The sequence below is a fragment of the Passer domesticus genome, chromosome 16, assembly GCF_036417665.1.
Source record: "Passer domesticus isolate bPasDom1 chromosome 16, bPasDom1.hap1, whole genome shotgun sequence".
NCBI lineage: Eukaryota > Metazoa > Chordata > Aves > Passeriformes > Passeridae > Passer > Passer domesticus.
In genome coordinates, this window is record NC_087489.1 from 12,824,768 (window position 1) to 12,896,856 (window position 72,089).

Genomic DNA, 72,089 nt, shown 5'->3' on the forward strand with positions numbered 1-72,089 from the left:
GAAAAGGCAAAGGAATGAGATTGTGACAGGAGCTGACATGGATATAAGAGAGGACATGGAAGTGATGAGGCTTTGACTTGCGCTAGAGCCCTCAAGCTCCAGCACAGCCCAGCACCTCCTGCAGCTCAGGGATCATCTGCGAGAGGTGTCTGGAACAGAGAATCAATCTTTTTGATGGAAAAGAGGCAATGGGATTTATGTTTTGGATCCCATTAGATCTCATGGTTCTAGGGTTCAAGAGCACTGACAGCTGAAGACACAATTAAGGTCACAAATGTAAACCAGGTAATTACTTTGGTGATACAGCCTAATTGCAAGGAGAACTGGATTTCTCTGAGTACAGGGAGGTTGTATGCAGTGTTTTCTGGTATTTTGGCAACCAAGTGCACACTCATGAGACTCACATTTCCAGAAAATCCAGAAGTAGGTCTTCTCTAAAGACCAGGAAAACTGCAACAGCAGCAAGATTTGATAAAAGACACCCCGGGCAGCTCAGTGGATTCGAGGGATGTACACGAGGGTTCTCCCCAAACTGCAGCTGACTAATTTTGCAGCAGCCCTTGCTCAGAGCACTCTGATGGGGACAAAAGCCCTGGGGTGTCCTGGCTCGGGGGCTCTGCCCTGCTTGGAGCTCCAGGGTCTCCTTGCACCTGAGCTTTGCTGCCACTGCAGTCCAGCCTGTCCTGGGGCACTTCTCACCAAACCATATTTTTTCCCCCTCCTGCTCGCACAGAAATACCCAAACCTGCCTCGCACATTCTCCTTGGCTTTTCTCCTCTTTTTCATTTGCATTAAAAAGAAGCAAAACAAAGCTTCTCCCCCCAACTCAAAACAAACCCCTTTTCTTCCTGTCGTTCACGGCAGAAGAAAAAACAAAATAAACAAAGAAACAACAGCCTTCCCTCCTCAAACCCTCGGGGGCAGTGTGGAGGTAGAATGCCCTTTCTAATTTCATTGACAGTGCTGTTGATATATAGGGTAATTTTATCTTAACAACCTGTAACAAAGGATAAGACAGTAGTCGTCTTGCATTCCAGACAGTAGGAGATGTTTACTCATTCTCCCAGCAGACTCTCTCATCACTCATCTAGACTTTATTGGGATGCCAGGAAATGGGAAACCTATAATTTGAGAAATGTATCACACAGAGAAACTTCTTCTGTTTGGTAAATAAAAGGTAGCTGAGGATCTGCGGTTAATTTGCTTTTTTAAAACTGTTCTCACTCACCAGTTTTCTCATTTCTTCCCAAAACTTTACTTTGAGCTAAACCTTTACAGGGTATTGAGGAAAAACACCACTGGGCACCTCAGGAAGGACTGGGATGTGTGCTAACCCCAGGGCTCTGGAATCCTCTGCTGTTTTTTGAGCTGCCAGGAGTGGCTCAGCCTTCAGAGCATGAAAAGTGTCTGTGGCAGGGATGGTTTTGTCTTTATCTTTGGAGGCATCACATTGTCCATGCTGGAAACACTCTGAGCAATCTCCTTCCGTGGGGCCAAGAGGAGGGGAAGGCAGAGAGAAGAAAGCACATATTTGCAGCAAACATTCTTATGGGTTTTTGCTCCTTAAGTGACTTTCACATGAGTGTTTATTCCTGTTTACGTAGCTCGACATGAATGCCTGGCTTTGATTTGAGGACAAACTGCCCCATAAACTCACGAATGTCTGAATTTAACCTTCACCTTTCCCCCCTAACCTTCACTCTTGCTTTCCCCTCCATAATTGGTGACATTCTCACAGCCAAATTTAATAAAATACGTGTTACTGAGAGTGAACTAGCCTGTGAGCACAGATGGAGGCAGGGAGGGATGGGGTGTGATGCTGGTCAGTGCAGGGGAGAAAACTCCTGCTAAAGCCAAGTTCCAGGACAGAATTCCTGCTGTTCAGGACCAGGATTCCCAGTGGCCAGAAAACCATTAACAATTGAATGAGCCCAATCCTCCTCTACCCATCAACCACAGCTTAGCTTCTCCCTCTGACAAGTCCAACAAACACCCAAATTAATGAATTCCACCTTCCCTAAGTGCCATTGCCTATGGATCAGGGCTCCTGCCACACCACCCCCCCATGCTGGCTGCTGTGGGAGCTGATCAGCCCCTCCCAGGCACAGCATGCTCGTCCTGGAAGGAAGCAGCCACCCCTCCTGGACACCCATCAAAGGAACCTTTCTGCCCTAAGCTGTGCTCCAGCCTCTCAGCCAGGCAGGGCTTGCTCTGGCATCCTCCTGACAGCTGCCACTGCAGCTGTGTGGGCTGCACAGGCTTCATCTCTGCTCACATTTGGGCCCTGTGGTTTTGAGGCTTCTCACCCCACGACAGATTCCCAAAGAGTGTGGTCGTTGTCATCTTCCAAGTAGCCATTAAAGCAGAGTTGAAGCCAAGGTTACGTTGTACCACAAACCTTTGAAGAGCTTCTTTGCCTGCTCTGCAAAGCAAGCCCAGAAGGGCACTGGTGTTCTTTCCTGGGGCCAATCCACCTCTGCTGTGAGCTCCACCTACTCCTGGGAGTGACTGCAGGGTGAATGTGGTCAGCCCTGTGGTCATTAAAGGCCTCTCACACTTGGACATATCTGATCATAGCTGCTCGACTGCATGGAACAGAAAAGAGATTTTTTTTCTCTCATTTTATACATGAAGTCCACTTGGAAATGGACCTCAGCAGCTGCAGCTTGCTGGAGGCAGTAATGGATGGAGGTCATTTATCCTGTGTATTTTTTTTCACCCTGAAAGGAAATTTAGTTTTTAAATGCAGTCATTGTGGGGTAAGAAGAGAAGGAGGAGGGAACTGAGAGAGGATAAGAGGCGTGCCTTTAATGACAGGAAAAGAAAAAATCTGTGAGCTCAAACTAATGCAGCTTCCAAACTCAAATAGATGTCACCATGGTGACAAAGCCTCAGACTTCATAAATTTTTTCCTCTTCCCGTTTGTGGTGAGCTCTGGTACCCTGTTAAATACATCCAAAGCCTTTTAAAGACTCATTGGAAGCATCTGATCCAGTAGAAGATTTCCTCATAATAACACTCATTAGATATGGGGGGAAACCACATCTCAAGCTGTCTTCCTGTCTCTGAACACTAAAGACATGAACTTTGGAGTTAGAATTCATTGCCTATATGAGGCTCTCTTGCATAAATATGATTTCCAGCCCAAAAAAATCCAGGGGGGAGGCCTGTGGTAGGGTAACAATCCCAAAGATCCCCTTCACCTCAAGATCTGTTAATCAAAACGCAGGGATTGTACATGTGTCTGTAAATAATATTTGATTTAACACCAATCCAGTGATGAACTGGAACTTGAATCAGGCTGGTTTGCACAGCCCCAGCCCGTTTAACCTTTCCAGACAGATTTAACTCATCACACACATGTCCTTACAGCTCAGTCAAAGCACATCCCAGCCCTCCAGAGCCATCACCAGCTCAGGACTGTTTGGAAACCAGGGTGAAACCTCCTGTAAGCACTGCAGACAGCAGCAAATAAAACCAGCATTTCATCACCTGTCCTGAAAGATCTCTTTGAATGCATCTGATGCCCCCAAACCTGAGACTCACAGCAGGTTCTTCTGTGAAATCCAGCCAGTTTTGGGCCTCAGTGTTGACCAGATATGCCTCACTCAGCATTTGCCAGCTACAAAAATGTCAGGGGCCTGAATATTTCAGGATTTACAGCTGCAGAAAACTCTCCAGTGTCACCTTTCTCCCCTTTTATGGCTCAGCCATAATCTTAAATTCAGCTGAATACAAAGAGCTGCCTGTAGACAGCTAATCCTAAAGACAGAGCTTTGTGTGAAACTTGGAGGGAGAAAAAGAAGGAAAAAGAAAAAAAAATCACTGAGAGGGATTGGCAGGAAAGACAAATATTTTTGGTTAATTTTTGCTAGTATTCTTCTGCCCTGGTGGGGCTGAAATGAGAGGCTCCTCTTTTGCCCATTCTCACACCCTGTGCCCACCAAGGCAGAAAATTCAGCACGCAGCAAACACCAGTGGGGTGGCTGAGCTGGGGAGGAGCAGCAGCCTCTGCTGTCACACGGGTGAGGATTATCCTGGGGATCAGCAGTGAAACCCGGGGCTGATAATGCTGAGGTAATGCTGATAATTACACGGCAAAGCCAGCCTGTAACCCAAGTCCTAATTGCATTTAAAGATCTCTCCTTGCCTCCAGGGAGGTGCTGGCTTTGGATCTCCCTTGGGAAGCTGAGTGGTCCTGGCTGTCCCAGCCTCCCCAGGCACTCCTGTCTCAGAGCTGGAGCAATATCTGCCCCAGCTGCTCAAATTTGTGCAGAATTTCCAGCTGTGCTGACCTTTATTTACACAGGCTGTGATCCAACTCTTTGTCAGAGCAGCCTGAGGTGCATCAGGTCCTTCCACCTTTTGGCCCTGGTCTTTCCACCAGGGTCAGCAGAGTTATTCCAAGCACCTTGGAAGTCACCTGACATTTTCCCTGCTGTGCCTTTCCTAAACACAGAAATGCTGCCCTCAGGCACCAATGGATTCCCACAGGAACTGGGAGGCAGGGGAATAAATTTAACCTTAAAAAAGAATTCTGTAACCACCACTCAATTTCACATAGTGACAAAAACCCTTCCTAAATAGAGACCATCCTGCACATGGGAAGTCAGTGACCTCCATTCCAGTTTGGGAAGCCACCAAACAAGGGAATCTCCACAAAAAATACACTGCATATTCTTCCTGCCTGCATGGAATTGTCTCCAGACATTGCTGCTCACCTGCATCAGGAATTAAAACGTGAAGGATCCTGAAAACAAGCTGAAACAGTTGAAAGCTAGACAAATACATAAACAATAAATAGCAATTTTCTCTCCTATTGTATTACTACAGTGTGTGCACATAAACAAAAATGGGGTTTATAGGGTTTTGGTTTTTTCACTTCATGTGTTAATCACTTAGCAATAAGCTTAACTTTTGTATTATTTTGGGAATTAGTATTATTAGGGGAATTAGGAATGTCACCCATAGTAAGGATGCTGAGAAGAAAGCAGAAGTGCCCTGGTGCTGTCTGGCTGTGCCTCACAGCCTGTGCAGGAGCTCTGGATGGGAACCCAGGGAGCAGGAATCCCTCCCTGCCCAGCACTCAGCACTCCCAGCTCCTGGCCCCCAGGGACACCCACGGAGCAGCTTCAGGATGACTCCAGTCTCCTTTTGATGCTTACAACTCCATTTTGCAATCACTGCCCAGCTTGTGAAACCAAAGAGGGATGATGCAGCTTTTACTGGGAGAGTTTTTCCCCACTGGCACTGCTGTTTTACAGTCTGTGCCTCTTTGATATCTGACACAAGCTGCTGTGTGGCTGCTTACCTGCTGAAACTGTTTTGATTTGTCCTGGTTCTTTCTTGTCTGCATATGGTTTGTGTCTAGGTATACTTTGCTAATCTCTCGTGGCATTTTTTAAGTAGCCCAACTGTTTTTGCCCGTGCTATTTTTGGTATGCTGAGTCTAATTGCTACCTTGCAATGAAAAGAATCTAAGTGAAAAATATATTCCCTACTTTAGTTATGATCAACTCTTTAACACAGAATTTAAAATATTAACACAAATCACAGAGCTCTCTGCAGTCATTATAAAAGTGCTTCTGACGGGGAAAATGAGTGTTTTGTTACAATATTTATCTAAATGTATCAAAGTAATACACAAATCTGAGATTAAACCCTTAAGGCAGAATCTGCAAATTTTATAATATCATATAATTGGATAATATTAAATTATTAACAAAACACAGCACATTTCAATATCCTTCCACAAAAAAGTAATTGCATCCCCATGCTAAATACAAGGACCTAAGACACAGTGCCAGACTCCCAGGAAATAAATGCTTTACCCAGGAGGCAGCTGAGCTGTGCTCATTTATATCCCCTGAGAATGTGCCTTGATTAAAACACTTGGTCAATGTTCCAGGACAGAGAGGAAACAGGAAAAGATGTTCAGTGCTGCTTTCGTGATTTATCCATCACACAGTGTTTCCTCACTTTGCATGGAGATGGGCAGTGCAGTACACATGACCTCAGAGGAGAAAAATCATAAATTTTTAGGTGTGGCTTTGGTTTCTCTGAAGGGATCAGCCTTGCCTCCATACAGGTGCCAAAATACATCCTCATCCCTGTCTGGGATCTGGCTCTGCACAAGAGGGGAGGACCTGTGGATGCTCATTCTGGCTGAGAAGAGGCTGTGGAATGCCCTGGTGGCCCCTGTGCCAGGGGACAGCCTGGGCACAGCTTACACCAGCGCCACTGCAAGAGCTCTGCTAAGCCCTGGCCTCGGGAAATCCTGGTTTCCAGGAATAAAAGTCTCTTTCATCTTATGGGCCAGTCCTTCCCCATGGTTTAAAGTGAGAGGACCACATAATCCTGTTTTTCTGTGGGGATGTTTGTAACCCAGGGACAATGTGTAATCCTGCTGCAACCAGTCCAAAACTCCTGGAGGAGAATCAAGGGATGCTGTTATTTGTTATTCCCAAAGGAGAGGCTGGTGAGCAGTGTCCCAGAGAGCTGAGGCAGAGCCTCAACAGCTCCCACTCCTGCTCCTCCTTACATCACCTTTTGTTTCAGAAATCCAGCAGGAATAAATGCTCAGACCCCTTGTTGTTGTGATCTGAATTTCTTCCCCATAGCACAAGTCTTTATCTCTGCTGAACTCCTCCAAACCAAAATTGCTTATTCCAATTGCCAGAGCTAGACCTAAATTAGAGACAGAGACAATTTGGGGCACCAGAATTCCACTCTTGGCTGAGGAATCACTGTGGGTGGAAGGAGGAAGATGCTGCCATTCCTGCCACTCACGGGGACCATCTCACTGGGAAATACCAAAACTTGCTCTGCTGGGGTTAAATCATCTCACCTGTTAGTCTAAATATGCTTTTACTGATTGACTTAACAAACTGCATTGAGCCAAACTGTTCTTACCTCCTGGAGATGTGCCTGGAATGGAATCATTTCACACTGCTCACGGAGTGAGGCTGCAGGAGATGAAGACCCATAATTTTAGTCCAATTTAAGCAGCTTTTAAATGATATGTAAAATAGATATTAATTAATATAATATAATATAATATAATATAATATAATATAATATAATATATATTATTGAACACCATGTAACATTATATTATATTATTATTTATGTTATTATTTATATTACTATATTATATCATATTGTATTATATAATAATAATATATTATTATATTATATTATATTATATCATATTATATTATATTATATTATATTATATTATACTATATTATATTATATATATTATTGAACACCATGTAACATTATATTATATTATATTATTATTTATGTTATTATTTATATTACTATATTATATTATATTGTATTATATAATAATAATATATTATTATATTATTATATTCTATTATATTATATTATTAACATATTATTAACATATTATATATCTTAATTAATAATTGAAGTCCTGGCCAGAACAATTTGTCACCCATGGACAGGAGTAAAGCGCCCTGGAATAGATGAGAATTTTATATTGGGTAAAAGCAATAACTTAAAAAGAAGAGGAAGAGGGCATTAAACGTGCTCTAGAGAGAACGGTACCGGAGGGCCCCCGGCAGCACCGGAGATGCCCCGAGAGCTCCCGACGGTACCGGGATGTCCCGGGAGGTAGCGGGGTGTCCCGGGGGCGGGGTTCCAGGGTGTCCCCATGGTACCGGGCTGATGCCGGGTGCTACAGGGGTGTCCTGGGATGTCCCGGGACAGCGGGAAGGTCCCGGCGGCGATGGAAATGCCCGTCCGCTCTCTGGCGGCCGAGCAGCGGAACGGCAGCGCCGCAGCATCCCCGGGATGGGATCGGAAATCCCGATCAGCGGAGACACGGACACGGGAGCGGCTCCGAAAGGGACCCGCACCGAGATGGAGCTCTTGGCTCCTTGCTCCTGCTCTGCGGGAGCCGCTGGAAAGCCAGGAGCAACTGGGCAGAGCCAGCAGGGTACAAGGCGTTGAGGGGAAGGGTGAGAAATGGGGAGTGCAGGGCACAGAGACAGCAGATCAGCCGCCTCTGCCCTCCCTGCCATGAGCCCTGCTGGAGCACTCCTCCATCCCCTCCCTCAGCCCACACACGCTGCTCTCCGGAAAAACAAAGCTGCAGCAGGTGCTCGCTGAGCTGCCAGGCTGGTGCTGCAGCCGCAGGTCTCTTTTAAATTATATGTAAAATAGATCTTAAGTCACCCACAATGGAAAGGCACCCCAAACCATGCTCTGTGTGGTGGGGCCACTCGAGGAGGTGAGGGTTGGGAGGACAGATCCCAGCACTCAGTGTGAACCAGCTGGGCAGGGTGAGCCCTGCTGCTGGAAGGCAAAACCCCCAGAAAACAGCAGGTGCAGACACTGAGCAGGGCCTGTGCTCTCCCTCTGCCCGGGCCTGAGCCTGGGCTCGCTGCTTTCTGGTCTGGGGCACAAGGCAAAGCAGTGCCCCCAGGGAGGGCACCTGCACCAGCACTGCCACACTGGCAGCTTTCAGCCAAGTGTGTTTGGTACCTTCCCTATAAGAACACTTTCTAGCTACTCCGCTTTGCCAGCCTGAGCTAACCTCTGTGACATTTCTGTACTGCACACAAGCCCGGAGTGCAAACAATGACTGTGCTCCTAACCTGGGCAGGAGCTGCACGTGCCAGTTGTATCCCATGGAAATGCTCCTGCATTGATGGAGGATAGCCAGAAACAATTACAGAACCAAAAAACATACCTAGCCTCACCATAAATGGTCCTGCTTTAACTTAAAAATACATATTTAATCACATTTTAAGTACTGGACTTCTTTTACCTTGCCATCCAGCACAGTGTCTGACATCACTGAGGGCACCAGTCTGGTCCATAGCTCCTCTCCTTTAGGCTGCTTGTCCTTCCAGGTACGTTATGTTTCCATTTACACATCTATCTATCTATCTATCTATCTATCTATCTATCTATCTATCTATCTATATCTATCTATCTATCTATCTATCTATCTATCTAATCCATATCTCAATATCTCGATATATGATTTTTCATTGCTGTCAGCCTTTTTCCCTCCTCCCAGCAGCAAGATCCCCGAGCCACCCCTGAGCTGTGGCTTTGTCCTCACCCCCCTTCCAGTGGGAGCCCACAGACCTTTCCCCTCACTGAAATGCCCTTCCTGGGTGGATATTTTCCCGTGTGTAGGGTGCGGATGCTCCAGATGCCGATCCCGCTTTCCGATGGTTTGGAGCGAGGGGCAGAAGCGGAGCAGCACCGCTGAGCTGTGGGCACTCGGGGAGGATTGTCCTCACCCACCTGTCCCCCCCCTTCAGGGTGACATGTGCTCGATGGACGTAAAAAACTCCCAAAACTGCGTTTTTCCCGAGGTTCGCCGGCAGCCGGCAGCGAGTGCCGCGGGATGCCGGGAGGCGGCGCTGGAGCTGCGCCGGGAGCCGGGAATGGGCTGGGAACGGGCCGGGAATGGGGATGGGAACGGGGCTGGAATGGGGGTGGGAACGGGGCTGGAATGGGGATGGGAACGGGGCTGGAATGGGGATGGGAATGGGCAGGGAATGGGGCTGGGAACGGGGATGGAATGGGGCTGGGATCGGGCCGGGAATGGGGATGGGAACGGGGCTGGGAATAGGGCAGGGAGTGGGCAGGGAATGGGGCTGGGAATGGGTCGGGAATGGGGCTGGGAATGGGGCTAGAATGGGGCTGGAACGGGGCAAGGAATGAGGATGGGAATGGGGCAGGGAACGGGGCTGGAATGGGGCCAGGAATGGGACAGGGAATGGGACTGGAATGGGACGGGAATGGGACGGGAATGGGGCTGGGAATGGGGCAGGGAATGGGGCAGGGAATGGGGCAGGGAATGGGGCAGGGAACGGGGCTGGAAGGCAGATCCCGGTCCCCGTGTGCCGCTGCAGACCGCAGCGAACGGGACACGCAAACACCAACAGCCCAGCGCGGGTGCCAGGCAGGGCCCCCCACGCCCCGTACAGTGAATTGCTGTTGTTATTTTGGAAATTGTTGTTATTTTGGGATGGCAGCTGGCTCCTGGAGCCGCGGTGCCCCCGCCGAGCCGGGCAGTGCCCGGGGGCACGGACCCCCTGTGCTGGCAGTGCCACCCGGGCTCTGAGCACTGCCAGCAGCTGAGGATTCCCCTCCAGGGAGGAGCCCCGGGGATGATCCCCTTCTACACTTTGCTCAAAGGCTTACGTGTCAGAATGAAATAGAAGTTTAATTTCAAAGACAAGCATCTCAAACTTTTCTTGGAGCACCAAAGATCATCCTCAGTGACCCCTGAGCCATCTCAGCATCACTGTGAAAGGATTCTCTGCTGGGTTTTCTCTCTGAGTTTTTTAACAACTGCTTAGCACCTTCTCTGGGAGGAACAGGGCCTTGTTCACCCAGAAATCATTCCTCGGGGTTGGCAATTTTATCATATGAAGAAATACAGATAAATACTTCAGAAGACTTCTTCTGAGTTAATAAAACAATAGGAACAAGGCTGGGTTATGACTCCTGATATCTTCCCAAACACATCCTTTAGAAGAGTAACTGCTATGGTGCTGATTTAGCATTCCCAAATTGTTAACATTTCTATTTTAGCATCACAGAAGCTTAAATGCTGAGCGAGGAGTTCCAGTTACAAAATTCTTTCATACTCCCAGGATTCTTAATTTCTGAAATTGTATTTTATTGCCTTCATTTTGCAAATGGCAAACATACAATGGCTCCCATTATGAAGTTATGCAGTGTCTGAGTTTGCTACACAGAATATTTTGAAATAGTTTTTGGATAGATCTCTTTGAGATCTAGCACATCTCTGATCTACTGCATGACAACTTGCCCTCACCTGTGCACCATCCTGGTCTCTCCATCCCCAACAAACAGCTCCATCCCTTGCAAAACAGCACCACAAATGCCCAGTTTTCCCTCTAAATCTTGCACCTATTTAGAGGAGTTTCCCTTCTCATTTCCAAAGCTCTGCATAACTTTGTTACAGGCTTCCCCTCTCCCTCATGTCCCAGACTTATCCCTGCCTGCTGCTGCTGCCTGTGCTGCATTTCTCCCTGCTTTTACACCATTCCAGTTGCCTGGAATAACCTTCTTATCAAAATGCAACAAGCTGTCTCCAGCTCCTTTACAGACCATATGAACATCCACCTGCTCCCCTGACAGTAACCATATGCCTCTGGATTTGTTCTGGAGCGTGGGAGGCTGCTTTGTGCAATTTGGGCAAGATCCAGCTCCCACTGAAATTAAGGAAAAAAATTCCTATTGATTCCATGGCTCTTGCACCAAAGGCTCAGATTGGAAATTTCATGGGACGCTTTCCTCATGTTTTAATTATTGCAGCACAGTGGGCACATTTGGGATTCTGAATGCCAGCAACGATTATCACTAAATTGTGGTGACATAACACCAGGCAAAGAGGTAAGGCTGGGCTTGCCATCTCAGAAGGGCAGCATAAAATCACTGTTAAGTGATTTTTATAAAACCCCTTCACATGGCAGAGTTTAAAACACAGCACACACAGTGATAGAGACACCTAAAAATCCAGACTCAGCTTGGGGCAAATCCTCCCAAGTGCAGCTCTCCTCGGTGAGCCGAGCACACAAACTATCTCTGTATCAAAAGAACTCTGTCAACACTGTGCAGAATCATAAACATAATAAATCTTGCCAACTCCTCCGTGAATTGGCTATTTATTGCACTCATCTCCGAGGCTTTCTGATGCCGGAGCTGGAGGCTGCAAACATAAATACTGAAATGATGTGTTGCATATGCCGAGGCTTAATTCGCTGTGTTTGATTTGAGGCTTAGTTTTGGAAGCCCCTCAGTGTGTAGCCTGCAGTGCTCAGGCTGAGAGACAACAGAGATAACAGAGCCCAGCAAACCTCGTCAGCCTCCCTGACAGACGCAGGAGTCAGAGTGATGGTGTGAGAGTGGCAGCACAGCCAGGCTGGGAACCTCCACAGCACAACTGGACCAGCATGAAGGGCGGACACAGAAAATCCAACCCAGAGCCACGTCCTGAGAGCAGAGAAGGTGGGCAAAACGTCTCACCCTCACCATCTGCTACTGTGGTGGTGGGAAACCTCCAGTGTGAGTCTGTCTGCCTTGCAGCTGTGGTCAGGACTTTTCTTCAACCCCAACGCCAAACCTGGCACCTGATTTGATGTGCTAAGAACTAGATACAGACAAGCCCTGTTTTTTCACTAAAAATGCCATTTCTGCAATTTCAAACAAATGAAGTCTTGCCCAGATGAGTGTCCCCCACCCAGGGGGATAATTCCCTGCTCCTGGAGGTCAGTGATTAGAGCAGGCACAAGGCAGGGGCAGATCCAGCTGGGTGGATGTAGAAATCCACCTTTTATCATCTCCCCTGATTCAGTGACCATTTCAGGAAGTGTTTTAGTGGAACAGTTCCAACAGGAGCTGTTGGGACTCCTGGGAAAGACAGAAATAACCTGATGACAAAGGTGGCTTCTGAGGTCCAGGATCTTGCTTGCTCATTAATTTGTTTCCAAAAGAGAACAGAGAGATGGAGCTGAATGCAGCTTCCCAGTGTCTCTCTTACCCTGAATTTTGGAGCAGACAAGAACCCATTGGCACCTCCAGCTGCAGGTCAGTGATTCCTGAGGCTGGGCTCACATTTTGGCCATTTCTTTTCTTACAGAAGATTCTGCATGACAATTCTTGTCTGAAAGAGCTAACAAATTTCAGCAAGAACAGGAATGCCAAATTTCTGCTTCCAGCGAGAAAATAAATGTATTTACCCTGGTTTTATCTGAAAAAGCCCTTCTTTCTCCTTCCTTTCCTCACACATTTTAATTGCTGCTTGGAACCTGAATAAAATACTATAAAACTGAAGCAATATTTCCTTATATATCTTATAATGCCCACAGGAATTCAAAGAAGGACTTTGCATGAAGTCTCTTGCACAGTTTTGTGTCTACTTACATGATGCATCCAACTGGAAGTTAAATGCCAGCTGAGGAAATGGAGAAGGATGCTGCAAGTTGAACTTGTCCTTATAACCCTGGGATGCAGGAAGTGATGGTCTGTCTGATAACCCTGAAAGAAGAACAGATAAATTCATGCAGCATTCTGGGGGGAATGGTCTGCACGCCTCTTGCAGTGGTGTTCTTTTCATGTGAAATTCTTCCCTGCTTTCTGCTGCTGCTGTCTGGCACCTCCTGTGTTTGAAGGATAGGGAGAGTTTTTAGGAAAGCAGAGGGAGGTTGCTTGAATGAGGCACAGGGTGTTCAAGCTGCCCAATTTTAACAAAAATCACTCATGATTTTGGGTGCTGGATCTGACACATCCAAAAGAGGCTGCATGTGCAGTAAGGTAAAGACAGGATGCACTCTTTTGGACAAGACAAGAAGTGATTTCAACTTTGATGGCAACTGAAATAAACCTGACAGCACATTTAAACATTCTGTTAATTTAGAAGAGAAAAAAAGGCAAAATCAAAATCCACTTTAGTGATTTTTTCCCTGGGCACGAGGGAGAACCAAACCCTCCCACCAAGGCTGAAGCTGAGCTGTGTGATGGTGAAACCTTCACCTCTACCAGTCAGCCACCACTGCCTTGGGCTGAACAAATCATTACTGGCTCAACTTCTGCAGCCCATCCATGGGAAATTATTGACTGCACCAAAAACATCAGTGAGGCAGATTCATGTCCAGGGCTGGCTTTTCCTCTGGATCAGTCCTGCTCCCCATCCCATTCACTCAGCACATCAAAAATTGCAAAATTATTCACTATATATATAGATTAACATACATATAGGAACCTCCCCTCTAGCTGCAATAAAATGGTTAAACAGAATTTAAACTGTCATTAGCATACCATGAGATGCTCTATTAAAACCTGGAAAAGGATGTATAATACCTCAGATACACTTTTATTAGATTTTTTGAGTGAAATACTGCATCCCTGTTGTTTCCAAATCAGAACAAATTAAGATGTTTGTTTTACATTATTGGTGTAATTGGTAACTTAAAATACAGCCTAGTGCAGGATTATCTACTTTTTATCTCAGGCAATTTCCATATTACAAGAACACAGTCTGTAGTTTACCTTTTCATAAAATCATTCATTACCTCCTGATCTACATTAGGTCTTTCTAAAAGTTCAAAATACTGGTTCTAAAATAATGAACCTTCCAAAGATTTTTTTGTAATCAGTTCAATTCCACCTATGGACACAGCAGAGGGCTGGGAGCTAATCTCCTTGCCACTACTGTTTCCCTTTTTTGTTTTCTTTTTCCCTGCTTAAACTCCTGACAGCCAAAGGGCTGTTCCTGAGCTCAGACCACACGAGGAAACATCAGCTCCAAGGAGGATTTTCAAACAGAGGAATTGTCTTCCTGTGTCCAAAGTCAGATCTGTGAGGACACGTTCACACTCAGAAGAGGCACATCCTCCCTCTCCCGGCCCAGAGAACACACACAGCATCTAAATCTCCCACTCTGAACTCTGGTTTAGGATTCATTCAGTGCCTCCAAGTAAGACATCAGTGTTATTTTATCAACAAACCTCACCAAAGGTCCCCTACAGAGCTGTTACAGAGGGACGGGGGATGGATTTTACACGAACACACCGAAAGCTCTGCAGCTTCGCCTCGTTCAGCTCTGCCTATTCCCACTGTCTGAGGTTGGGTGGCAAAGGGAATGCAGTTAACAAGAAGAAGACGACATTAAACATCAAACATCCCTTTGCTTCTGACAATTAATTGAGAAGAAAACCTCATAATCAGTTGCAGACTCTCTGTGCGTCGTGAGCGTGACTCCGCTCAATTTCCGCGGTCCAGAGCGAGGGCTTGGTTCTCATCTTTGTGAGGATGGGGAGGCAGCAGACAGAGCTGAGGGGTTAAAGGTGGCAGCAGGAGGTCACCAAGGGTGCCACTGTCTCTGAGTTAGCCATAAATAACAGGAACCAGTGTGGTCTTTGGTTTATAGTGCAGCTTTAAACCCTGGCTGTCAGGGAGATGCCCCGCACCACGGCAGGGCTGACGGGGCTGATGGGAGCAGGACACATCCCAAAAAAGGGCTGCCCAGGGAAATTTGGCTGTCCTTTGGAAGTGTTCAAGGTCATGTTGGACAGGGCATTGAGCAACCTGGCCTAGCAAAGCTGCCCCTCAGTCTGTAGGTTATGTTTGCTTTCACCTGAAAGCAAAAAATCTTACAAGGAAGCATGCAATGCTCTAATCTCTTAGGACAGCACTTGCATAAAAGCAAGTGTTTATATAAATGATGCCACTCACTTCAGGCTGATTTTAATCATCAAAGGAGAAAAAGCACATTTTGTTTGGTCTTTTACTAGTCAAAAATGGCTGGTATTTAATAAGCCCTGGAGCCAGATCTCAGTAGGACAGGCTTTTTATGGGCCAGAGGCACCTACTACACTGTCCTTTGCACACACAGCCACTGACCTGTGTCCAGCTGATTTGAATTTACTTCCTAAATCTGATGCTTCACCCAGTTAGATCAAAACAAAAAGAAAAAAAAGAGAGAAACATGGCATTTCTAGACCACAGTTCTTGGTGTCACTACACATTACTGATAATTTAGGAATGCTACAGAACATCTCAAGTTTAAAGTACTTTCATGGTTCCAACGGAGAGCTAAAACAGATGGGGTTTCAGCATGACCTTTCAACCTACCAGACACTGTTGACCCAGATTATAGTTCAACAAAGCTGCTCCTGGATTCATGTTACATTTTGGGAGAAACACCAGGGTTACAGTGAGAATGGATATGCTGCCCAGAGGCAGCTCGGGTGGCAGCTCAGGTAGCCACGGGATGGGAATGGTGTGTCAGTCCTACTCCCTGTGCAGATATCTTTATATCTCTTTTGGAGAGAGCCTCTGCTCTCTGCCACAAAACGCTGAGAAAATAATTCAGGAATGGGAGAAAGAACAGTGATTTTACTGGGAAGTCAAAGAGAGAATAGAAAATGAGTAAAAAGGGCAAAGCCCTGCAGTTGAAAACACTCTTTTTCCAAGCTCAGGCTTCACACCAGAAAGCTGGAGCTGAAGATCTGGTGGTGCTCAAAGACAGCAGGTTTTACCACAGAGGTGGCTGCACCCCAGCCCTGGGGAGGGATTGCTGGTCCTGCCCTCCCAGGATCCCCTGGACTCATCTCTCTGAGCTCAGCCATTGGGAACTGGAGGGGCACCATAAACCACCAAGCAAGCACTGTGGCTTCCTTTTGCAGCTGAGGGAGTTCCTGTCAATGTGCTATTATTTTAGACATTGCAGCACTAAAAATAGTGCCTGTATTTTTTTTTAGCAAGCTTGTTGTTTTCAGGAGCTCTGAAAATATAAAGGGTTCCATAAGTGCTCAGAACAAGCTTGTGAAATAGCTGGAATACAAAACCACTTGAAAATGCTGTTTGTTACATTTCCCTATGAGCTCAACAATGAGATTATGCCATGCAGACCATTTTGCTGAAACTCTGGGCTCTTTACTTAAAATTTATTTTACTGTAAGAAAATCTGGGATGTCTACCTAGTTTTTCTCTATTTCATATGACAGCAAAAAACCTGCATTCTCACAAAATGTTCCCAAAATGCTACCACTATGCCAAAAGCCTCTTCAATCTCCTTGCCCCCATGACAAAACGTTGATGATCCAGACCTTAATGATGTCTGCTTGTAACACCACCACCCAACAAACAAACCTTGTGTCCTTCAAGTGGAGATCAGCTGCACGAGAAGGACCAGGCTGCCTTAATCCTCAAAAGACTGACATCTGTCCTAATTGTGAAATCCAAACAGCCTTTTTAAAGCAGCTTTTGAAGGTGCTGCCCACGTGTGCTGGTGTTTGTTGGAGCTCTGCTGGAGCCTTTGCCCTGACAGCAGCAGAGCCCCTGTGGGGGCAGTGCCCCTTCCCTGCTGTCCAGCACAAAGACCTTGGGATAAAACCCGAGGTAGCAGAGGGGAATTTCCTAATGCATCATCCCAGCATTGCTGGATGCTGAACAAGTAGCAGCTTATCACCAGGTCACTGCTCTGGAGCTGAAATGGATGGTGATGTGCTGGTAACTTGCCAACATTTGGCGTTGCAACATTTTTACAGATTATCCCCTATGATAAAGGCTCTGCATTTAATGAGTTTTGCCAGCTCAGTTATGGTTTGCACATGGTGCAAAGTGAGTTTTGGCTGGACTTAGCAGTCTCTTTTATCCAAATTTTCAAAGTGACTCGTCCATATTAGCCAGGTCTCAGAGCTGCCTTGTGAAATACCTCTTTAAGCCCCCTAGGAGCATCAGGAGGGGATGTGGGGATCCCAGCTGAAGGTCTGGAGCAGTCCCTGGCAGTGACAGCTGCCCTGCCTGGTGGGGAGCATGGGAATGCTGTTGGGTGACTTTAATTTGCTGAATTTTGAACCCAAGTTTCAGAGTGTCCCCTAGCAGGAGTTCTATAGATTAAATACAGAACACCTTAAAAATAATCTCATTCTCCTTACTCTGAATCTGCCACCTGATCATTTAATTTTTATACCCTTTTGTTGTTTCCTTAAAAGAGACATCCAAGAACAAAAAAACCCAACTTTTTAGGACTGACTCAAAAGAGTCTGACACCCAATACTCACTCTGGATTTATCTGAGCTATACCTTCCTGCTTTGACCAACACACACCTGCACAGAAATCAGATCTTACATGGCAAAGCAATAATCTACTCAAGTTGTAGACATGAATTAATAAAGCTGACACTAATTGCTAGATTTGTTGCTTCTCCAGGCCTACACTGCCCTGTTGCCAGGGGACATGGAAGGATGGGGAGAGGCAGAGATCAGCACCCAAAAATAGAAGAAGTTTGTATTTAGATGACTGTGAATATGCACAGGTACTCCTTGCTCATCTTCCTTCATCACTTATTTTCTGGCTTTAATTACTTTAAAAACCCTCATTTTAAAAGACCATTAATTTCAAAGACCATTATTTTTTAATCAATCTTTTTCTCCCACCCCCAAACTCAGGTTTAACGTTACAGCAACGGCTGCAAGTCCAGAGGAGACAGATTTTCTGTCCCCACCCATGAAGAACAGTTGATTCACTCCCAGCCTTGCCAAGGCCATATGCAAATTGTGCTAATAGGAGCAGCTGCTGGCTGCACAGCCCAGGGGATAAACACAAGTTATGTTCATGCTGCTGCCCCAGCTCCCATCCCCAGCATCACGCTTGGCTGGATGGAAAGCCCTGTCCCTGTGAGCTCTCTGCAGCCCTGGCAGGTAGCTGTGGGAGAGATGCTGAGCTGGGGATGCAGCTCAGGCAGAGCAGGGAAGCCTGAGCAGGAAAATGTGTAGGGAAATGTGTAGGGAAATGTGTCTGGGCTGTCCCACAGCAAACTGGCACTGTCCTGGGGGGGCCGTGCCAGGCTGCAGCACATTAAGGTTTGGCCTGGGCTTTCTGTGCCTCCATCTGGATTTCATCCTCCTGAGCCCCACGAGTGGATGTTATTTGTATATATTCTGCAACTGACAGGATGTTTTGTAGAGTTGTGGGGTAAGCACAGGGAGGATACCTGGTGAAACTGTTCTGTGTAAAACACAAACGACAGACTTTCTGCTTTGCTCTTTTAAAGCTCATCTGGCACAAATATCTGGGTGAAGCCAAGGCAGGGAAAAACTAAGGCAAGGCTGCTGAAAAATGGGAAAGCCTGGATGAGCTGAAGGTCCACTTCCCATTTTTCCTCTTCCAAGAGCCCTCTGTCCCTGCTGCTGCTGCCCCCCAGAACTCCAGGGCACGAGCCCAGATTGTCTCTTTTAAACAGTGATCTGTTTTTAAGAAATCCTCTTAAAAATCCCGTATTTGGAAATTGTCTTAGTGCTTCTGAGTTCCTTTGGTGGAAATCAAATGCCCCTGCTTTGTTAGCAGGGTTAGGATGTCAGGCAGCAAAGACTGATTCCATTTTGTCATTTAGAAAGTGTATTAATAAGTGTAATTAGAAGGCATTAAGATGGCCTTTATCATCCCAGGGACATCACTGCACTGCCTTCTGCTTCTGTCCTGTTCTCAATCTTAAACTGGTTATCCATGCTCCTCATTACTTAAATAAGTCTGGATTTTTGTAACATGTTTTGCTGTGGTCACTTTATCCTTTGGTTTATTTATTTACTTGAATCAGAAACCAGAGCCAGATCAGCCTCCTGTGCCCTCTGATCTCTTGTTTGCTCACACAGCCCACGAAGCAAAGGCAGCCCAACAGAACAGGTTTGAGAGCATCCCATGCTGTACCTGTGCACATTCCCAGAGCTTCTCCTGGATGCACTCCTGGAGGAGACAGGAATGTCCATCCTGTGGGCTGCAGCTTCCCAGCTCAGGTAGGAAACCCACATTGTCCCAGCCCACGTGGATCCTGGTGGAGCTTTGGAGCAGTCTTCCCCTGTAGTGGTTAAAAAAAATCAAATATGAGAGAGAGATTTCCTGTGATTTTCAAGATTTCAGAGCTACTTCAAGGAACAGGGCTTCAATGATTGTGTAACATACAGCTGGAGTAAGGGTGAGGCTGAATTTATTGGAAAATAAATAAACTCTTTTTAGCTCTGGAGATAAAATTTAAAAAAGGAAACATGTCCTCCTACTTTTCCTTTCTCCCTGGATCACATAGATTTGGGGGAAGAATATTATCAGTGTGAGACACAGTGAGTAGTGAATACACAAATGTTCAGAATGGACAGTTTATTTAGGGATAATCTCTCCTGCTCAAACCCCATCATTCTGCTGCCTGAGTAATGGTTTGCAACCATGTGTCCAGTAGTTTCCACATTTGAGGCTGAATTTAATATTCCACTTTGGGTGCAATTTTTAGTTCCCTTGAATGCTTGAAAGGAGAAAAAACATTCAACTTTTTTTTCCTCCTCAAAATTCCTGCCTTTGGCTCATTTTAGGACTCTTCTGACCATCACTCTGGACTTCACCTGAGTCTCAGGACACCAGAGTTCTGCCCAATTTCAGATTTTATGATAAAAATTTTACCAGATTTACCTTCAACTTCAGAAGATGCAAACCATTTCTACTCCCAATTTAGTGAACAGCCATCAGCCAAAGAAACCCTCTTCCCACCTCCAGAAATTACATTGTTTAAATGGAAAAACCCCTGGTTTTAATTAATAATGGAGCATGAAACACATATAATTTACAGCAAGGGCCCTGGAGAAAAACTCTACTGCTGTCAAATTACTTCAGCAAAATGATCCATAGAATCAAAATTCCAGTCACAGCAACTTGAGCTAGACTGCAATCAGGGAAAAAAAATGGCTCCACCTACTCACCAGTGAAAACAATACATCCCCTGAAAGAAATCCTCCAACTTTCAGTCCTTCTGGGTCTTGTGCAATAGTTTGTGGCTTTTCCTAGCACTGTTTTTATGATGTTGACAATCAGATTTTCAAGTGACATCAATACTGGTGGGACAAAACCAGAAACAAAATGAACTGGTTAGAGCATAGATGTTCTGGAAAGTCAAAGCAGATAATAAATTTTTAAATGCACTTAAAAAACCTCATAGTGGATCTTAATTCAGAGCCTGCCTTTTTTATGGCAAAGGCAAATCATCAGCAGCTTGTGTTCAAACTTCTGTCTGTATTTCCCTTCCAAACACTCCAGGAGTGTAGGTAACAAAATAAAGTGTGGCCACACACAAGACAAATGCCATCTTAACTGGACCAAAGTGCCTTAATGTCTTCTAGCTCAATACCAGCAAAAGTCCACCAAAAAATAACCTCATAATTCACCATCCAAACGTCAGCCCTTCCCTTAGCACGAATCAGAGACTCCTATAATTGCTCCCAAGTGGCAAAACCACAAGCATGGAATGAAATGAACCATGATAAGAGTCTCTCATACTAAAAGCATCATAAAAGCCTGAGCACAAAGCCTAGCAAGAAATGCCCTTCTCCACATGGCCCAGCTCCACCCGCACTGGAATTCAGCCGCTCCGTGACAATACCCCAGACATGGCATTAACACTTCTGAAAGCTCTGAGGGATCAAAGGTTGCCCCCTTCACAAGTTTTTTCATACCGAGGACATGATGAAGTAGTCTGGCTCCAGCTGGAAAAATAGTTCAGATGGCACCCGAGGGGCTGGGGTGAGAGGAGTTGGTGGAGAGCTGGCACCGAGGTTGGCACCAGCCCCCTCTGCCCTCATGCAGAGCATGCCTCTGCTTTCCAGCCTCGGCCTCTGGTGCTAAAGCTGCAGAGGGATTTTGTGGATGAAGCCACAAACATGGGGAAAACTGTTTTTGCTGTGGAGTTAACTCGGACAGCAGAAACCCAACGAGGAGCTTGTTGAGGACCACGGAGCTGCAGCAGAAGAGGCAGCTCGGAGGCATCCAGGCTGGCCCGGGCGAGGGGAGGGCAGCATCCTCCCTGGGACTGACACAAAGTCAGCCTGGAAGCTGTGCAGACAGACAGTGATGTTTTTATAGGTGACACATCCAGAGCTAGTGCAGCTTCTCTGTTCCTGTGACAAAACGGGCTTGTCACCGCTCTGTCTGTGCTGGGGTGCGAGGAGAGCTCTGCTGCTGCCTCCAGCTGCTGGGAGCTGCATTCCCATCCTCCCTGCGCTGGGAATTAGGTACTCAGCACAGCATTCGCAAGACCCCAAATGACTCAGCCATCAAAGCCGTGTTTGCAGTGATTTTTCATGAGTTTCAAAGAGCCTTCTGACAACATGTGCCTAATTCCTTTAGGCGCTATCAAAAATGCTGCCTACCCTGGGGATGGCTGACTAAACAGAAGTCTGAACATTCATGTCATAAATATCTGGAGACAAGCCTGTTGATTCAGTGAAATGTGTGGTTGGCTCCTATTGTAAGTGCATTCACAGAAAACCTCACAGTGTGCTGCCGCTTGGGATTACTTGTGAGCAAAATAAATGACAAACATTTTGGGGGGTTTCTTAAATAACATTTTGATACATTACAAAGTGGCTTTTCTTTTAATTTTACACCACATCGTTTAGGATGACATGAAGCAACATAATTTGCTGAGACAAGATACATACAAATAAATAAATAAAAAGGGATTAAAAGGAAAGCCGGTCCTGAAAGTCTGTGAGTTGGAAAAGGCTGTAATTTAAACCAGAAGGGTCTGGATTAGATTATCCTGACAAGCTAAAAGGAGGCAAAATTGTGCTGTGCATTTATAAAGCAGAAATGAAATGGAGGGGCAGCAATGGCTTCAAAGTGAAAGGGTAACTTACAAAACCATCTAATTCCAGATCTGAACCCACATCTGATAATGTCTGGTAGCTCCAAGCAAACCATGGACCTTCAGAATTCAGAGTCAGTGATGGGCCAGGCCATGGACCAGCAGGACAACCCTATCTCTCTGCAGGAGACTCAAACCATTATCCAGCAGATCATATTATTCCCATGGAATAATGTCTTGGACATTGGGAGAAAAACACAGCCATCGACCACCTTTAGGAAATTCAAACATCTCCAAATTCCACAATTGCCTCCACTGTAACTGGAAAGCCACGTCAGTGATGGGACAGATTTACTGAAGCAAAAACACAAACCAGCATCTGTGACACCAAATGGTCAATCAGAAACAAAACCAGCTCAGAGGATTGAGCTCTAGCAAAGAGCAAAGTCAAGCATTACCAACCAGAGCAAGGCAGACCCAGCTGCTGTGACAGCTCAAGAAACACCTTGTTTTACAGAGTGCCAAATTCCAGAGCCTCAGCTGAAGGCTGTGGGCAGAGGTTGAACCAGAGAACTTCACACCCCCCTCAGCTGTACTAGCTGGGATCTGCATCCCAATTTTTTTTTCCTAAAATTTTCCAAAATTTTACCATGGCAAATAGAAGTGTCACTGGAACAAATATTTTACAAGGAAAATTACACATTTCTCATGGTCAGTATTTTCCACTAGAAACCTTTTCATTTAATAATAAAATTAATTATAATATGGATTTTGTGGAGTAATTTGAAGAAAAAGAGCATTATTAAAACAATACTCATCTAATACAAATAATTACTATAATAAAACTTCAAAGAATAGATGATCATATTTACATTATTCTGTACTTTATGTCTGAAGGTATCCTATACAAATTTGAAAAAGAAGGTACTAGAAAATTACAGCAACTTCTGGATCTTAGCAACTCTGTTAACCTCTCTGGGTTAAGTGTCAGATTAAATATAAATCTTTAACTTCTCAGAGGCCTAAAAGTGTAAAGACCCAGTTTTTCACAATGACACCCTCCTTGCATTTGTATAATCTGGGTTTATGGAGAAATGGCAGCAGAATCCTGGCACTGGCACTTTAACCAGGAGAGCATAAATACAACCATGCCAAAAGCCATCCCTGTGCTGGGAACAGTCACAAATCCAACCTCTTGGGCAACACTTCAGCAAATTCAGCCCCAGCTCTTCTCCCAGTCAGAGGAGAGAGTCCCCGCCTGTCTATTCTCAGGCAAGTAGAAATGTAGCTCCTACTGGCTGAGGTTTTAATGTCATATTCTTGATAATCTCATACACTGAGCATGAGATTCAGCCTCCTGCCCCAAGCCCTTCAGCTCATGCAATGCCTCTCTTTACAGCTTGCTTACAGATATATTTCAATTGGCAATATTCGAAATTTCCAAATGGAAAATAGCTCCTGGTGTGTGAATATGGCCAAATCACAGGATGATTTTATTCCCACCAGTTGTTGCCACGCAGTATGAAATTACAGCTTGTATTACTCCATACCATGGCTTGCAGAAATTTGGACCAAAACTTTAAAAATATTAATGTGTATGCAAATGGAGTCTTGCACATAAATCAAGCACACACACTTAATAATCTGGTGCTTTGGCTTTATGAAATGATAGATCAAAGCAGAACAAATGAGAAGATGGAGCCCAAATTAACACATTAACTGAAACAGAGCCCTCTCAGATCCTGGAAACCACTCTCTGTCTGGGTGTCACATATCCAATTACATTCCTCGTAACTCAAATGACAGAACAGACTGAGAGAAGCGAGGATGCCTATTCCTACTCATCACCAGCTACTCATAGTAATTTTTTTCAGAGTACTAGTAATTATCCTTAAAGGAGAACAATTAAAATCCAGTGTAATTGGAAGTCTGGTTATGATTACGGATGAGTCAAAGTGCTTTGGAAAACGAACACAGAACTGTTTGGAGCTCCATTGGTATTTTATTAATCATGTCATTAAAATGGATACATAAAGTGTGTGTAGCTATACGGTGGGATTTTCAAAAGCTCTCAGCACCAGCCACACTCTGCTCCTAGTAAAGTTGGCAGGAATTTTATTCCTTGAGTGTAATGGGAGCAGAGTTACGCCAGAACAGGGCATCCAAACCTTATTGTTCACAAGCAGCCAATTCTCTCAGCATTTCTTTAATACTTTCTGGTGATCCCATAATCCTGACATTATTTCCCTGCCCCAGTGGCAGCCCCAGGACTGGAGGTGCTGCAATACCTTGAGCCTGGGGAAATATGGGGCAGAAATCTCCCTTTCCTCCCCTCAAGGATGAGAACTGGTAGGAGCTTTGAGGATGGGGGGATTAGGCCAGAGTTTGCTGCTGGGGGCAGAGTGCACAGACTTGGCCTTACAGATCTCAAGAGTAACACAGCAATTGGGAGCAGATGGTTGGCATCAGAGAGCAGCTTAAAGAGACAGCACTGAGAGTGGAGAGCTGAAAAATAACATAACAGCAGATTTATTTGTGGTCTCTAGCCCAGGGCTGTCTAAGAAATATAAGCAGTGGTTGGTACTTTCTGCTCGTCACAGCTAACGTGGGACCTTGAACCAAACAGATTTTGGCTTTCTGTTTTGCAAAACCAAAGTCTGATCTGGTAAGAATAAGTCTAAACAAAGCATGACCCCCCTCACACTGCTCCTCTGATGTGGCTCCTTCAAGCACCAAAACTCCAGAGCAGGTCCTTAAGGAAGAGGGGGAACGTACCTCAAAAACACAAAGCTCCAGACTTGAACTCTTTCCAGGATTTTGCCCATGAATCTGTTTGCTGGCACTGGAAGCATGGACTGAACCATGTTGGAAAGAAGGACAATCATTTGTGCAAATCAAAGGTCAAGGATAAGCAGTGGGAATGCAGGAGTAGCTGTCTGCTCTGGCCACTGCTTCAGCCAGCTCTGGAGAAATCTCTCTGCAGGCATGGACAGCCTGGGAAGACACCTCACAACACAGATACTTGAAAGCTATGACTATAAATTCTGCCATTTGTTTTGTGCAACAAAAGCTTCATTTTAGGAACCCACCTACTGAGATATGATTTATACCAGTCATACAAATGGCATTTAAAAGGTATCAAAGCTCTCTGACAAAATCCAAAGAATACACTGAAATGCTCTTCTAACAATTGAGAGGATTCCCTGCATGAGATGCTAAGATCTAAATTTTCATTTTGTAATTAAAAGGGGAAAAAAAATCTGCTTGTAATCCTCTTGAAAAGTGATCCCCTTGGACTGAACAGTCTTAATGCTTTACATCTGAAGGAAGCAAGGTAAGGCAGTACTACACTGCATTTTGTTCTATCTGAGGGAAGCTGGAAATAATCTGGAGGAAAGATTATTTCCAACTTTCCAGCTCTTTTTCTATAATTAACAGGATGTAAGACATAACAAACAGAGGCTGAAGAAAACCACAAACTCTCCATATGGGGTTCAGTTCCTGTTTACAAGTATCCTGTTTACAGCATAGCCTTTGATGGTCAGATAATCAGGCCTCTCATGTTCCCAGAATGACCACACTTATTCTGTACTTATTTAAGGCTGGGAAGACTTTTTAATAAAAAAATATGTCAAGGAAACAAAGCAGAGAGATTATAACAATATGCATCACTACGGAAATACCAGACTCATTGTTATAGAATACAAAATTACCAAATACCCTTTTGTGTGAAAACAGAAGGATTATGTGAGTTGCTAGTTCAAAAGGAGGCAAGGAACAAAGTCCTTTCCCTCTTGCTGCTGCCCTGGTCCCCGTCTGGGTCATGTCACTCAGGTGAGGAAGGAGAAATTCCCATTTCCCAGGACAGTTCCACTGCTGGCCAAGGGCTTCCTTGGGCAGGGGGAAGATGCTGCTTCCCACCCTGCCCTCCTCAGCTCCAGGCACAAGGAGGAAAAGGAAAAGCTCTGGCTGCTGCTTTGCTCCTCTTTAACACAGGGGCCAGTTCAGAGCATGGCCCAGTCCAGCACAGGCTGGAGGTAAACCTGAATGGCACCAGCACAAACAAAACCAAACCATTCTTATCCTGGGCAGAAGCAATTCCCACCTTGTTGTGCCCAGCTCTCTTTTGGCTGAAGAGTGAGGTGCATACAGAACCTGTCCCAGATAACAAAAATTTTGCAGTATCAGCTCCTCCTGTGATATTCCTGGGCCCCTGGGCATAAAGTTTGGCTTTGGAGACCTTTTCCAGTTGTGACCTGGATGGACCACAGCTCTAGGGACAGTTCTGAACTTGGGAAATCCACAGCAGCCTGGGGTCACAATGACAGTTTTGGTACTTCTTGCTATGATGTCATCTTCCACTGCCTTCTCCACAAAAGAATAAACCCTCCTCTCTAGACAGCTTCCTCCCTTTTCTTTGTAACACACAACTTTTAGAAGCTTCATTCAACTTGGCACCGGCCAAATTTTTGTCATGTTTTGTCACAGATTCAACACCACTAATTTAATTTCAAACTTTTTTTGACACTTCTGGTTGTGTACACAGTGTACAGAATGTACAAAAATAGGAATTTATATTTTTTTAGTTGAAAGGAGGGTTTAGGAGTAGAGAGGCCTGCTGTAGGAGAGTTTCCTATTTTCATTTCTTCTTTTGAACTTGTGTTATGAGAGCAATAATTTAGAGAAATTACATTTGGCAATCAAGGTTTTCTCATCACTTTGCATGTGCTAAGAAAAGTTGCAAGTGTTTAAGTAAATAAAATTAAGAATGATTACTAGATAGTCGCTGAGAAAACATTGTATGACAGCTTTTATCTCTAAGAGAACTAAGGTTTTGTTATAAATAAAACTGCTGAAATTATGCATTGCAAACAAATAAGGTTTTGCTTATTTAGATTTTTCTTCTGATAATTTTTTTTTCATAAATACCTTTTCATTTTGCTTTTAAATATGTTCAGAGTTTAAAATGGTTTACATCCTAATCCACATTGCTATTCCAGATTTACTGATGTCATCTATTTGCTTTCTACATTGAATGTAAAAAAGGACAGCTCATCAGAAAGTCAGGGGAATTAATCTATTGAGATAATCTGAAAGTCTAACCCTTACAGGATTCTGCCTGTATCAGCTAAAATCAGGTGAATTTACAGGCTATCATTCTTCCAGCCCATTAGTAACACTCTTTGGATTCATTTATTTATTTATTCTCCCCAAAGAGCATCACTCATATCTTATGAAAGCAGAGGAAAGTCCCCGTGACTCATAGAAACACCTTAATTAGTGCAGTTGGAGAGGAGTGCTGGTCAGGATACACTTCCTTGGGGACATGGGCTCCTGGGAAAATGGCCAGTGTTTAAAAATTTCTTGGAAAAAGATGGAAAACAGATGGAAACTTTTTCAACACTACTGTTTTGGTATGTAAATTATTTCAGTGCTCCTGAAGAGGTTGAGATTAAAAACTTCAGAACATAGTTAATTAACGGTGATAATCTTAATATAGTTTGCACCATAAATATACCTGGCCTTTAACCCAAGAATAAAAGAGATGTTGGAGGGGTATCATGGGTGTGGGAGATTTTGATCTTGTTTAGCCTGAGGTTTATCTCAAGAACTGTCTTGGGCCAAGATCTCCTTTCACTGTCTCCTGGTTCATACCACTATAAACGAGGCAAGAATCTGGCCTAAAAATTTTATCAGGTTTAATATCATCATAATTACAAACAGCCCATTACTCTCAGTAATTACACCACAGAGATGGGAGTTTAACTCCATCCTTACTCAGAGATGTTACACTTCCAGGTGATGCCTGTGGCACAGCCATATGTTCATCATATATTCCACCCAATATTCCTTAGGGCAAAGGTGACTTTAAGTCATGTTGAGGACAACCCTTTGGAGCAGAGCCCCTTTAGACAAGGACTTGGAAAAGTAATTTTTCACGAAGAATTAATAAAGCTGGTTTTGAGAGCTCTCCATACCTGAGAGCCAGGAAGCTCCATAAGCAAATAACATTCCCAAGGGCTTTGCAGCCTGCAGGAAAATAATTTAATTTCAGTCAATTGCTCCCTAACCATGAGAAAGTCTTAATGATGTGTTGGTCAAACACTGTCACCAGTTCAGCACAAGGTTTGATAGGTCAAACACAGGCAGAATTTCATAAACCTGGCTCGGGGCTCAGTGCCACATCCATTACTCAGGTGCTGCTCACAGCACCTCAGTATTGTTCATCAAGGTCAAATGAGTCACTTGGCACCTCTGCAAGACAGCAGGAGATGGAACAATGGAGGCCAGTCCCAACTCCCTTGATGCAAGCAGATAAAGGTACTTTCTGCACCACAAACACACCACAGCTGAGAAACCTCTTACCAGGCTGTGAGTTGCTATGAAAATACAGTTCTTTCTGGGGTATTTTATTCTGGGCCACTGGAATACCGAAGATCTCTCAATATTTTTATGGGACAAACAATTTGACTTTGCTGTTCTGAACTTTGTAGAATCCATCTTACAAGTTCAGCCATCTGCCTGCCACGGGCCATGAGCAGCTGCCTTTTAGCAGAAAGTGAGGATTGGTCATTGTTTTATTATTACTGAACACCCTTTATGTTGATAATAAATCACTTTAACAACCTTGTCCCTGCAAGGCTCCGACAAACCCGCTATTGCACAAGCCCACGGTCCACCCTCCCAATCCAAGAGTTTTGGGGACACCACTGCCCCAATTTCAGCTCACTGTGCTATCCACATCCTTTGACAACACAATCCCCTGGCCAGGAGCTTCTGGGAAGTGCAAAAACCTCCTCAATGCTCATTTCCTGAGGTCCAAAAGGCCAGGTCTTCAGCTGAGATATTCACCAAGGAGCCATGGTTTTCTCAGTAGAACTGCTCTCCAAGAAATCCCTCTCATCGTGCCTTGCTGAGAAGATTTTTCTATTCTCTTCAGTTATCAAAGAAGAATAAATATTAAGTAGAATTGGTCAATAGTTTTTAATGTGGTTTCTTTTTATTGCTGGATTATGCTGCATTGCCCAAACAGATATAGTTGGGAGGGGTGGGATGGCTTCAGTAGATTTTTTTCATTTCAATTATTCTTCTAAAAACAATGGCTTTGAAATGGTCAAAGAAGCTTTCTTTGACATTTTCAGAACTAAATAAAATCTTCTTCTTTTGAAGCAGCTTTTAATTTTCAAATGTAAGTTGACTTATCACCAAAAAAATCTAAAGACAGAGATGAGTGGTTTTCTGTTGTGGTATGGGAAAAATATCTGAAATCTTAAAAGGTCTCAAGGTACAATGAACACATTTTTTGCTGAATTCTAAGACTAGATATAAACTGCATATACTTGTGGATTAACTGACAGAATTATGTTTTCCAGAATATACCAACAAACCAAAATCTGATCTACGAACTATGAGACATATTGACAATAACTGCATTAAAGTGAAATTTCCTTGATTGAAATTAGTGCCAAAGCATTCACTGAGCTGAAAAGACTGGTCTGGACATATCACACCCAGTTTTTCTCAGGAGCAGATCTTGCAGAATGAGCCACTGGGTTGAATCTGATCTGATTCTACTCTCACCATCGTTTCTGGCTCCTCCACTTCAACTGAGACAACTTCACCTCTAAAAATCCCAAAGAAAAAAATCTTCAATTGCGCTAAGATTTCAAGACATTTGAGTTGGAACTGGGAAATGGGCCCTTTTTGATTGAGAATGTGACCAAGAACAGAAATTAGGGGAAAGAAAAAAACCCCACATGCTCTACAAAGTGAGTGGTGTTTAAATATCAACCATCAGCCTCTGCTCATCAATGGCTCACTCAAGTAGTGCAAATATGTCTTTTAGTCAAGTATTAACCCTGCCAGAAAGGGGTTTACAACAGAGAAGAGGTCAATCAAACTCTGCTCAGATAACAGCTCTCCACCACACGCTCCCTTGGGAGCAGCCCCTAAACAACACACCAGATCTCCTAGGTAACTGCAGCACCAGATGAGAGCTGTTTTATTAGTTCCCTAATTAAATTTCACAAACTTCATAGCAGTGACAGACTCCTGGTTATCTCTGCTGCAGAAATTCAGATGGGATGCCAGAGGGAAAGGATGGGGCCGCTCCTCTTATTGCCTGCCAAGATTTTGTGCTACCGGTTACACTCGTCAATCTCTATCTGGAGCAGTTAAGAGCTATAAAGAATTCATTAAAAGGGCTGAGATTTATTAGAGGCTCCTCAAGCTCATTAAGGATGCTGATGAAATGTGAAGCCCTTGAATCCACACGCCATCTAAGAAACGCTCAAGTAGAGCCTATCAAGTTTGGCAGAGAGGGGGAACAATTTCTGTTTTTTCAGAATTTTTCCCCCAGAAAAGTAAAATCTAAGCTATAGTTCTAATTTTTGTTATCATTGCTAGAAATTGTACTTTTATCTGTGTCTGCTTCCTCCACCCCCTTCATGAATACAAGATGACAGCAAGATCTGGGTGTTGCACAGCCAGAAAGACAGGAGGGAGATAAGAAATATTAGAATTGGGTACAAAATGTGGGAAAAGCAATAAAAAGGGGGAATTAGAGGACTCAAGTAGCAACTCCTGTGGAAAAACTAACTTCCCTCTCAAAATACCTCCAATGAAATACTGGAATAACTGAAAATAATGAAAATGTGTTTGTTTTCCTCTATTTTCTGCAGGAATTTCAACCGTTCAAACATTTCAGATACACTCAAAGCTCAGAAATTTTTGGACTGAACAAAGTTTTTTTAATTTTCAACTAAGCTTTTCATTTTCCCTTTTCTGTGAAAAAAAATGCATGTGCAAAAAAAAAAAAAGGCAGGTACTTTCTGCAGAAATATTTTGTCTCTGAAGAAATCCTCAAAAACATTTACTTCTGAAAACGCCAGATGTAATTGAAAGAAAGGAGAGGAAGAAAGAGATGAAAGGAAATGTGGAACATTTTCACCCCTTTCGAGCTGTAAAGAATGATGCAGAGGAGATGCCAGGTGTGGACTTGCCTTTAACCCATCTCCAAAACTGAGCTCGTCCCTCCTGCACATTACTCAGTCAATAAAGGCAGATCAAGCCCCAAACAAGCTTCTGAAAGGAGAGGAAAAAACCTCAAGCTGCTCTCCTTTAAAGCAAGAATTGGCAGAATTTAGCTCAGCAATGACCTCCAGTCCAGCTTGGTGTGAGATATTTTCTACAGGGTGTTGTAAATGCAGCAGCTCTGCCTCAGCTTTTCCTCTGCGTATAAAGACTGAGATGCCAAAGGCACAGCGAGTTTCTGTGGCCAAATGAAATTAATTTTGTGCACCAGGCCTCCCCCCCAGGGAGGGATTATAGCCCAGGTAATAAGAGAAATTCTCTAACGAGTATGCATGTGAGAAAAAGCAGAGTCTGTGTGCAGGGTGTTGGATTTGGGAGTGCTGTCACCCCATGCAGGGGCAGCCCAGCCCATGGTGGCACGTGCAGGGCTGGAGATGAGAATGCAAACACAGAGACTTCCCTGGGTGCCAAACGTTTGTGTTTGCTGTATTTTGTATATCTTGGAATGCAAATATGGTTGAGAAAATGATGCTTTGCATCCAGATGGAGATTGAAATCTGAGGTTCCCACAGATTTGTTCTCATTCAGGCCATTCTAGAGACATATGGAAATACCCCATAAACTTATGCTGTAACAGGAGAAATGTCAACAGAAACCTTACCAAACACATCAGGAGAACATGAGTCTACAATGCCTTCTTTTCTTAGTCCTCTCCCACTTTTATGTTGAAATAAATGCTTATTACTCTAGGATTATGTAAATTCTGCCTTTTTTTTAAATTTTAAATCACTGTCAGCAGAACAAATCACCTCCCTGACCAACACCTAACAGGTCAACACCTATTTCAACACCTATTTCTGACCACCAGCAACAACCACAGAGGAGTTCCTTGTGTGTTGAAAGAAGGAGCCTTGTCCATGTAACCAGCAGAGCAAAGTCAGGGCTGACCCAAGAAGATCAGCACCCAAACAAACCCAGAAAACATTAGCAGAGAATTTTAAATTCACAGATAAATCAGTGTTCATGTGTGAGATCTCCCTTGGCAAGGCAAACACGTGTCCCAGCAATCCACACACAGGAACACGTGAAGAGGCTCTGCCAAACAAAACCATAACAAGTTCTTGCAATGCCAGTGACTAAGACTTAGCTGAGTTAGATAAGGCAGGCAAGCCTAATTTGAACTCAAAACCCACCTGAGGAAGGGATGGCTTTGTACTGTTTCGACTGCTGTTTCCAGGTGCAGAGATGCACGTCCTGCCCCTCTCCCTGCTTTCAGGGGAACTCTGGTGACCGAGGGACAGAGAGCCCTCAGTGCCCATCAGTGATGCTGCTCGAAGGGGAGATTGAGCAGGAGCCAACCAACACCTGGAAATGGTGGGGATCACTCCAGAGCTGGGACACACCCCTGCTGTCCCACCAGAAACAGCCCGTGGCCCTACAGACACACAAAACTCGGGTGCAGATGCAGGCACGAGCCCCCTGGGGTGTGGTACTGCCCTGCTTTGGCCTGGGTCACAGAGCCCAGCAGTCTGGGAAGTGTGCATGCTGATAATTCCAAAACTCAGACTGCTTCTTGGTATGTAACAAGTCACTGCAGAGGTACAGCCCTTTCCAACCATCACACAAAGTCAGTGACAAAGTCAGCGCAAACAGCTCTCATTGTCTAATTCTGAGCTTAAACTGCAGAGGAGCCTTGTGTCCTCGTGCTGCAGGGTGGGTGGCTCAGCCTCACAGATATTTATGCATTTCTTTATGTTTTTTTTAAGTGTGTGTGCCTTTCTTGGAAAGAGCATGATGGAAAAGCCAGCGGTTCATGTGCCCCTGTCTCACTGCTGAAGAAAAGCAGTGGCAGTACATTAAAGAATCAGCTGAGTTGCACTGGGGACCAGAAACCCTTAAGCAATCAGGAAAGCTGTTTGTGGTTTTGTGCCTTCAAGTAATAGTAGCACCAAAACTTTCATGCACTTCTCCAAAAAGCAGTGGAACTCCAAACCTCTGGGCTCACTTCTCTACAAGGTTCAAGATGTTTGTGCTCTAGAATCACCTGGAAAAAATTGCCTACAAGCTACAGCTCAGTGCTTTCCTCAGGAAAATAGACACCAGCCTTTCTCCTGCATTTCTCTTTAGCAATATCAGTGATCTAGGTGAAGACATTGTTATGCCAGCATGGATTAGTTACACAATCATTGCTTGTGCAGGGTGTGGGAAGCTCATTACATCCCTACAACAGACAGCAAAAAGATAGAGAGGAGGTTTTTTAATCCACAAGACTCCAAACAGTAATAAATACAGCCAGCTCTGGAGCCCACCAAGCAAGCAGGTGAAAATACACTAACACGAGCATTTACTGTAACAAGTCTCTTTTTTCCCCTCCAGACATCTCTGCTCATTCAAAATGTGCAGCGATAAATCAAATTAGATCAAATACAACTGTCTGAAAGGAAGCCACACAATAATCAGTTTTGAATTTTCCCACCCTTCTCCCATAAAAAGCCAGTGCAGTATTACAGAAAGTTAATATGTGCATCTTGCCCATTATATCTGGCTTGAAACTGTACAAAATGACATCTGATAGCAGCTTGTATGGACAAGCTCTTATTAAACATAATTACTCAACAAGGTCTATCCTAAATCAGTTAATGATCGGCAACAGACAGAAATTTACTGGTATTCCCTGACTTTGCATATTATGGGAGTAGTTTTTAATATTAAAAAGTTCATATCATTCCTACTACTCTTTGATTTACCACTGATGAGGTGAAAGTAAAATCTGATTACATTAATTGAGCGTGTTGTCAGATTGTCACTTTTCTCCTTTTTAATTGCCTCCCGTCTCCTTCATTAGCCCTGGCAAGCCACATTTTCAGCCCAGCATCCCACTTTGCATGCCTGGCTTTCCCATGTGCACTGCCACAGAACTGGTTGCTCCCCAGCTTTCCCCAAGCTGCAGGATCTCGTTGGGGTGGCAGGGATGCCAGGTGGAGCCCTGCACTCCCTGGGAACACCTAACAAGGGTTTCTATTTCCTGCTGCAAAGGTAGGAAATTAGAAAGCACAAAGGACAGCATTTCTGAGGCTGTGTGTGATGGTTTGTGCTATCACAGGGGTCAGAGACTCCTCCTGTAGCCTAATGGGTGGAATTAATAATTCCTCATGTGTGTGTGCTTCAGCTGCTCTAATACAAAACAGCATAAAAACTGTCTCAAAGCTCTGTGTGGCAATTCAAGGGGTGGTTTTACATTCTCAAGGGTTATTTAGAACTTCTCTTTCTAAGCTGCTGAGCAGCTGAGGAGCAGTGTGTGTGTTTTACTGTGAGCCTGCTCCTGCAATGTGGGAATCCGTGCAGAGCTGAGCAGCAAAAGGCAGGAGCAGACCCAGAAAAACATTTCACCTCATGCTCTCCTCCTTTCCTCTCTGAATCCCCAAACCACACAGAAAGAATTCTCCCAGTAATTGAATTTTACTCCAAACTTACCCAGCACAGTTTTAAGTTTCTTGAGACCTCCTTGATTTCCACAAAACGCTGTAATCTGCCTGGGAGTTAATCAAGGGGTTAATTAGTTAGGTAGTCCCCTTACACCCCCGCTCTATTCATTTGTTTTAGGTGAAGTTACACCTAGTTTTAAACTGCCACTGTAGGAGAGTCCCAACTTGTTTTGCTATCAGTTGGCTTTGATAATTTGCCAGGGAGTTAATCCTGCCTGACATGCAGCTCACAAGACACAGCTCACCTGTGCTTTATCAAAGCAGCTCCCCTCTGCTTCCAGCGTGGGGAGTGCAACCCTGCAAAACTCACTTTGTAAATGATTCTGCATGTGCTTTTAAATGGTTTTGGGGTTTTTTTTCCCCTTCAGGAGTTCTGTCTCTCACATTACAGCTCTGGCTGTGTTTATAGAGTCACCTTCTGTCCCAGAAATTTGCCATGTTGCCACGCAGGCTCCCGGCAGCTGTGGGACTCGGGAGGGTGACTTCATTGAGAACACAAACACATTTGCTGACAGTGTAATTACTCCCTTCCCCAGATTTTTTCCTTGCTTTCTTAAATGCAGGACACCTACAGTCACAATAGCAATATATCACTTGCCTGTAGCACAGCTTTCTTTCCCCTGTAAAGTGTTAATGAAGTTCCTGTCCTTGTTTCTCAGTAATTGTAAAAGCATGTTGGGTAATATACTGGCCACACTTTATTAAAGCACTGGCCACACTTTATTAAACCCTAACAATCCCAACCCGTGCTCCCTGCTAAGGAGACCTAACTGCAGTTTCATTTGGAGCTCATTTCAGCCCGCTCACATCCCACACTTGGTTTTCATTTTTCATTCTTCCAGGGCCTGATCTGAAGAGAGTGTGCCTGGCTGCACTTTGCAGCTGGCTCACATTTGGCTGTGGCTGTGTCTGCAAGGCTTCCTAATGCAAGGCTTGGTCCTGGAAGGTGCAGGGGGCACAGAGGGCTCCTGCAGATGTCCAAGGGGACACTAAGGTAGTTCTGGGTCCCTCCAGGGGCAGGGAGGTCCATGCAGGATGCTTTGGGGACAGCATGACTCAGCAAGGCAGCGACTGGGAGGGGACAGTGGAGGGGGTGGTGGCAGCTAATTATTTGACAAATAATTTCTGTTGTTATTATTTCTGCTGAATAATTATTCCAAGGGGCAAGGAGGGGGATGAGTCCCCAGTGCCGGCCTTTTTTAAAAAATACTTTCTCTTTTATATATTCCTCACAATCCATGTGAGTCTTGCACAGGCAGAGGTGGGAGGAGGTGGTGAAATGCAAGGGCCCATTTGGGTTGTTCTTCTCCCACTGGCACTGCCATGGTGGGAGAGTACACCAATATTAGGAGCAGATGTCCATAGCACTGGTCATCCAGAGGCCTTGGATGGGGTCAGTTCAGCCACCACCATTTTTCCTGCAGGGAAACTGAGGCACATGGTGCCTTCCTTGGTGTTGCAGGCCTGGAGGTGGCACTTCCCTAATGAACTGTCCTTGAGACTCTCAGTGTGCAAGCCTCTGCCCAGGATAACTACAAATCTGGTGTTGCTGTTAGCCACATAATTTCTTCTCTGTGAAAAGCATAATTTCTTCATTCTCTTTTGTGTCTTTCCACCTATAAAATCGTCACAATCTCAGTGTGGAAGCACATATGTGTCTGTGCACAGAGAATATCTTGCTATTTATGAGACACAAAGTACATTGTTGTATTATTTATGAGGTAGAGGTAACCAAGCCATCCAACTCTTGGGTGTTATGGCACAAGAAAAGGAGCCTCTTGTTTTAAATCTCAGAAGAAAAGAGCATTAGTGCCTGTTGGAAATGTAAAGTGCAGCCTGAAGTGGTGTGAACTTGGACAGGCCCATGGAGAGCACACGAGGCAGAGCCCCTTGGCCTCTCATCTCGAGGCATCACCTCCACAAATAATGCACAACGTTATTTTATGTCTTTCCTGATGACAAGGCTCTTTGATTTTCTGAAGGAAACATAATTGAAAGATGTGTGGTTCCTCCTGCGTGTGATTAAACCATTAAAAGGACGGCCACAGTGCACAGAATCACTCAGAAATGTCATGGCAGACGAGTGCCCAAATACTTCTTTGGCAGAAAGTGATTAGCTCAGCTGGATTTCCTGGTTAAATACAAGGTTAGATAAATACTTGAATAAACTTCTTTCAGCACGGACAGGATTAAGGAGAATGTCTTATTCTTGTGCTGACAAAGTTTTAGTGCTTGCAGACTGATTATATCTTTAATTTAAGACGATTATTTTCCATTTTTGGTGATTCACAAGGGGAGAGATTCCCTCACTGTTTGTGAGTTGTCAGGAAGAGCAATTCCAGCTGCCCCTGGAGCCCTGAGGAGGTGGGGGGTCAGGACTGGAAGGGCTCAGGTGGCCTCTGGTGCTGTTTTTGGGGGATGCCCTCCTGGAGAGGTGCAAGGACTGCTGGCAGCTCTTTGTCTGAGCAGCCCTGGGCCCTGCTGCACCTGTCCTGGATCACACTGCCTCCTCCTTTTGCCCATCCCTCTTGTAGGGATGACCTGCTGTGGGGCAGGGAGCCAAACCTCACCACCAGTGGTGCTTCAGATTGTCCAGGCCATGAGCAAACTCACTATTAAAGCAACTTTCTTATTTTAGCTTCTCCTCAGGTTGTGGTCCACAGGCAATGCAGCAGCTGACAGTGGACTCAAGGGTTAGTTACAAAATATTATTAGTATCTGATTTCAAATTAGGAGCTCTGCCATGGTGAATTTTTAATTATTTTTTTTTTATTCTCACTTTGTGGAATGAGAAAGATGCATCCAACATTTTTATTTTCCTGCACACTCACTGCAAATACAAATGGAGGTATTTGTGTAAATACTTGTGTGTGGTTGATGGGTGCTGGCAAACGAGCACCACCACAAAAGAGTCATAGAAACACAGGATCACTGAGGTGGGAAAACACCTCCCACTCCAGACTGTGCCTGGTCCCCACCTTGTCCCCAGCCCAGACCACTGAGTGCCACATCCAGTTTTTCCCTGGACACCTCCAGGGATGGAGACTCCACAACCTCCCCCAACAGCCCCCTGCAATGCCTGACCACTCTTTCAGTGAACAAATTCCTCCTGATGTCCAACCTGAAGCCCCCAAGGGCTCAATACTATTTGTTCCTCTCTCTAATCCCAGGGGTCCAACCCAGAGCAGCTGACATGGACAGTCTGGGATGTGAGACAGATCCCTGGTCCTATCCCTAATCTTTTAATTTAAAGGTCAGGAATCTACAGTCTGCCCATCAAATGAAAGGTGCCATGAAGGGCAGTGCTGGGTTTGGATTTGCTCACAGACAATCCTAGACTGGCATATTTCCCTGGTTTATAGGATCTGCAGTTAGAAAATGTTATAGCTTCAGTGTGTAAGGAGTTATTCAGCATCCAAAGATGAAGCCTAGGATCTGAGTGAGAAATAAAGCAAAAACACTGCCATAAAAATAGAAGGCACAACAGTCTTCCACGTTGCATCTTTGGAAAAGATTAATTGGTTTGGCTGCTGTTGTGAAAGCTCCAATACAGCACAAGGCTCCAGCCAACTTCTGAACTCCACGGAGCCACAAAAGGGCTGGGTGCTGAAAAACTTTGAAGAGAGCAACATCAAACCAGCCTCAACTTGAATTGGAGAAACATCCCAAACCAAACCCAAACAATGCTGCTGAGTGAATGATTCAGGGCTTTGGTACGACCCTCCACGCTTCATGTGGAGCAGAGGGAAGGCTGATGATAAAGTGCAGTGGAATACCTCTTCCCAGGCCAGAGCAGAATCACAAAAGTAAACAAGAAAAATGTATTTGTCCCTGGTTAGGCAGATTTAAAACCACCCTATTTGAGGCAGATACGCTTTGCTGGACCCGTTTCCTGAATGAAAATCTTCACCAGGGTATTTAAGTTTCTGGCACACACAAATTCTGAATCACAGCCTGACACTGGGAGGCACAAAGCCTCGTGGAAGGCACAAAGCCTCTTCCTGGTATGAAAAAATTCAGAGAGGCAAAGAAGCTGGAGGTTTGCTCCTTTGCTTCACCATCTCTCCGTTCTCCCAAAGGTTTTGATCCTTGGACAATCTTTCTATCAACACAGAAAGCCTTTACAACAACTGAAAATGGGATTAAAAAATTGCCTGCTGCATTCTGGGCCTGTGCAGCACACAGCAGCCTGCAGTTCCCAGGTAAAGGTAAATGTTTGGCTGGGAGAATATTTACTTAAAATTGGCACTACTGGTATAGGACAACTTTTCCTCCAAGTGCCTTGGGATGTTTGATTAAATGAGAAGTGTTGCAACAAAGCAAACAGTGTTCATAAGAGTGCTAATAATAGCAGTACCTGGAGTCAGTGCTCCCATAAATAGAGACCAGCAGGAGATAACTCCATGCATTTACATCAGATCACCAGAATGTGTATTTGCCTCAAGCAAAAATGATATCATGAATATTTTATCATTATCAATGCAAGCACAGGCCATGTGCAAGGCCTTCAGGAAGATGTGCAGCTTTTCCAGCTGTCAGGAGCAGCACAGTGGATTACTGTGTCATGTGGAGGAAGGCAGAGATAACACTCACCTCCTCCCCATTGTCTCAACTGGAAAAGATCAGATCCAGTCCCATGATTATTATCATATTGTGAAGCCAGCAAGGATAATGAAACAGCTCACTCAGGAAGTAACATTGTACATTAATCTTTTCTTTCTATATTAATCCTACATCAAAGAGGAGTCTGCCCTGGCTAATTATGAGATTCAGTCCCAGAAGATCACTATTTACACCCAGGCTATCCTGCCTTTTCCCTCCAAGCCCTTTTCCTTCTCCCAACACCTCTGCTCTGTGAGCTCTTTGCTGAAGGGAGGTGATGATGCTGGGCACCTTTTCTGCTGTCACTTGCAGGGATGTGGCACACATTCTAGTGTGGGAACACTGTGCATTTATTGTGCTCTGTGGCTCATTCAGGAACCAAATTTACCAGCTACTGAATGAGGATGGGACAGCAAACAGGATTTGATCTAAAGGATGGACCTGGAAAGAGTGAAGATGAGTGAGAGGCAGGTGGGTTTGGATGCACCTTTGCATCCTAAATTTTACTGACCACAGAAAAGAGAACAGAGAGACTGAGCTGATAGAGTGAAAGACTCTCAAATGCTGTTGGGTATTCATAGACCAGTTTTGTTCTCCCAGAGTCCCTAATTCCCAGTAAGCCGTCCTGCCCTCACACCACAGAGTTTCCTTGTGCCTACAACAGCCCAGCTGAGGAGATGTTCTCCGTATGGAAATTCTGTCTGGGTTTTCCCAGATGCAGTGATGGTGCCTTTAGCAGACAAGTGATGGAAAGGGCTATTTTGGCCTTAAAGCTTCCCTTAGTTCTGCACTCATTGGCAGCATTGATATGGCCAGGCCCTAAACTCTTCTTACTTTAAGAGTGACTGCTGTAATGCAGTGGAGGAAGAAAGAAAGAAGATTTATTTGACCTGAGGCTCAAGCTCTTTTGTTTTAGCAAGTCCCAATCAATGTAAAATACCACGGGGTTTCTGATTTTTCCACTCCTTTAACTTTCCTCCTCACATGCAGTTTTTTCTTTCCTCCTTCCCATCCCTATTGCCTCCTTTCTTCTTCCTTTTCATATTTCTCCTCAGGCTTTTCCTTCCATTGCCTGTTCTCCTCACTGCACTTCTGCCCTCCAACCTCACAACAACTCAAACTCTCAAAGAAGTCCCTAATCCTCTCCTAATCTGAGGCATACGATCATTAGCTGAAAATTAATATTTTTGCTGCTCTGTGCTGGCACAGTAACAGGGAAGCCTCCATCTCTGCCCTGCTGGGGGAGCAGCCACTGCAGCACAGCCACTCTGGAGAAACGCCAGATTTATGGATTAGCTGCTGCAAAACACAGGGTGGATGCAAAGCTCTGCTGGGAAGTGGGGAAACAAGAAGTAATCTGCCTTCTCAGCTGGGTTTGAGGCTCCTCTTTGCTCTTTGAGATCTGCCACAAGGTCAGGACAGCAGGGCTCAGTCTAATCCTGGGTCCAGCTGCTGCCTCCCTGCCCCAGGTAGATAAAGAGGCTGTTACTCCTCAGAGTGCAGCCAAAAGAGGTGGCTGTGCTTAATTTACACCCTTTGTCACTTGGAAGTTGTGCATGGTGGCACTGCAAGGTGGCTCGAGGAGTCTCAGCTGGGGGATGGGGTTTTGGGGTGACCAGGGCTCCCAGCCAGGCACAGGCTCTGCAGAATCCCAACATTTCCTTGAGAGGAAATCCCTCCTCGTGAAAGGCTCAGTGACCCACCTGGATTTTGGCTAGGATTAAGGGGAAAGAGATCCATTCCCTCAGTTCAAAACCACTTTTTTTTCAGGAAGAGATGGGGAACTTCCACAGCAACCAAAGCATGGACTTCACAGTGCATTCACTTAAAAAAACAAAAATACAGTTTTCATGTTTGTATTCCCTCATTAGAGTTTTCCCCTACTGCTACATACTCACTCATTAACAAATTAACATGTTTTGATTCCACTGTGAAAGTCTTGAGATAATTGTTACAGCTATGGTCCTGGGGCTGAAGAACTGTGCTTCTAAAATGCTTTTACAGGCTACAAATTGGATGCTTTTCATACAGGTTATCTAATTTTAATTACAATTTCCCCTCTGGCAAGTCTTTCTTCGCTTTGAAGTTGTTCGAGTTTTGTCATCCTTGGGGAGTGAGCAGTTTCAGATTATCATCATGTCAGATTTTATGTCCATAGAAACACTTTTTCAACAGTTCTTTTACGTGAAGCAAGCTTTCATCTGTGGGAGTTTTATTGGTCTAAAAGGTATGACAAGCAACTTAAGTGTAAGTGATGTCCTACTTGTGATGTGAAAAAAATCACTCTAAGCACATACATCAGCCACTAAAACAAACAGCAATTACTGTCCCTACAGACACAATTGCAGAATGTAAAATAAGACATTCTTTTCAATTCACTATTTTTTTCTCAAGTAATCATTTGCCATTTTCAAGCAATATTTTGACTGCCTGAGTCATGAACAACTGGGAAGAAGGGAAAGGGAAGCAAAGCAATACTGAGATAATCTCTCAGAAAATGACCCAGCCAAGGTACAACATCTGTCCACCAAGGCCTGACAAGACACCCCTGAGCTCCAGCATGGGTTTTGACCACCAGGCTGCTGCTGGGTGCATTTCACATGACTAATTGCATAACACTCAGCATTCTGCTTTCATCAGGAGCAGATATGGTGCCTCCCTCCCTGGGCTGCATCAGAGGCCTGCCGCCCATATAGAACATGTAATCTCTTGCTCTTTATTGCCAAGATGTTTATTGATGCTTGCCAAAGCCAAGGAGAAGAAGGATTTAGCACATAAGCATCTCCTTATGAAGGGTTGATTGTTTGTGTTTGGAGCCTGGGGCACTATGTCCAAGGGACAAGATGTTGGATTCCAAGTGTATCAGCCACGTCCGTGCCAGGGATTTTTTTTTTTTTGACAGAATTTTCTTGATGAAGCTGTCTGGGTTTGCAGAGCCAACAGCAGCATTACAAGGTTCTGCATCCCCAGTTGGATGCCAGCATGTTTACTGCTGGAATGCCCTCACAACTGCAATGAAACAACCAGCACATCAAGGATGCTTCATCTGAGTATTCAGACCTTTAGCCTGCATAGTTCCAAGGCAGTAAGAGATACAAGAGCAAATAGTTAAGAAAAATAAACAAGCAAACACAAAGCTTGAGGAGTTTGCTGGGGAACATGAAAACAAAGTGTATGGGGGAGTGGAGGATGTGTGCAGGTTCTTCTCTCATCTCTGACATTCCTGAGCTAACAAACAACAGTCAGCCCAAGCAGAATCCAAAAGTGACTAGGGGAAAAAAGTTCTGTAGGATCATTGCTCAAACACAAAATTGCCACTGTCTTCGTGGGGATTTCTAATGATGTAAGATTGTATGAAAATTTCAGGTTTAGCTTCCATTTCTTCACCCCTAAAGATCCTTTCTTCATACAAGAGATCTTGGATCTTGTTCACTGGAATTAAGTCAGGCATTTTTCAGTAGAAGATCAGAGGAATTTGCCTGAGTTGATTTAAATCCCTCTGAAATTTACGTAGTCCTTTAAAATCACTTGAACTTAGGTTGCAGCTTCAGCCCAAATTTTGCAGGTAGAAAAATTATGGGATTATATATAATATATAATTATGGACTTATATAAATTATATAAACAAGACCTACTTTCCTGGAATGCTGGATATTGGTCAGAGGATTGCAAATTAACAAGATCTCCCAGGAACAACAACAGCAACAAATGTTTAAATAAAATTAATAAATAGAGTTGGTATTTTCTGGCCTTTCTCATCTGATACTATTTTAGATAAGTGCTGATATGGAAAGAATTAATCTAGATTTATTGCTGGAGCTCAATTTGCAATTGGTTTCTGATTTTTAATAGTAAAGGAAGTAATAAACAAGACATAGTTCTTCATGACCACCAATGATTCAAGGGATTCCCCAGTTTTCAGGAAGGCAGATTGGAAGAATGGTCTTGGAGCTGCAAGTGGAGTCACAGAAAAACAGGTTCTGTTACTTTGGGCCAGGTCAGTGTGAAAGAGTCAAATCTGTGAGATTGTGAGGTGGCCAATGTGGCTCAGTTCTTCCAAATTTGTGTTCCCTGCCTTTCACCAGCTGGTTCAGGTGTCACCAGAGCAGGTTTCCCTCTCAGGAGAAGGTCTGGCAGAGCCTGATGAGCACTTCCAAAGGGAGATTAAGGTTTTCAAACATCAAAGTAGAGCTCACCTGAAACTGTCTGAGATATCAGACTTCTCATGAGGAGGATTTAAATGACACAAGTTCTTTGCAGGTTTGACCATAGTGCCTCCTTTTAACCCTTTCCTCTAAGTGGGCTATAACAACCAGGGAGAAACACACCCAATTCTGAGCTGCAGCAAGCTCCAAACCCCAGTTATTTTCCCGTGCCTTTCCCAGGACAGCCCTCTGGGGACACTCCTGGTCCTGTGGCTCCAAAGGCAGGAATGTGACAGACCCTCCATTCACAGCCTCCTGGAGCAAATCCCATCCTCCTGCCTCTCCCCAGAGTAGGGACATTATGGTTTTCCAGGGAATCTCAGCATCTTCTTCCTCACAGAGGTCCCTGATAGGTGAGCTGGTACTAAAAACTCCTAATTATGAACCAAATTAACTGTATCCATAGCATGACCCACAGCTGTGCAAAAAACACAGCAGCAAAAAAAATCCTCTGCCCATCCTTCACTGAGACTCCTGTCCTGTACTTTTGTCCCCTCCACTCACTGCCACCGAAATAAAGAGGACAAAACAAAAATCCTGTACAGTCAATCTTCCCTGCATTTGTTCATTAAAACATGGTCAGCCTCCATGAGAGTTTTATTTGGAACAAAAGGACTGTTAGAGAATTAGTCACAGCCTGGGAGGCAGGAGAGGGCATTGTTTTATGGAGACAAGAAAGGCTTTGGGAAGCAGATGATTCTAATTTACCTTCTTGACTTTATTCAGCCACTTTTAAATAGATTTCTCTTCATGTGGACTGCAGTGTTTATAGCTGTGAAGAGGAGGAAGGCTCACTTTTAACCCCTGCAAAAGAGCAAGGCTAAGAAATAAATCCTGCTGAATTCTGCTTCTTGCTCGATTAGCAAAGATTTCAGCCCAGGTGACTTTCTCCAGGGAACACCAACTAACATCAAGAATTCTCTCTGAAACCTAAGTGGGGTGTTCTTGCACTTAAAATAAAATCAAAAGATCTCTGTTTCAAAATTAAATTCTTCTAATTTAGGTATTTAATTAAACTGTACTATTAAAATGACTCAATTTAAAACTTTCATGTATGAAAATATTTCAATTTACTTCTATTTATAGGTTTATGTTCTGTTCTGGATGCAAAATTTTGGGGACAGAGTTTGAACTTTTCAGGCTATTTGGACTGGGATTTTGCTTAACATATCAGAAAGATTTCAGGGCCGGGAAATCAGTTTTTGACCAGTCTTAGTTAAAAAAGACCTTTTTAGAAATGTCTGGATTGAATTTATAGCATAAAGTTCAACTCTGAAAGGGGAAGAGGAAAAGAAAAAAAATATTTTATTCTTTCATTTATTAAAATTGTGATATTAAACCTTTCTGTATTTACATGTGTATATATTTATTTAATGTACATTTTCCTTAGGTTCTGTCTTGGTTTCCTGAGTTTCTTTTTGTTTCCTTAAATCCCAACTCGAAAGAAAATGGTAAAAGAGAAACTCACTGTACGGTGACCTCTCATAATCTCACTTTTTAAAAGAGGAAAGCTGAACAAGCAGAAGAAAAGGTGTTTTACTCTGTTTTCAAAGCTTTGTTTTGGCAACCTCCTGTAAAACTCAGATGCCTGAAGAAATGTTTGACGAAGAGAGACCTTTGCTGAAACGCAACAGTTACATTTAAGTTGTTCTTTGCCTACCAAAACATTTTATGCAGACATGTAAGACCTTCCCAGAGATAAATCCCACACCTTTCATTTCCATATATTAAAAAAAAAAAAATTACTTAAGTAAATCTTCCTACTTTAAAAGTTCATAGAAGGATGAAAAGGGGGAAAAAAAAGGAACTATTCTGCTTAGTGCACATGTAAATAGAATTTTCTCTCCCTCATGCAAACACATATTTGGGTTGGCTTCATCCATTTCCAATCACAAAAGCCACCACTCCTCCCAACAGTCATCAAAGGCATGAACACAGCAGCTCTAACAATTGCTGCCATGGAGAAACAATTTAATGAAAACATGTGAATATATTTTTAGAGCCTCATAATGCAACTTCTCAACTGGAAATGAGGGGGGAAATCGTCTCATGGTTTGATCAAGCCCACCAAAAAATGCTCTGCAGAGCATAACTTGAGAACCATTGTATCACACTTGAATCCACTAGAAACCAGCTAACCAAATGTAACAAATTAAGGCAAGTCAATTTAGAAGGGCAAAAATATCACTCCTTGTTAGTGTAGGGCTGATAGGCTCCTCAGTGATGAGCTAAACAAGCACATACACAATCGCTTTAGCTTCCAGTAATGTCATTCAAATTAAATTGTTCAGGGCATGCTCTAAAGCAGTGCTGAGCTATTGGCTTGTGCTGCTGCTTGGAAATGACTGAAGGGACAGATAAATGGAGTTCACAATATTTCTTCTAAAGATTATGGGGAAAGACTGCGCTACCACGGTTTTTTTGGTATTTTTGGTTTGGTTTTTTTTCATTTGGAAATGAAAAGCAATTATACATTTTGCTGAGTTTTTGCCATTCTACCTGTGACCCACCTCAGTTATGTTTGAACCCTTCTTAATCAAATGTGACAGAAGGTCAGATAAATAGCAATTTAAATTCCGCCAGTTCTTGTGAAAACAGCTGAGTAGGTACAGGAGGAAGGCCCCTGCAAATACCCAAGGCCAACAACAAGAAAAGCTTAATTTAGAGCTTCCCTTTTACAGACACAAAATTAAATCAGTCATGGAATATAAATGCAGAAAACTAAATCTTTGTTAGTCCTGGTTGTGGAATATCTTGTATTTTTGTTCAGTTTTCTCCCACTGTAGCCTTGGCTACAGTGATAATTCTTTATCCCTAGACTCTCCCTTGGGTGTCTGGAAAGCCAGAAGGGAGATCTCCCCTTCAGCCCTGGTTGTGATAAAGGGACTTGTGAGAAGAGTCCTCAAAAATGTTCCTTAAAGCAGCCAAAAAGCAGGAACTTTAACACTACAGAGTTAGCTCCACCAGGTTTGCCCCTCCATGAGCCACCACACCCCGTGGCTGCTCTCAGAATGAGCTCCCTGGGCTCTCCCAGCTGGAAACTCAACACTTAGGTTTGGTCTGGGAATTCTCTGCAATTGCTGCTCCTGTGATCCTGAACCCAAACATTTCTCATGCACATTCTCCCCCAAAGGAAGCATTGCTGGGATTTTTACCCTACATCACTTCGGCTGTTTAAAAATCACAAAATTCTTCCTTTAAAACCTAAATTCATTTCAATCCCTGCAGGCTGCTTTTTGACCAATATTTAACACCTAGTGGCTTGCCCTTTCCATGCTGTATGGGCTTGGTGACCCCAGAGCTGCACATGCCAAGGAAGGCCCTTCTGACACCAAAACATTACTCAAGAAAATTCCTTTCAACAGCAGGTACTTTGCTGACCTAGATTAAGTTGCTTGAGACGTCAAAGCCCTGGGAAAAAAAAAAAAAAAAGAAAAAAAAAAGAAGCTAAAATTGGCCTAAATGACTTCAGGCATAAAATCTGACCAAAGGAATTATGTCAGATGCTATAAACAGAGAGGAAAGCATGTAGGGAATATGAGGGATCAAAGGGAAAATCAAGTTAGAGTGATTTTTTTGTTTTCTCCCAACTAAAAAAGATGCTCCTACTTGTTCTGATGTGGAAGGAAACAACGGCTGTTGGCTGCCACACAGCTGGCTACAGAATGCTTTTATGAATGTTTTAAGAAGGAAAACCAAAAATGTGTTGACTGGAACACTCCATGCAATTCTGGGCTTCATTTAAACCCCCGAGTGGAGTCTCTCAGTAACAGGAATTACAGATTTACTCAGGATCTGCAGGGCTTTCTTGAAAGCAAGGCTTTGCCCAGCAGAGTCTCTGTGGAAAAGCACGTGAGCAAATCCCAGTGAGGTGCAAGGGAAGGGATTGACCTGGCTCACACCCCAGCACATGTGCTGCCATGGTTGGGGGGCATTGCTATGCTGCCAAAATTCCCTCTTGCCTTCATCTCATAGGTGAGGAGGGCAGGGGGGTCTGGAAAGGGCAAATATCTGTCAAAAGAGAAACGGGTCCAATACCGTGCACTTTCAGTCTTGAATTAACTCGTGTTCACAGCCATACAGCTTTTAAGGAAAATGTTCCTTACTGAAATCCACACTGTTTTTTGACCTCAAAACCTCTGTTCCAGCACCAAAAGCAGTGGCCTGACTTTGAGAGGCACTGAACAGCTGAAGCACATTATCCCCTTCAAAGCACCCTGGCCCTGCTCTGTGCCTGCTCCCCCAGCCTGGGCTTTGGCAGGCAGGTGTCGAACCCAATCCCTTCACTCAGACAGGGAGGGACTTTCCTGCCCTGCAGATCCACATCCAGGCTCTTGGGAAAGGTCACATTTGTCCATCCTGCTGTGGTCAGAGGCTGCAGCAGCATGGACACAGCTGGGCCCCCAGTCCAGACAGCTTCACTTGGAGACAGCCAGGACAAATGAGAAGCAGAATTTGCACTGGCACCTCTGCCAGGAACCCAGTCAAGCCAAACACTGGAATGGGACCAGCTAATAAATGATAGAACTCTCAGAAAGTGTAAAAAAGACATGGCTTTCTGAAGAGTGTTGTAAAGTTCATTTTTTGGGTGTATTTTGCCAGCAGAGCCAGTGCCTGCAGTTTCCCCAAATGGGCACTTTAACACAGCTTTGCAGAATAAGGGTTTTTTAATTGGTTATTCATGATGAAAATGTTACAGTGAGCTCAGAGTGCCCCACAAGATGGATACTTAGAAACCCAGTTATTTTTGTAATGGACATAAATAATCCTCTCGACAGTAGCCTGGAAAACTCCCCCAGCCTGGTTTGCTGGCTCTCCAAGTCCTGCCACCAGAGGATACAGAGACTGAAGAGGAAAACAATGAAACCGTGAATGTCCTGGAATAAAAGGAGCATCACCCTTTCTAAAATGCAAAACTTAAGAAATTGTAGAGAGGGAAGCAGAAAAGTCTAATAGAATGTCAGCTAACACATGAAACCAGGGCTCCTCCATTAAACTTGGAGCACTGGAGCCCCTGTGTCAGTGGAGACTCCCCTGTCAGGAGGTTTTTAAAGTTTCCAGGTGGAAATGAGCAGATATTGGGGCTCTGATGGTACCAAACCTGTACTCAGCCAGGAGAGGTGGGTGAGCTGTGAACCAGCACAGTGCTGGGTGGCTGCAGAGGAGCAGAAACCAAAGATGTGACTCCTTCCAGCATTCCTGGAACTTTAGGAAGTTCACAAAGCACATAGAGTGGAAGCACCTCTGCACTGAATTCTGACTAACAGTGTTTGTAGATCTGTGTGTGCCCTAAACCCCCTCAGAAGTGAATGCAAGCAGCAGCACACATTTCCTCAGGGATGAGCAGCCCATGGATGATGGATTTGAAGTGATCTGCACAGGTACTGTGACACCAAGGCAGGGCTAAGCCGAGCCATGGATCACTGAAACTATCATTACAACAGCAAGGCCTAAACCTCAGCCTGAGGAGCAAAAGGATTTTCTGCTTTTCAGTTTCCAGTTGCTGAGCTCATTCCTAACTCTTGCAGAGTCACAGCGCTGTTCCCATTGAAAAGAAAACAAATGGATTCACTTAAACTGAAACATAAAATCCTTCCCTCGACATTGTTGTTTGTGCTGCCCTCTTTGACTGAATAATTTCCCAGTCTCCTGACAGTCCTTAAGGAAGTGCTTAAAGCCTGAGTCTGTGTAACACCCACTGTGAGGAAGGGGTCACCCAAACTCCTATCTCCTACTGCTCAATTTAGTTAAGAAGAAAAAGCCTGTGCTCATATTCCAACACATGTTTCTGCTTTTAGATCTCTGGGAACTTTATGTGTCTTTTTTTTTTTTTTTTTTAATCTGTTCTCAGAGCAAATGTCAGTGCATTCAAAGTCCAGCCAGGTCCTTGTGACCACAAAGAAAGCCCAGCCTGCATGTGGGGACAGTGCTGGTGGCTGTGCAGGGCAGCCCCAGAGCCACCACCCTGCAAGGCCAGGCCTAACTCCAGGCTCAGCTTCATGGCTGGCTCAGCTCCATAACACAGCCCTGGTTCTGGACACAGCTAACAACTGCCCAGGCAGGGACAGCAGGACTGGAGACCCCAGGGTGACCACAGAGTGACCACAGAGTGACCACAGGGTGACCACAGGTGACCACAGCAGAGCAGCAGGGCAATCTCCAGCCCAGCTCCACTGCAGGCAGTTCCCCCTCAGGCTGCTCCTCACACCTGCATCACCCACACCAGATGGGAACAGCTTTTCTCCCGCACACTTTCAATACTCAGATGTGTGTGAAATAGCAATTTATTTAGTTCTGCCTTTACAGAAATTGTGGCGGAGGAGATGAAATTGCTGCCTGCTGGTGCTGCAGACCAGAATGGTCTCAATTTTTCCTACCATTTTCTTTTATTCACCTGCTGCCTGAGACCTGCCTCTGGGGTGGGAAAAATCATTTTGTTCCATGTGTTGTCCAGCTCTCTCAAAGCAGAGTTTCTAAATGTTATAATGAGTAAATGATCCAGATTAATTAATCTGGAATCTAGAGCTTTTTATGAGCTGGAGCATCTCTGAGATGAGCTATTTTTTTTTTTTTTTTTTTTTTTGCTGATGAGTGATAGAGATGGGCAAGTTGCTTCAGAAGCTGTTACACTCTGCTGGCACTAAAACCATATATAATTTAGGGCTGCCTAAAGCCTCTATATTCAGTTTCCATTCTACTTCTGCCCCAAGCATGGACACAACTTTTTAAAATGGACATGAAAACATCTGCAGCTGCTTCATCTGAAGCAACAGCCAGTGCTTTTTGTGTCACTGAAATGGCATAAACCCAATATAAACAGGAATAGGAAAATACTTTTGAGTGTTCTGCATTTTACAGCTTCCATTAAAATGAATGAAAATGAGATCTAAGGGTTCCAGAAGCAAATCAGCACTAGAGTGCTTAGAAATGACACCTTAAGAAATTAAAATACTCAAAGCACATGAGAAAATAATTTTTTTCAAAGGAGATTTAATGAATTCTGACAGTTATTTGTATAATGTTTGTTATGTGGCATCACTAAGATTTTTCTACTGGTGAAGGTTAGATGAAAGTGTTTTGACAGCTCTCACTAGAGGGATGATATTTAATATAGAGCAGTTTGCAAAACAGTATCAAGACCTGGGAATACCTTTTTGGTTAGTCATGGTCACCTCCAGCCCTGTGAAGAAAAAAAAAATCCTAAATTCTGTAATTTCTAGTTTTAGCAGCTCATCTCACAAAGAAAAAAATTACCTGAGATTTTTAAAACACCTCTTTAAAGCAAAAATTTGTGTCCAAACATTAATTTTCATGGTTTAAATGAACTGAGGTCTTGAAAATGAAAAATCCCAGAATGGAATCTGAGATTGACTTTTCAGGGAATACTAATTAGCAAAATGGAAAAATCTCTGAAATTTGGGAAGGCTCAAACCTGAAATGTCAGCCCTGCACAGCCAAAGAACGCAGAACACAATGGTGTCACCCAAACTCCAGATACTGGGGCTCTGCAAACTCATTTTCACCCCTCCTGAAGAGCTTCACCTCGATTCCCAAATAAAAACCCCAATGGCAGCTGCAGGGAAAGAAAGCAAAGTGAACATAAGGAAAAGTGGGAAAGCAGCACTGCTGGTCTCTGCTCAGAGACTCCTGGGAGGGTTCTCCATGCACAGAGATGAATCCCACAACATTTATGCTGCTTTCTACCAAGTTTGGGATTTTTTCAGCACATTCAGGGTGACTCCTGTGGGTTTCTCAACAGCCTGGGTGTGATTTTCCTTCTAGGAATTCTGTCTCTATAGAGTAAGAAAAAGGCTCAGCCAGGCAGAGGCTTTAACCAGTCCTGTTAATCCAAGTGGGAGCTGTTTGTCCACACTGGTGCCACAGGGAACACAAGGATGTGTTTGGGTGTTTTGAGGAATCCCACGGAATATAGTGGCAGTTTCAAACTGTTCTCCTTTGGATTTAAAAGAAAAAAATCTATTTCATCAAATTGCTTTGTAACAAAGTCATCTTTTTTTCTACCCAAGTAGGCAGCTAAAGGTCTACAAGAATTTCAGATTTCCCCATGGGAAAAAAAAAATTTGTATTTCCTGAAGAAAAATTATGAAAGAAAATTCTTAGAAGAATTCACTGTTAGCTGAAATTACAGATCTCAGCCAAAAAGAAATCTCTACGATAACCTTCATGTGCTAACTCCAGCCTTCAATACACTTAATTTTTGGTGCTTCAAGCCTTGATGTATGGAAGGTTTTCACCTCAGCTTGTGCTGTCTGGGGACAGAGAGCAGGAGGGGGCCGAGTCCTCATCTGCTCCTGGTTGCTGGCACCCACTGCTGCTCAGCAGCCTCCATGGGCTCTCCCCAAATTTCATTTTTCACGCCCTCCAACAGCATTAAAGATGACAAGACATAAGAAAAACAGAGTGAGAATAACAATAACAATCAAACTTGTGAAAAATCATGAGGCGACAGTTTAAAAATTATTAATAACTGCAGGCTTGTTTTGCTTTATCTTACAGAATGTGGGAGAAGAGATTTGCTGGGAGAAGGAAAGGACTAACAACATTTAGAAAAAAATATATATTTGTCATTGGGAGCTACTCTTCAACTTCAAAGCATCTTTAGTCTCTTAAAAGGATTTACATTTGAGCTGAAGGGAATTTAGGTAATGGGCAGCTCTGAGAGACATCCCCTCTAGCAGAGTTTTCACATATCACACAGCAAAGGAAACAATTCCTATTGAGTTTCACGGGATGATTTATCATCCCGCCTCTCCAAGCCTCTCACTGGCTCTTTAACATTCACTGCACACTTTGTGAAACTGTCTAGAAAATGATGGAACTGACAAATGTCCCCCTGTCCTGTCTGGAACTCAAGCCATGCCCACAGCCTCTTCCAAAACGAAACCCAAATGAAGAAATTCCCAAGCCATGAAGCTACATCAGTGATTTTGGTGCCACTTCCCAGGCACAGGAGCAAGGCATGCGGTTATGGGAGCTGGAGAAAAATATACAGGGATTTTAGACACAGGGATGTTCCAAAGAAGGAAACAAACCACTGAAAATGCTTTTTTCAAGTAGAAATCCAGAGTTTTTTCTAAAAGAAATGTCTGAGTTGGAGCCTGGACTTTACCAGCTAAACTCCATTTCAACAGCACCTGAATTACTCAGCCTAGGGATATTAGAGGGGATCTCAAAATCAAACATGGAGTCAAACTTATCCTTACATTGGAAAGGAAATCTGTGTGATGCAGCTCCCCAGCCTCACATCCAGACTTCTCATCTTGGCCTGCACCACGTGAGTGTTCAACCAGAATGAAACTCCTCACAAGTACCACAAAACCAGGTGGCACCATGGAACAAACCCAAAAAGCTGCTTTTGGAAGCACCACTGTGAGGATATTCCTTTTTTTTTTTTTTTTTTTGAATGGAGAGTATTCATCCATAGGAAAGGAGGGCCCAAATTTCATTTTAGGCTACTGGCCAGGTGCTGACCTGGTGTAAATTCAGGATGTCTTCACTTCAAAGACCTTACTCCAGGTTACAATCCTGAATATAAAATTAGGATCAGTGTGATTTGTGGTTAATCATTTCACCTCCAAGTGCTTTTGTGGAACGATGTCATTCTTCTGCCTCACAGAGTTTATGGATCAGATAAAAGGTGCTATAAAAATACATTTCAGAAGATTTACTGCTGTGATACACAACTTTCTGCCAACTCTTTTTTCACAGCCGACAGAACTTTCTTAGCAAAAAGTCACCTAGAGAGAACTTTCTTGAGTAGAAAATATTCACTGTTTTAGCTAAAACCTGAAGATATGTGTGTACTGAGAGTTTTATCCCAATATTGAAGCCATTTCTTTGGTCACTGGGATTTTCTGGCTGGAAAAGCCAGAAAAAAAAAAACCCTTTAAGCACTTTTAGGCTGCTCTGCAGTGGTGTCTCAGTGCCTGTTCCTGCCCCATGCCAAAACCTGGGCAAGTTGGGGTGGTTTTTTCTCCCATCCCTACTGCTGCCCACCTTTCTCATAAAAAATCATAACTTAGTTTGGGGTTATTTATTATCTTATGTGCCCAGACACAAAGTTTTGAAACACTTTACGAGCTCAAAGGAAGGTTCATTATGTAAAGTAAGGAGAGAGTAAATTAAAAGGTAAATCCATTTTTTCCTACTTTTTTTAGAACCACCGATTCCCTGTCATCTGACTAACTTCAGGGGTTTCAGTGCTTCTGGGAAGGGTCAGAAACACTTTCTGGAAAACTTAAAATTTGGTGAATTCTTAACTGAATTCAGCAGATATTTTCAGCCCCCGAATTCTTCCAAAAGAACACCAAAAAGCAACTTTTTCCCAGCTACTGTTTCCACCAGCGCCCACAATTATTTATGTGAAGCGCTCCGAAAAAACAGCGAGCTTTAATGGGACTTAAATGCTTAAGTTAAATATCGGGGATTAATTCTTGCGGCTTAATACCAGATTAAAAATAAATGTGCTCTTTGTGCGCGACAAAGACCCGTTTGAGTCTTTCTCGGCTCTTTTGTTTCTCCTTGCTTGTAGATAGCACTTAGAAAAACACATTCCCAGTGGCCCCAGAGACTTAAATATCCTTTTGAAACGGAGGATTCCCTCCTCCTTTTTAGCCTGGGGCAAATCTAAGTGATAATGTGAAATACCTGCACAGAAACTGGCATCCTCGCTCTCCCCGAGCTGCGTGCTGCACCTGGGGGCAAAACAGAGGTGTGTGCGCAATGCGGAGCTTTGGCACCACTCGAGGTCTCAGCCCCATCATGTGAGGAGAGCTCCTGATTCTCCGGGGCAAATTAACTCTCTCCGCTCCACAATGACATCTCCCGAGCTGGGGTTACACCGGGGATGGGTGGAGGGTGGACAGGGAAGATCCTGAGCTTGGCTCCAGGATTTGGAAAGAGGGAAAGGGGCTCTTCTGCACATCCTTGGGGATTGTGCTGAGCTCCCATCTGGGACAGAGTGGGAAAACACGGTTTAATTGGAATTTTCATCCAGACTTTGTCCATACAACATCAAACAACTCACTATGATAACACCTAATATTAGAAACATTAATACAGAAATATTCATACCAAGAGATATTAATACCAAATTATTAACACCAAAATATTAATACCAAATTATTAACACCAAAACCACTTATAATACATTGTAATTTTAAAATAATATATTGTAATTTATATAACATAAATTATAACATCTATATTATCTCACCCTTCCCAATAAACTAAAAATAAAGCTGTTTAAAACACATCTCAATTACCCTATCTCTAAATGAAAAACCAATTTAATTTAGCTCTGCATTGCTGTGGTGTGTGTGCCCAGGGTGTCACACTCGCTGGTTGTTAGCGACAGGGGAACACACTGCCCGAGGGAGGTGGTGGCACACCTGATGCTGTAAAATTGATAATTTAGAGGAAAAAAGTGCCTTGGGCAGGTCCTTCCCTGCTCCATGCCCTCCTCCCCAGCGCTGCAGAGGTTTCTGGCACGGGTTTGGTTTAGTTCACGGGAAAAACCCAACAAAATAACGACATGGATTGAAAATTGAGAAATAAGGAGAGCTGTGGGTAAAACCTGCTCTGAATCAGAGCTTCTGTTGCAGCTCTGGGAGCACCTGATGGAGACCATCTCTGTAACACTCCTGCAAGGCTAAAGAGATTTTCTGCTGGCTTTTTAGGTGCCCTATTGAAACAAGATTATTTTTAAGGTCTTTTCCAAGCCAAGCCATGCCATGATTTTATGCCAGACCGTGCCCCGCTGGCTGCGATGGAACTGGAACGAGCAGGGAGCTCAGACCTGGGGCTGCCCGTGGTCCAGGGCATCCTTCTGCACAGAAATCCTCCCTTTCTTTAAGGCCACCGAGGTGTTTGGATTTCTGAGATCTTCCCGGAACCAGCTGAACGCCATCTGAATGAGAAAGGCTGTTTGGGGGAAGAATTCAGCTCTGGGGAAGATAAGATCTCAGTGGGGCTGGGAAGGCAGACAAGGTCTGTTAACCCCAGTGGCCTTGGGAAAGAGCTCCGCAGCCAGGGATCCCAGGAAAACACCAAATCCAATGGGAGAAGGAGGATTTTAGAGCAGTTGGCCTCCTTGTGGCATTTCTTCATCCTCCCCAGTGGTCTGATTCGTGGGAACATTAGGAACAGAGCAATATCGTGGCAAGGGGAAACGGGATTGATGTCACACAGTGAAGGGACTGAGCAACAGGAGAGAAAAACCCATCCGGGATCACCTGGCAGAAAAGCAGACCTTGAATCCAAATTCAGCTTTAAATTCTCTCTCCTGCCTTGCTTTCACGCCCTTTTTTCCTGCTTAGCCCTGACCACAGAGGGAATTTGGACAGAATTCCTCCTTGCTTTGATTTTAGCCAGAGGACCCAAAGGTAGATGCCAGTCCTGGATGTCTGAGCTCAGACCAGGGGTGTTGTGTTTTCTGTGAACAAAACTAAGACACATTTCCTTTTCTTTTGCAACAGAAGACGGCTTCAAATGCTGCTTAGATCCCAGTCCTCATAACCCAAGTCAACTGGTGTTTTCTTTCTTTTCTTTACGAAGTGATAATTATGACAATATGCAGCATTGTGTCTCTGTGACTTTCATATCCAACTTACAGCGTTTCTAATGTAGCTTCAGATTCATTCTTTCTCCCATCCACCCAAGAAGCAAAGGCAAAGATAATTTAGAAATCTTTAGGGCTGTTTACATTTGGAATGTTCATGGGAAAACGGCTTTGAAATGAAAATACATTTTAACAAGAATGTTATTGTTTAGTTCTGTTCTGCTAAACACGATTTAAACACACTCAGAGTTTGTGTCTTTATTTATGGATTTGATTGGCAATTTAGGAAAACCACCATTGGTTATTTGAAGAGGGTGTTTATTTAGTGTTACAGTTTTGGGTCAGTTCCCCTCAAAGGAAACTTCAAGCATATAGAATGGCAAACTTGACAAATCATGTCAACACTTGGAATTGGACACTGCTTTCCATTAACTCTTGGGTAAACTAAATATATCTGCCAAGGACATTTTTTGTTAAGTGGTTATCAACATTGTGCTCTACCAAGGAATCCTGACTGTGGCATTTTCAGCTTTAAAAAACCCACAAAATTAAGGTGGAATAGAAGAAATGCACTAATTTGCAGGGCAGAAGAGACAAGGCTGGGTTTGAAAAGCTGTTTGCACATGTAAATCCAAGGCAGTGAGAGTGGGGAGGATAAATCTGTCCTGGATTTGAGTTCAGAGGGATTAAAGGACAGTTTCACCTGGATTGTTGTAATCAGCCAGAATCTGGCATGCACAGCTCTTACATACTTCTGCAAAATCTGCTGTCTGACTCGATTCAGTTTTGAAAACCTGTCCTTAGCCCATGAGCCTGGCCTCGCCCTGCCATTGCACCACCTCTGACTCCTCGTGGCTGCTGGGGTGGAAAGGGATGGCTGGGTTTTGTACTCTGAGTGTCTCATACACTGAGAGTGCTCCTGAATGCCTCTCTGGGAACAGAGGGGAGAAAACACTTAATTTCTGACTGCTGGATGTGGGTTTCACACCTGTGGTGCAGAAAAGATGCTGAACCCTGGCAGAGACATTCTGCACTCATCCTGGCAGGACACCCAAGAGACCTGGACAGCCCAGAGGGCAGCAGGACCCCGAGGAGCCCCGGAGCTTTCAGGGCTAAGCAGTAGCTGAGACTGAAATGTAATTCTGGTTCACTGCTCATGTTTGTCTTGGACAAGCTGAATAGTGCCCAGCACTGCAGTGGGAACATCTCTGGCCAGTGCAGCAGGGCTGAAAGCCCATCTGCAGGTGCCAGCAGCAAATGCATTTTCTGAGTTTGGTTGTCATTACATCAGCAGGAAAAGGCTGGCAAGGCTCTCAAAACTGAGAGGAAGTGTCTGAGTTAGCTCAGCCAAGGGAGTCACTCCTGAATACAAGTGAGCTCTGAACCCAGCCCACCACTGATCTCCAAAATGAACGTTCTTTGTTGAACTCAGAATCTAAGTGCACTGTATGATACAATTTATTTGACAAGCACAGTTCCTCTCCCCACACACTTAACCTTAGGAAAACTTCTGAGAGCTCTGGACATTTTCCTGGAGAAATTATTAGTCCAAGTGCCTGACTCCTGGGTCACACCATCTCCGAGGCAGTTTATCCCAGTTTGTCTGGGAATCTCAGCTGCAGGTTTCCCAAGAGTCTGAGATCTCTGTGGCTTTCAGCTCCAACAGACTCAGATAATCTTTCAAACTGTTTTTTTACAGCATTTAGGTACTTTCCACATCTGGCCCTGAAGCTGGAAGTGTGTGAGGCTCAGCTCCAGTAAAACATAAACTGAACTTTATGAACCTCATAAACAAAGAATAAAATAAAACATAAAGTCTCTGTTGGTTTGCAGATTGGCCTGGTGCTTTTATTTATTTATTCATTACCCTCTCATTAAAACAACAAAAATTATTTTAAGTTCAGTAACTTCCTGAGAAATGTGGAAAACCAAATCACTGATTTGGTTTCAATGCAGCCAGTTCTTTCTTAACATCCAGCACACACCACTGCAGACATTTTTCTTATTGCTTAGTTAAACCATATTCCTGCACTGAAAAAAAAAATTAAAAAGCAGTTTTATTCTATCTTTGGCAGGGTTCTTGAAAATTATTAGAATTATAATTCAGGCAAACTGTCTATTGGAGATGGATCTTTAGGTCCTCACAGTGGTCTCTAGACCCCTGGGAATATCCATCAGGTGTGTAAGTGGAGCACGCACACCATGGCAAGCTGCACTTCCCTCACCCATCAGGAGGGACACCTGAACAACTGTCCCTAAGCAAATATTTTAAACCTTTTTACAGGTTTCTGCAATTCAGCAAATCCTGTATTTTTTTCCTCTTCAAATCTCTCTCTGCCAGCACAACTGCTGTTTCCAGGTGCTGAGCTTTCCTACAGCTCTGTCAATATGCATTGTTTCTGCAAGCCCTGAAGGTCCCAGCATTTCCAGCTGCTGAGAACCAACACAAGGAGCCAAAGCTTATGAATTTTTAAATGTACATTGACCACTCAATGGGTTTTGGAGCCCCAAAAGTGTTGTCATTTTTGCCTAAACTCTCTGTCCTCTTATAACTCACCTTTCAAAGTCTGACCCTTCCACAGGCAGTTCCTTCTGGTATAAAGTTTTTATTCATTCATTCATGTTTGTTTCTGCACAGAAACCCACTCTACCTCTCTACAAATAATTAATTTTTCCTTCTCTGTCACACAAAGGAGAGCATAAACCTGCAATGCAAAAACTCTGCACTTCCCAAATTTTCTTCCCACAGACAGGCCCAGAAGGGATCTCAACCAGCAGCAGTTTGTCTCCTCTCCCAGCACAAGGACACATTCACAAGAGATTTGCAGGAATTTGGGAGCTCCTTGCCCTGGTGAACATCCCCAGCTGCCTCTTGGAGTTCAGCTGGAAGTCCCAGCACTTTCTAAGGATGAAACACAATTTAAAATATCCAGTGCTTTTCACAGGGATGTAAAGATACCTATCATGCAAATTTTCAAAAGTCCCAAAAGGAAATTGCCTGAAGTAGTTAGAGAAGCTGATGAAGTGTAATAACCACGGAGATTTTTCCCTTGCTCTCCGGTGGTTGCCTGAGCTCCTGCCAGTGCCAGGGGTTTCAGCAAGGACAGGACTGCACTGGAAATCACCTGCTCTGCTGCTGGGAACAGAGACCTGCTGTGCCCAAAAGGAGAAGGCAGTCCCAGGAGTGCCCGGGGAGCTGGGTATTGCTCAGTTTCATAGCCAAGGCCTTAGGGATCCATCTGAAAATCTTCCTTGATATTTAAAGCAGCAGCAAATTAGCCCAGAAATGTTGGTACAACGAGCTCTAATACAGCAGAATGTTTCTCACAGACAGGTTATAAAGAGCAGGAACATTTTGCAAACAGACTAATCTTAGCTCGTGCAAGGCTAATTTCAGTATAAAAACTGGTGGGCACCAAACCCTGTCACCACTAAATTCCATTTTGATTCAAAATGACATCTCTGAAAGAAAGATCACAACTGACCATAACAAACAGAAGACAGTAAAATAAATAATGCTATTTCTAGGGAGGAATTTATAGTCCTGAAGTCACTTAAGAACAGAAGGAAGGTCAGGAAGAAGGATCACATTATAAACCCAAAGCTATTCTGATCTAATGAATGGCAAGGAGACATTTTGGCCACCTCCTAGGGAGCACTGATTATGGCCACTCAGCAACCTCTCTAGGTGGTGGTTAAAACATCTTGTTTCTATTCATTAGTTCAGCAGTGTATTCATTCCACAACAGAGTTTAGGAATCCCTCCCTCCTCCCCTGCAGCACCCCTGGTTTGCAAATATGTCGTCCACAAGCATAAGGGGAAAAAAAAAATATCCAGAATTTTACTTCAACACACCTAAATCTTCATTTTTGCTCTTTTTTCCCCCACTCCCTCCACTCTTCAAAATTACAGTGAATCCTCTGTGTGTGAGAGGAGAGAGGGATGCTGAAAAAGGTGCCTTAGCCCCCAGGTGCAGGGGCAGGGCAGGAATGTGAGCAAGGAGTGGAGGCACTCCTGCTCCTTCCCCCTGCTCAGGGCCTGGCACAGGGCTCCAGAGGGGACAAAGCTGCTGCCCAGGCTGCTGTGGGCTCAGAGGATGCTCTCAGGGGGCTCTGCACCTCTGGGTGGTGAGCTCTGGGTGTGTTAGAGTCAGGACAAGAGCAGAAGGTGTGACACACATCCCTGCCAACACCATCCTGTGGTACAAAACCCATCCTGACCTCTGTCCTTCCCTGTCTCCATCTCCTAACACATCTCACAGATTCACCCCAGGCATCCTAATCCTGGGGAAGGTGTTGCTCCTGTTCCCACTCCTTTTCTTGGAAGAAAACCTCCCTGCCTTCATGGCTATAAATCTTTTCACTTCCAGCCCCAAGGTGTCCTGGCTAGTCCCTGCTCAGTAGCTCTTGCACTAACATTTGTCATTTACCTTAAAAATACTCCCTCCCCTTTTATCTTCCTCAGTCTGGCCCAGAGTGAGCAAACCCAGAGAGAACAAACCTCCCTCTCACATTCATATTGCCAAGACAAATACACCAAGCTCTCTCCTAAAAATAAGCTTTTTGCATGATACAAACAGCTCTGATCCAGTTTGAATTCATCCTCCCGAAATCCGGGCTGTCAGAAAGGTGCCCAGCATCCACAGCTGGCACCAACAGGTGACAACCTCCACCTCTCCATCAGGAACCCCGGGCTCAGCCTCTGCTGCTCCTCTCCCAGCAGCAGCTCCAGGATTTTTCCCCGGGAAGAATGCAGACAGGCGCCAGGCAGCAGGGCACTGCCGAAAAAATCCCCCAGCTCCTCAGCCGAGCCTTTAGAGATGTTAAACGAGGCCTTTGAAAATCGGCCCCGCATGGAATTATCTCCAATTTCACAGAGATTTGGGGAGCAGTATTGTTACCTTGTTCCAGTCAGGCTGGCGTGTGCTGGCCGCTCTAGTGGCTGCTGGTGTAGATTTAGTGCAAACACAGGCAGATGCTGACTTCTAATAAAAACTAAGTTTTAAACAGCATGTATAACACCTTAACTGGTTGCAAACAGCAAGCAAGTTATAAAATCCACATGCCTGAGACATATCACCATTTAAAATGTATTTGTCCATGCCTGAAACCAGAAGATTTCTCTTAAACCAGCAGGAAGAAAAAAAATCAACCTCTCTAAGACCATCACAACCACATTTCCACAAGGTCAAGAGATGTTTCTGTCTGCAGTACCACCTGCCTGTCATGATAAATAATTTTTGTTCTGATTTGTGAAGTTTGCTGCCGTGGGAATGAGCCCATTTGCTCCTTAATGTATGTAAGATGTGCAGCATGACACAGAATTGGCAACACAGCCAGGGCCCGAGAGCTTCTACATCTGTCCTCAATATCTCACTCCTTGGAGGTGTCAGCCTTCCAAGTGCAAGGTTAGCAACAGGACTGATCCTTGACCAAGGTGTTACCTTAAGGTCCAGGCACTGCAGAAACCTTAGCACTCACACCAAGGATTCCTCTCCAGCAGAGGCCACGTCTGTCACTGAGAAAATGCAATTGGTGCTCTTGCTTTTGAAACAGATGTCCCAACCCCATGGAATATTGTAAAACCTTGGTATCTCACACAGCTGTGCAGTCATGCAGAACCCTCATATCAATACTGCTTGGGCCAGAGCACTTCTGTAAAGAAAATATTTCTGTGGATGGGGCCATGGAGTTGTGTGTGAATGAGGCTGCACAGCTCTGCATTTGGGGGTGTGCTCCAACTGGGAGCACCAGTGCAGCCCTGAGGAAAATGCATCAGGATGAGATTTTGGTGCGTCCATAGTATGGCCAACTCAAACTTCTCTTTTATGTTATTCAGTGCTAAAATTTCCCATTGAGACACTGCTAGTCCAGTGTGCTGATGCCAGAACGAATGTGAGAAATCATTCTGTGTAAAATTATTAAAAACCCCACCAAAAAAGTGATTGCTAAGAATTTATAACCATCAAATATATGTGAGCAACATTAAAAGATTGCATAGTCACTTTCATGGCTGTACAGGTGGTTGTGGTGGGTTTTCAGATATATTATCACTATTTATTTATTTTTTGTCTATATCCCAGCTATGGAGAAGAAATAAGAAATGCCTCAGGTGCTCTTACAGCATGCCTCCTGCACGTGGAGATCTGGTTGGTGTCTCAATGGATGCCACAGTTCCCAGCAAGACCCCAGCCCCAGAAATCACTGAGACTCACCCAGGATTATGTACAAAGGTCCATCTGTTCCCATCTTAAGCAATGTTACCTCAGGGATGTTGGAAAAAACGGTTTGGAAAACCTAAGCAGAAATATTCCAAGTATTGCATCTGCTTGTGTAACCTGGCAAAATTTTCCAAATGCAAATCCTCTTAACAACGATCTCAAACCTTTTTTGAGGTTTGGGAACTGTCTGTTTTTCCACTGTTCCCTGAAGATCAGGAATATATTCACATGGGTGAAGCAATCCTAGATGTCCTGATCCACCAAAATACAGGGCTCAGCATGTTGTTTTTTGGACTGTGGCTTTCCCTCAAGTAAGTTTGTACAGAGTTACCTCTCCTGCCCTCATGTCCAACACTGGGGTCTTCTAGGGCTGACATAGGAACATATTTGGGGTTGGGTGAGAATGCAGGAGATGCTGGATAAACCTTGCTGAGCCCTCCCATTCACTGATATCCTGATTGTTGCCATCTCAAAGCCTTTCCTTTTCTTCTTCCCAAAACGTGAGTCCTGAGAGTGGGATTTTCACTGCGGCAGCGTGCTTGAGGTTGTGCATTAATAGGATTTGTGTGATTTTATCAAACCAATAATATTTTTGACACGCATACACTGATTTTCTCTTTGTGCTAGCCTTTGTCCCAGCCTGATCCCACAGTGCCCATGCCTCCCTGCAGACAGCACGAGAGCCATCCCATCTGAACTCACCCCTCGCTCACGTTCTCTTCCTCTCCCTCCCCCAGACATTCTTTGACATGATTAGTGGCTAAATCAGATTCTTTAATTGAAAGAAATATAACTGAACTTTCTTCTGTTGGGAATGTGCCAGAGGCCACATCATAAGCAATGTCAAAGAATATTGGAAATGATCTAGACCTCTGACATTTGTGTTTAGCCATTCAGCATGCCCCAGGTGGTTTGTTTGGGATCGGAATTTGTCACTGCTCTGAGGAGATAGTCTTTGGTGGTTGGGGCTTAAGGATTGCTGCAAAGAGATATAAGAAGATATGTTTAAACAAGTCACTGGAATGCTTTGCTTTAATCTCCTACAACATTTTGCACAGCCGTGTCCAGGAGGATTTCTCTGGGAGAGACGTCCAGCATTGTCTTGTTCTCTCTGAGATGGCAGCAATTTTTAAGATGCCCTTTTTTTTAGAGCACCTTGCAGCTCAGATAGGAAATATATCTCATTTAGCCTTCATTCCATTGTTTTTCAGTCTCACTTTCCAAATAGCAGAACAACTGGCAGTTATTCATTGAACCTCCTTCCACAACTGTGCAAAACCTAAATTGTATATGGGATCCCACAAGTGGGCCTCATGTTACACTTTTCATGTAAGATTTGCATCTTCCAGTGAATTTGTCTTCTCAAAGAATCACTGGGCTGGAATGAGTCTCCAGAGGTCACCTAATCCATGCCCATACCCTGAGGATCCTCGTGTACAATACAGCCTTCTGGAACCGTCTGAACTCTGAAATGTTTGAAGTGTAGACCAGCCTTGTTACATTTTCCTTTCATTTACTTCTCTAATGTTTTCAAATTTCTCAGAAACATCCAGTTCACACTCCTTAGAGCTGGTAAAAGGCTCAGCCCTGACTCTCTTATGTACATCCCCCACCTGAGACCCTGCGTGGAGCAGAACCAGCACTCGAGGATTTATAGGTCACTGGAGATTTAAACCATGGTATTTGTTACCCTGAGGACTACTGTAAAGCCAAGCACCCAAATTACAAAAATATTAAATTATTTGCATGTTCTATGAAACTCACTTCCCAAATCCATGCCCATGTTGGACACAAAACGCATTTCCCAAGAGCCAAAGTCTTGAGAGCAGCAGTTGGCTCTTGCGCTTGTGCTCCTGTCTTTTGGGGCCTCGACTGTCAGCTTCAAAGGAAGCATTGTTAATTGTTCAGATCGATTCCCAGCTATGTTTGATTTATTGCTGGGTGATTTATTGAGCTGCTGCTCTCCCTGTGCCTCTCAGGTGCTGGCTGACAGGCAGGGAGCTGCCCCGCGCTTGCACTCGCCACTCCCTCGTGGAAAGGGAGATGCTCTGTGGATACAAAGAGGGTTTTCTGCACAGCAGCTGGAGACCACCGACTGCCTGATAGGGAAAACCCTCCGACACCTCCTCATTCCCTCCAACAGCTTCAAGAGGGATCTTCCCCAAATAAATCTTTGAAATGGAAATGTGAACACGTACAGTGGAAGGCGCACAGCTGCTCACCCTCACCCTGTGCATGCAAACTCAAAAAACTAAAAAAAAAAACTAAAAAAAAAAAAAGTTTAAAGTTTTGCTTAAGTATTTTCAGTGTTAACTTTTGTAGCTGCATATTCATTTGTAAAACAAGGCAACAGGTGAAAGCATGTCCCAGCCAGGAGGTTCACAGCTCCCCCCTCACACCAGGCAGGTCTCAGTGCAGTGGTTGCAACATCCCTGAGTTTGTCACCTCTGTGCAAACCCCAGCTGGGCTGAGCACTGCCTGCTTGGAGCTTTGTCACCTTCCACAAGTACCCCCTGTTTTGTAAATCCTTAGGAATGTCACTGGATAAACGTTTTGCATTGGAATCATGTGGGGTTGTAGCTTTTTACAGCCGGGATTGCTCTGCCTTGTGAATGCACTCGGTTCTGATCTGGCAGCAGCTGCTTAAACTGCCCTAAAATCATGACAGCAATAATTGGAAATACACATTTTGAGGAGTCTTTTATGACCACTTTAATTACTTGGCATTTACATTATCTGCTCTTGTATAAATCTATGTTTTTCTCTCTTTTTCTCCACACAGTCAAACCACTTGTGACTGAAGTACCAAACAGAGCTATGACAATTTTTCTTGCAGGCAACATCCCATAAAGTTTTAAAGACAGATTTAAAGTTGCAGATTTAAATGCTGCAGATTACTCATGTAGTTGACACCCTTCACTTTCTACCAAACAAATCTTTACTGAAGTACAAACAGGGGCAAACAAGAACACATTTTTTCTGCCCTAATCAGACGGAGAGAGGATGAAGCAGAAATGAGCTCCTCTAGGAAAACATGTGCAGTGTGGAATTTCTTGCACAAGAACAAAGAGAAATTGTGGGGAGAGAGTAGGAAACCATGTTGCAAAGTCAATGCAAGACAGACAGCAGACCCTAGAAAAGAGGGCTACCCCTTTTTACATCCACTGCGCTAAAGGAATGGTGCACATCTGGTGTGGGGAACCACAGCAAATCCAGCTGGGAACCATTCTCATGGGGATCCTGGAATAACGGGGGACTTCATGATAATGGATAAGCCCACACTGGAAATTAGGCATGAGGAATGAAGAGTCTGCCTGGGTAAACTTAGATCCAACCCTTGGTAGGGGCAAGCTGTGAATGCCCAAGTCTGGAGCAGTGGCATTTGGGGACTCCAGGGTGGGCAGTCAGGAACAAGGCCCTGGAAATGCTTCAGTCTTGCAGTGCCACACAGTACCCCAGCCTCCCTCTGCTAGCTTCAGACTCCTTTGTTGTCTTGTCCTATTACCCCTCACTTCTGGAAATACCCACAGACGAACGTCCGCCATCGCAAACAATAAACGCAAACAAAAGCACAGAGCGGCCGCGAGCCCCGGCCGCTCCTGGCTGCCTCCCCTTCCCGAGGATGGCTCCACACGCCGAGATGCCAGTCCCTTAAAACCACCATGTCCCCAGGACCCCAGACCTCGATCTGTGCCCTTGTCCACTGCGATTCTCCTCACGCGGCCGTACGGTGTGAGCCTCGCAGCGCCGCGCGCGGAGCGCGGCCGGGTGACAAGGATCGCTGTGGACAGGGGCACTGGCTGTGCCCAAGGGACCTCTCCACTTAAAAGATAAAAATGTACAGCTTATGCTTGAGATCACCACAGTGGCATCTGGTAACAGGCAGAGCAGCGTTGCTGTTTGTAGGTTTGGGGTTGGGTTTTTTTCATTGCCCTCGTCCCTTGTTTTGATGGTTAAAAAATGTGGGCACAAGTGAGTCCAGGTGGAGATGGCAGCATGGGCCAGTTCACAAAACAGCAGCTGGGCTGGAGCTTCTGTCAAAATTCAGATTATTTTTAAGAAAAGAAAAGCATTTTACAAGTCTCCTTCAGTCCAGACTGAAATACTGCTGATAACCTACAAACCTATTGGAATACTTGCCCAAGTTTAAAAGGAAAATTAATTGTGGACTTGGAAGCAGCAATGTGGCAGTGAAAACTGTCCCAGGGCAGGCCAAGGCTGACCACAACGAGAGAGGGGAAATGTCCCACAGGACAGCCCAAACAACCCCCAGCTCCATTCTCCAGTCCCAGTAAGGAGCTGGACACCTCCAAGCACTCAGGCCATGGCTCTTTCCTGCCCATCAAAGGAGCCTTGGGCTGTGCTTGGACACCTTGAGAGAAAAATTTACAGGGGTGCTCAGTTATTCTCCTCTGTTTCATGCAAAATGTTGGCTCTATCATGGATACAGAATCTTCCCAGAAGCCTATGTGGGCAGCAAGTGGATTAGTTAATTCCTTAATGTGATCACAAGGCTGGAATTAGACCTGGAACACACTTGTGAGAAACAAACTTCACTGTGTTTATCCAGCATCTGATGAGGAGCACCTCAAAAAGGTGTCAAATCCCTATCATGTTCCAGCCTCAGGTGGTGTTCAGGAAAGAAGCAGCCTGGACATCCTGTTTGTGCCACTCCAGCCTGGTTTTCCTTTCTTTGGCTTTTTGTAACCAAAATAGGATGGGTTGGGAGCATGTTCATTTTGCACGTGTCCACACACATCAGTAACAGATTTGGGTGCAGTATAAAGCTGGCCAAAGTAAAGAAACTCCTGTGCTATTTCTCATGATGATTCTTCTGTAGTTACTTACTAATCAAATTATTTAGGAATAAATGCTGCTGCAGATGCCTATAAAAGACAGGATGCAAAAGAACCCTACTGGACCAAATCATGTCTGTTGAAGTGTGCAATGCTCTGCTGTGAAGAGGAAGAATCAGACCTGGCCTTGTCATAAGTAAATATGTGAAAGACACCAAAAATGCAGCTTTAATTGTGTGCTGCCTCAGAAGCAGAGGAAATGCAGCCTGTAAAATAACCAGATTAGAGTCAAGCCTCAGCTTCACTCACAGGCACCACATCTGCCTGTTCTGAGCCTTGGAAATACTAGAAATCTGTCTCTGCAGCTCTAAGCAGACAGCAGGGAAGTACCTAGCATTTGTCTTCACTTCTGCTTGGGAACAGGAGATTTTGTTTGCCACAAGGCTGCATTTTATTTCAAAATCACCTGACAAACAGGATTGTTGCTGCATGCTATCACAGTGGGATGCAAAAGCAAGATCTTCAAAGCACAGCTTAAATAAGTTTAGTCTTAAAAGAGGAGAGGAGGGAAACTACTGTGAGAATTTTGCTATGCATGAAGCGTTTCTGAAAGACAGTGCTCACCATTAATAGGGCCTAGCAGAGGGCACAGCTCTTGGCTTTCCACACTTCCAGGAAGGCCACACTCTTCTCAGATTGCTGGTACACACTTTTTGGAAAATGGCATTTGTTGCTCTGAATGCTTTGTGAAGCTATTGTAGCTGGAGGGGCAAGAGGAATTTTTCCCTTTGTTTGCAACGCTTCCACAATCATAAATAAGCATTGTCTATAGCACTGCCTGTATTGCCACGTCTTGTTCCCACCCACTTCCATGGCAGAAGATCATTGGGCTCAGGGTAGGATCTCCAGGAGCCAAGAAACTTTAAACTTCGTGTAAAATGAGAGCCACAAATCACAGCCCAAACTCCAGCACGTCTCAGGGAGTGTATGCTGCCCAGCTCCCCTCTTTCTGTGCAGACAATAGATACCCTTTGCTGAGTTATGGCCATGGGACCTGATCCTGCAAGGTGCTGAAAGCCACCAAAGGGCCGAGGGGGCTGAGCACTCTCAGGGGTCTTGGCACTTCGTGCTGCTCAGCCCCAGAAAGAGAATAGGAATGGACAAATTTAACTTTGCCCTCAGGAGTTTTATCTCGCCTCCTCCACTCCCCGATGATCCCCTGCAAGGCATCTCACCGGGCTGGCCATTTCTCCAGATCTTGTTTTAATTATTTAAGTTGAACTAGAGGACTTTTTGTCATTCCTTTTTGTGGAACACTCTGTACTTGGGGGGCCTCAGCTGGATATCCTGGGTTATGCAACCAATGGTTAAAGCTATTGTTTTCAGAAAGAAATTGCATGAATCTCATTAAATGCACTCTGATCAGGGGAGGCGGGATGTGTCTTTAAAACTGCATTTGGATCCAATCCTATTGTCCCAGATAGGGCTGCCTGCCCTCTTTTCTGATTTAGTCTTAAAGAAACTATTGTGTAGCCTTAATTAATTTCATATTGGATCATATTATCACACTGCAACTGGCATTTGCTCGGAGATGCCTTCAGCTGGTCGAGAATTGCTTCAAACCAGGAGAGGGCAGCAATTTCCCTGACAAACCGAAAGTGCAGCACAATGTTTTATTTAAAACAGGTTTGACAAGGTATAAACAATCCAAAGGGCACAAGACTCGCTGCAGTGCAAGCTAGAAATGGCAAAAAAAAAAAAGAAAAAAAAAAAAAAGAAAAAAAACCCTAACAACAAAAAACCCCAACCAAACCCAAACCACACATGCAAGAAAAAGGTTTGTCATTCATTCCCCAGCTATTCAAGCCACAGGTGTATAAATACTCCAGGCTTTATTGGCCTCTTGACTTAGATAGTGCTGAGCATTTGTTATCAGCCTTAGATATTTTATAGCCACTAGCATGGACTGCAGCCCACGTTCGTGGAGAAACAGAAGCAGTGTGTCACTTCTCCTCCTCTCCAACCCCCATGATTTATGAGCATAAGCAGAATTGGTACTGGAAGTTCTTGTTCTTCAACACATCAAAGTGGACCAAAAACTAGCCCTCAGTCAGGAGCCATCCTCCAAGCCAAACTCATTCCTGATGCAATTTTATTTCATTTTTTGCCTGCTGTGGAACAGTGTCAGAAAGGCTTGATGGCAGCAAAGATTCTGCCCTTGCTCCTGATCTGTCTCAGAAATATTCACCCTCTCCCTTCACAGACACAAGACATTAACTGTCTCTACTCTGAGCAGACTGATACAGAAATGAAGCAGCAAATTTCCTAAATTTCCTTGTAACCATATTGATTTGCTCAGTGAGAAGAAGCCAAATTTACTCCCAGTCTGTGTGACAGGTAAGGCACAGATGGTGACACAGCCCAGGGCACACAGGTGACATAGTTTTTGGCTCCCTCCAAGAATCCATTTCTGTGAGAAGCCTGGAATGAAGGGAATCAGGTGTGTGGTGGCCACAACACACTGAAATGCTGGAACAGCTACGAGGTGGGGGAAAATGGTTTTTTCTCCCCAAAATTTGGCTTTCCCATTTTTCTTTTGGTTTGTTTCATTATGACAAATTTTCCCCTCCAAAGAGCTGTTCAAACATTCCATTTTCTGCAAAGAGCAGACAGCAAGTCCTCCTTTATCCAAGAAAAAAATGAAACCAAGCCTGGGGATACTTGGACTAATGCTGGAGTTGTCTTTGGAGACAAGAGGGATTTGGGGAATCCTGGCAACTATTTCTCACCATTTTCCCTTCCAGAAAGCAAATGAAAGGCAATGCCAGAGCTGAACAGGCTGAGTGCTGCTAATCCAACATTTCCAGAGAGGCCAAGGAGTCTCCAGGGTTGGTTACTGAAATGTGAGGCAGCCACAGTTCAGCACACAGGTGGGGAGGGAGGCAGATCCTTCTCTGGTGCAAACTGCTGATAAAATCCACCCCCTGATGCCAGTGACAATTTTTAATGCATTTTTCTAAAAATACTCTAAAGGTTTGGATGCTGATTTTTCCTTGTGCAAAAACACAAACAAAAAAGGAGTGATAAATTTAAATAACTCCAGGAAAAAATAAAAATATTATTACTAAAAGTGTTATTGAAAGGGATTAATACACCATAATTAGGAATCCATTACCCCTTTCAGAGAATGACCCATCCAACCATTTTTAATGGTTTATAATCTTTCATAGAGTTTAGCAAGTACTTTGAGAAACTGTCTTGGTATATCTTGCATCTCTACTATTTAGTATTAGTCATTTAGAACCTACTCTAGACATGCAAATTGATCATTAGAAACTGAACTTTTAAATAAGGATCCAGAAAAATTAAAATATGGAAGAAAAATATTGAGTCTAGAATCTGAAATTAATGTTTTTCTAATGTTTATAAACAATAAATAATTGAAAATCCTTATTACCTGGAAATTGTGGAATCACAACCCAGACAAACTGGCATTGCTATTCACAGTACTTTTCACCATTATTTTTATTTTTAAATGCCACCTTTAATCATCTTTCTCCCGTCATAACGTTACCCTGTCATCACTTTCCTTCCCTTTCTCCAGGCAAATGTTGATGTAAGAAACACAGGGAAAATGTTGTGCTGCAAAACAGCTGGGCAGTGCTCAAGGTGTTTTTTTTTTTTTAACAGCATCTTTTATCTCCTGCTTATTTGTTCTACCTTTGACCTTTGTGATATCCTTTCCTATAACTTTACTTCAGATGAATATTTTAAAAATTGAAGTTAAAAGATAAGAAAATTCTTAAGGGTTGCCATGAATTGAGGTTGTTTCCTTGAAATTTTCTATAATAAGTGACCGAATTTCTATTATTTTTTCATGCATTTCAGTCATGAGAACAGCTGAAATGTTGCACGTTTTAACCTCACATTCAGATTCAGCATTTGATAGTAGACTGGGAAAAGAACCCCGTAATTAACTTCATTCATATTTTTTATCATCTGCGAGGGTAAAAAGTAATTTTCGGACGGATGCCTAAGGAGAACGCTGGCTTCCAGGCTGCTGGAATACTGTAATTTGGTAATTCTGGTCATTCCCCCATCTGCGAGAGCCTCCAAAGGACAGCAAGTTAGCATTTCACCCGGGGAACAGTAGGGACAGAGCGGCCGGCCAGTGCCTCCTTCCCAAAGTTTGGTTATTTGGATTTTCCCGGTGCCTGTGGCACCACCCGAGCAGCACCGGGATGATGTTTATCAGCTGAAATCAAAGGTAAAAAAAGCGAGGGTCTGCTCTGGAGGGCTCCCCCAGAGCCGGGGGGTTTCTAGACCCGCTCCTAAAGTGGGCTCTGTGCTTAGAGCCCCCCGCAGCCTCGGCTGAAATCACCGCGGTGGAAAAGATAAAGCCCAAAGAGAACAAACCCCCACAAAACCGCTGTGCCAGGAGCTCGCATCCCGGCTCGGGAATCCTTTCAGCTCTGACTACGGGCGGGCAAATTAGCGGTTACACAGTAAAAAAAATTAAATAAACCCCTGTCCGGTTGTCTCCTGGTCGGGAAGCCAGGCGGCAGCGCGGTGCGGTGACATCGTCCGGGCGCTGCCGGGCTCGGTGTCCCCGGGGCTCCGGTGCCACCCGTCCCTGCCCGGGGCTGCCCCGGCGTTAACCACGGCAGCAGCTCCGCCTGGGTTTAACCACACGGGCAGCAGGGACCTGCGGGGCTGCTGCCCGCGGGAGGAGCCGGGGATGCTGCCGGGGAGCGGGGAGGGAGCCCCGGCTGCCCGCGGGGCCGAGCCGCCGCCCCGGGCTGCGCATCCCCGGGAGCTGCCACCCCGGGAGCTGCCACCCCGGGAGCTGTCACCCCCGGAGCTGCCTGACCACACCGGGGTTGTCACCTCCTGAAAGCCTCGGGGCCGCTCAACCCCGCGGGACCCGGGAGGAGGAATCAGCCCTACGGCTGCTCCGGGGCTGGGAGGCTCCGGGGATGTAAAAAAGGCTCGGCTGCAGCACAGTCCGGGTGAGAT

At 44.4% G+C, this 72,089-nt stretch overlaps 1 long non-coding RNA gene across 1 annotated transcript; it reads right to left on the reverse strand.

The window, feature by feature from the left end:
• Positions 1–6,275: 6,275 nt before the first annotated feature.
• LOC135282100 (uncharacterized) lies at positions 6,276–34,870 on the reverse strand. Its single transcript, XR_010348430.1, has 6 exons — positions 34,659–34,870; positions 20,272–20,403; positions 19,235–19,382; positions 12,946–13,059; positions 6,913–6,965; positions 6,276–6,687 (listed from the first exon to the last, which is right to left on the reverse strand). It is a non-coding gene; the product is annotated as an uncharacterized LOC135282100 (long non-coding RNA).
• Between the last annotated feature and the right edge of the window lie 37,219 nt (positions 34,871–72,089).